General features: G+C 62.0%; 5 protein-coding genes across 14 annotated transcripts in view; 4 read left to right on the top strand and 1 right to left on the bottom strand.

The window, feature by feature from the left end:
- The first annotated feature begins 6,609 nt into the window (after nt 1-6,609).
- On the top strand, nt 6,610-18,457 carry LOC134429104 (upstream stimulatory factor 1-like). The gene is made up of 12 exons (XM_063176191.1): nt 6,610-6,698; nt 9,568-9,636; nt 10,033-10,082; nt 11,110-11,228; nt 11,845-11,946; nt 12,987-13,176; nt 13,620-13,707; nt 14,065-14,123; nt 16,053-16,147; nt 16,252-16,380; nt 18,005-18,036; nt 18,373-18,457. Exons 2-12 carry the CDS (start codon nt 9,629-9,631, stop codon nt 18,440-18,442), a joined length of 942 nt encoding a protein of 313 aa, XP_063032261.1. The 5' UTR covers nt 6,610-6,698; nt 9,568-9,628; the 3' UTR covers nt 18,443-18,457.
- A 3,384-nt stretch (nt 18,458-21,841) lies between these two features.
- F11R (F11 receptor) lies at nt 21,842-31,864 on the top strand. The gene is made up of 10 exons (XM_063176181.1): nt 21,842-21,845; nt 23,568-23,624; nt 25,289-25,401; nt 25,850-25,991; nt 26,582-26,784; nt 27,272-27,380; nt 28,715-28,840; nt 29,442-29,451; nt 29,494-29,662; nt 30,892-31,864. The coding sequence occupies exons 1-10, from the start codon at nt 21,842-21,844 to the stop codon at nt 30,925-30,927; spliced, it is 969 nt and encodes a 322-aa protein (XP_063032251.1). The 3' UTR covers nt 30,928-31,864.
- KCNJ10 (potassium inwardly rectifying channel subfamily J member 10) lies at nt 31,552-41,334 on the bottom strand. 6 transcript variants are annotated; one of them, XR_010030563.1, is made up of 5 exons: nt 41,244-41,307; nt 39,246-39,328; nt 33,656-35,364; nt 33,160-33,620; nt 31,552-33,061 (listed from the first exon to the last, which is right to left on the bottom strand). XR_010030563.1 is itself a non-coding variant. In XM_063176394.1 (3 exons), exon 3 carries the CDS (start codon nt 35,362-35,364, stop codon nt 34,225-34,227), a length of 1,140 nt encoding a protein of 379 aa, XP_063032464.1. In that variant the 5' UTR covers nt 39,246-39,328; nt 41,244-41,307; the 3' UTR covers nt 31,552-34,224. The 6 variants fall into 6 exon arrangements, 1 of the variants encoding a protein (XP_063032464.1); XR_010030559.1 differs by having other exon boundaries at nt 31,552-33,620; XR_010030562.1 differs by having other exon boundaries at nt 31,552-33,620; nt 33,797-35,364.
- A 2,840-nt stretch (nt 41,335-44,174) lies between these two features.
- On the top strand, nt 44,175-49,618 carry KCNJ9 (potassium inwardly rectifying channel subfamily J member 9). Of its 5 annotated transcripts, XR_010030558.1 has the most exons (4): nt 44,353-46,460; nt 46,923-47,054; nt 47,137-47,291; nt 48,098-48,234. XR_010030558.1 is itself a non-coding variant. In XM_063176390.1 (3 exons), the coding sequence occupies exons 2-3, from the start codon at nt 45,527-45,529 to the stop codon at nt 48,406-48,408; spliced, it is 1,245 nt and encodes a 414-aa protein (XP_063032460.1). In that variant the 5' UTR covers nt 44,175-44,213; nt 45,518-45,526; the 3' UTR covers nt 48,409-49,618. The 5 variants fall into 5 exon arrangements, 4 of the variants coding, with proteins under 4 accessions (XP_063032460.1, XP_063032462.1, XP_063032461.1 ...); XM_063176390.1 differs by lacking the exons at nt 46,923-47,054; nt 47,137-47,291 and adding an exon at nt 44,175-44,213 and having other exon boundaries at nt 45,518-46,460; nt 48,098-49,618; XM_063176392.1 differs by lacking the exon at nt 48,098-48,234 and having other exon boundaries at nt 47,137-47,400.
- Nucleotides 49,619-59,719: 10,101 nt separating this feature from the next.
- The window catches only part of LOC134429259 (sodium/potassium-transporting ATPase subunit alpha-2-like), an 11,719-nt gene continuing 2,668 nt past the window's right edge, over nt 59,720-68,770 (top strand). The window contains 12 exon segments of the mRNA XM_063176384.1: nt 59,720-59,785; nt 59,896-60,000; nt 60,886-60,945; nt 61,701-61,904; nt 63,425-63,538; nt 63,613-63,747; nt 64,423-64,540; nt 65,546-65,814; nt 66,582-66,780; nt 67,568-67,677; nt 67,760-67,894; nt 68,494-68,683. Of these exon segments, the coding sequence (XP_063032454.1) occupies nt 59,735-59,785; nt 59,896-60,000; nt 60,886-60,945; nt 61,701-61,904; nt 63,425-63,538; nt 63,613-63,747; nt 64,423-64,540; nt 65,546-65,814; nt 66,582-66,780; nt 67,568-67,677; nt 67,760-67,894; nt 68,494-68,683 (1,690 nt within the window). The 5' untranslated portion in view covers nt 59,720-59,734.

Genomic DNA, 68,770 nt, shown 5'->3' with positions numbered 1-68,770 from the left:
AGGTGTATCCCAGATGTGCCCAGGTGTATCCCAGGTGTGCCCAGGTGTATCCCAGGTGCCCTCAGGTGTGCCCAGGTGTCCCCCAGTTATCCCCAGGTGCACCCAGGTGTGCCCAGGTGTATCCCAGGTGTGCCAAGGTGTATCCCAGGTGTACCCAGGTGTATTCCAGGTGTGCCCAGGTGTATCCCAGGTATATCCCAGGTGTACCCAGGTGTATCCCAGGTGTATCCCAGGTGCCCTCAGATGTATCCCAGGTGCCCCCAGGTGTGCCCAGGTGTGCCCAGGTGTATCCCAGGTGTCCCCACAGGAGCAAGGGCTCCCTCAAGGCCAAGAAGTGGAGATCCATCTTCAACCTGGGCCGCTCCGGGCACGAGGCCAAGCGGAAATCGGGGAAGGCTGAGGAGAAAGGTGGGAATTCGGGGGGATCCCATGGACTAGGGGGGGGTTATCCCCAAATCCCCCCCAAAATCCCCCAAATCCCCCCCCAAATCCCCCAAATCCCCTTCTCCTGCCCCATTCCCAGAGAAGTGTGGGAAGGTCACTCTGCGGCCGGCCAAGAGCATGGACTCGCTCAGCTCCGGCCCCTCCGGACCGCCCGGTAAGGGGGGCCTCTGTTCCTGGGATTGTCCCTCTGTCCCTGGGATTGTCCCTCTGTCCCTGGGGATTGTCCCACTGTCCCCGGGGATTGTCCCTCTGTCCCTGGGATTGTCCCTCTGTCCCCTGGGATTGTCCCTCTGTCTCTGGGGATTGTCCCTCTGTCCTCTCAGGAACTGTCCCTCTGTCCCCTGGGATTGTCCCTCTGTCCCCTGGGATTGTCCCTCTGTCCCCTGGGATTGTCCCTCTGTCTCTGGGGATTGTCCCTCTGTCCTCTCAGGAACTGTCCCTCTGTCCCCTGGGATTGTCCCTCTGTCCCTGGGGATTGTCCCTCTGTCCCCTGGGATTGTCCCTCTGTCCCTTGGGATTGTCCTCTGTCCTCTGGGATTGTCCCTCTGTCCCTGGGGACTGTCCCTCTGTCCCCTGGGATTGTCCCTCTGTCCTCTGGGATTGTCCCTCTGTCCCCTCGGGATTGTCCCTCTGTCCCCTGGGATTGTCCCTCTGTCCCCTGGGATTGTCCCTCTGTCCCTTGGGATTGTCCTCTGTCCTCTGGGATTGTCCCTCTGTCCCCTCGGGATTGTCCCTCTGTCCCCTGGGATTGTCCCTCTGTCCCCTGGGATTGTCCCTCTGTCTCCTTGGGATTGTCCCTCTGTCCTCTCAGGAACTGTCCCCCTGTCCCCTGGGGATTGTCCCTCTGTCCCCTGGGGATTGTCGCTCTGTCCCCTCAGATCCCCCCCGGTCCCCCCGGTCCCCCCGGTCCCCCCGGTCCCCCCGGTCCCCCGGTACCCCCGGTCCCCCCGGTCCCCCCGGTCCCCCCGGTCCCCCGGCCCCGTTCCGGACGCGCTCCCCCGCAGGCCCGGAGGCGGCGCGGCTGCTGCCGAAGCTGTCGGTGAAGCTGCGGCCGCAGCGGCAGCACAGCACGGACGCGACCCCCGCGGCCCCGGAGCCGCCTCCGGAGCTGGACGAGAGCCTGGAGGAGCCGCTGGAAGCGGCGGCCGAGAGCAGCAGCAGCACCAAGTCGGAGCCCACCACCCCCAAAGCCCCCCGGGCCGGGCCGGGGGTCGGCGGCCGCTCCCGCGCCGAGAAATGCGCGGGGCTGCACATCTCGGGCCCCTTCGCGGTCACCGTGCCGCCGCACATCACCTCCAACCTGTCCCGCCTCACCCGCGGGCTCCCGTGCCCCGCGCTGGAACGGGAGCAGAGCCCCGGCAGCGCCGCCGAGCCCGCCCGGGAGCCCCGGCCCCGCTCCGGTGAGAGCCCGCGGTGTGGGACACCCGGGGGGACACCGGGATTGGGGGACACCGGGATAGAAGGGACATCGGGACTGGGGGGACACCGGGACTGGGGGACACCGGGACTGGGGGACACCGGGACTGGGGGACACCGGGATAGAAGGGACATCGGGACTGGAGGGACACCGGGACTGGGGGGGACACCGGGACTGGGGGACACCGGGATTGGGGGGACGCTGGGATAGAAGGGACATCGGGACTGGAGGGACAGCGAGATTGGGGGGACACCGGGATAAGGGGACACTGGGACTGGAGGGACGCCGGGATTGGGGGACACCAGGATCAAAGGGACATCGGGACCGGGGGCACCGGGATCAGGGGCATATTGGGATTGGGGGACACCAGGATCAAAGGGACACCGGGAATCGGGGGAACAATGGGATCAGAGGGACACTGGGATTGGTGGGACATAGGGACGGGGGGACACCGGGATAGAGGGGACACCGGGATCGAGGGACAGTGGGATCATGGGGACACCGGGATAAAGCGTCACCGGGACTAGGGGGCACCGGGATCATGGGGACACCGGGATAGAGGGGACAGCGAGATTGGGGGACACCGGGATCGGGGAACACCGGGATCGGAGGGCCACCAGAATTGGCAGAACACTGGGATCAGGGGGACATCGGGATCAGAGGGACACCGGGATCGGGTGGCTGCCGGTACCGAGCGCTCCCGGCTCTCCCGCAGAAGAGGCGGAGCAGAGCCGGCTCTCCCTGGAGCTCCGCGACTCCTTCGCCTTCCTGGACGGCCCCGAGACGTGGCTGGAGGGCGGCGGCGACACGGAGGCGGCGCCGCGGAGCCCCGGGATCGAGGACGGGACACCCGGGATCGAGGACGGGACCATCGGGATTGAAGAATGGATCCTCGGGATCGAGGACGGGACCCCCGGGATCGAGGACGGGACCCCCGGGATCGAGGACGGGTTCCCGGCCGTGGAGGAGGGGATGGAGAGCGGGTTCATGAATGTGAGCACCCAGTGGCGTTCCCGGCATTTGGGGATGGGGTGGGATCAACGGGATTGGGATGGGATCAAATGGATAGGATGGGGTGGGATGAGATTATTGGGATAGGATCAATGGGATCGATGGGATGGGATTGATGGGATGGGATCGATGGGATTGGGATGGGATCAAATGGATGTGATGGGATAGGATGAGATTATTGGGATGGGATCGATGGGATGGGATCGATGGGATGGGATCAATGGGATCAATGAGGTTAGGATGGGATCCCTGGGATTGGGATTGATGGGATGGGATTGGGGTGGGATCAGAAGGATGCGATCAATGGGATCCATGGGATGAGATGAGATCAATGGGATCAATGGGATCAATGGGATCGATGGGATCAATAGGATGGGATCAATGGAAATAGATGGGTTGGGATCAATGGGATCAATGTGATGGGATGGCATCGATGGGATGGGATCAATTGGATTAATGGGATCAATGGAATAGGATCAATGGGATCAATGGGATGGGATCAACAGGATTAATGGGATCAATGGCATAGGATCAATGGGATCAATGGGATGGGATCAATGGCATAGGGTCAATGGGATCAATGGGATCGATGGGATGGGATGGGATCGATGGGATGGGATGGCATCAATGGGATGGGATCAACAGGATCAATGGGATCAATGGCATAGGATCAATGGGATCAATGGGATGGGATCAATGGCATAGGGTCAATGGGATCAATGGGATCGATGGGATGGGATGGACATGGGGACACAGTGAACCCACCCACGTTTCCCGCCCCTGCCTGGGGGTCCCATCCGTGTCCCCCCCCACCCCGCAGCCAGGTGAGGAGCGCTGGGCGGAGCAGCCCGACAGTTACCTGTCCATCGAGGAGTGCACGGAGCAGGACATGTTCTTCCTGGCCCCCGGCGCCTCCGAGCCCGACTCCGACCCCGACGAAATCTTCCTGAGCGCCCACGACGAGCTCAGCCCCCTGGGGACCCCCGAGGGACCCCTGAGTCAGGGGACAGCCCTGGAGAAACAAAAGATCCTGGAGATCCCAGCGATCCCCGAAGTCCTGGAGATCCCAGAGATCCCAGAGATGTCAGAGACCCCAGAAATCACAAAAATCCTGGAGAGCCAAGAGATCCCAGAGATCCTGGAGATCCCAGAAATCCCAAAAGTCCTGGAGATCCCAGAGATCCCACAGAACCAAGAGATCCCAGAGACCCCAAAAATCCCAAAAGTCCTGGAGATCCCAGAGATTCAAAAGACCCCAAAAATCTCAGAATTTCTGGAGACCCTGGAGATCCAGGAGATTCCAGGGATCCCAGAGATCCCAAAAGTCCTGGAGATCCCAGAGAACCCCAAAATCCCAGGGATCTTGGCCCAAACGCCCCCAGAACAGGATGGTCCAGGAGTGGGGGACCCCCCCCAGCACCCCCATGGGGAGGGGGCTGCAGAGGGAGACCCCAGCCCCAGGATGGGGGTGTGGAGTGAGGGAGGGGGGCTCGGGGGTCCCGCTGGGAATGGGGAGGCGGATGGAGCTGGATCCCAGCCCCTCATCCCAGGGGAGGGGGATCCCCGGGATTTTGGGGGGTCTCCTCCAGCCCAGCCCCCCCAAGAGCCCCCCGAGCCCCCAACCCTGGGGGCTGTTCCTGGGGGGGTCCCAGATGGGGCCGGTGTCACCCTTGGGACCACCCTGACCTCCCCCTCTCCCCCTGAGCCGGCCCCCAAAAACCTGGAGCTGACCCAAGAGGAGCCCCCCAAAATCCTGGGGACCCCCAGGCCCTTGGAGCTGATCCAGGATGGGTCCCTGAGACCCCCAAAATTGATCCAGGATGAGCCCCCCAAACCCCTGGAGCTGATCCAGGATGAGCCCCCCAGGTTCTCAGAGCGCCCCAGACCCCTGGAGCCCATCTGGGGTGAGCCCCCCAAATCCTGGGACACCCCCAAATCCCTGGAGCCGATGCGGGGTGAGCCCCCCAGAGCCCTGAATGTGACCCAGGGGGGTGCCCCCCAATCCTGGGACCCCCATGGACCCCCAAATCTGATCTGGGACGGGTGCCCCAAATCTCTGGAGCCGATCGTGGCCGAGCCCCCCAAATCCTGGGACACCCCCAGACCCCTGGAGCCGATCCTGACCCAGCCCCCCAAATCCTGGGATACCCCCAGACCCCTGAAGCCGATCCTGACCGAGCCCCCCAAATCCTGGGACACCCCCAGACCCCTGGAGCCGATCGTGGCCGAGCCCCCCAAATCCTGGGACACCCCGGTACCCCCAAATCCGATCCAGGACAGGCGCCCCAAATCTCTGGGGCCACTCCTGGCTGAGCCCCCCAAATCCCAGGACCCCCCGGGACCCCCAGATCCGAGCCGGGACGGGCGCCCCAAATCTCTGGGGCCGCTCCTGGACCCCCTGCGCAGCTCCCGCCGCCCCCTCCCCATTTTGGGGGCGCGGGTGATGCTGGCCCGGGCCGTGCCCGTGGTGCCCCCCAAACCCCACTTTGCCCAGGCCCTCCTGGGACCCTCCCAAATCCCCCTGGGAACCCCAAAATTTCCCCCGGGGACCCCCCCAAATAGCCCTGAGACCCCCCCAAATCCCCCCGGGACCCCCTGGCAGCCCTGGGGGGGGGCGAGCGCTGAGCGTGGGCAGGGCCCCCCCAGAGCAGAGTGCAAATAAATGATGATGAAATGAGAATTAAATGATAATTAAATGAGAATAATAAAAATACCAAGGTGGGAATTCCGGCGTCAGAGATGCTGGTGGGTTGTTGGTGTTTATTTATGGATTTAATTTTATTTTATTTTAATTTTTATTTTACATTTCATTTTATATTTTAAATTTTAAATGTCATATTGAATTTTACTTTTTTTATTTTTATTTTAAAATTTATTTTAAATTAATTTTTATTATTTTATTTCTTTAAATTTTTTTTTTCAATTTTTAAAACTTTTTTCTTTTTAAATTTAGAAATATTGGGGACATTGGGGGACATTTGAGGACATTGGGACAGGGAAAAATGGGGACATTGGGACAGGGAAAAATGGGGACATTGGGACAGGGAGAAGTAGGGACTCTGGGATAAGGGGGCATGGGGACATTTGGGGACATTGGGACAGGGAAACGTGGGGACATTGGGACATGAGGTCATTTGGGGACATTAGGATATGGGGACATGGGGACATTTGGGGACACGGGGACAGAATGTGTGTGGGCAGCTGGACACACAGACACGCAGGAACAAGAGGACAGAGGCCCACGGGGACAGGGGGACACCGAGGTGACGCTGAGGCCACACCAGGCCGGCCACAAACCCCGGCCTTTGTTTACACCGCCGCCATCTTTGCCTCAACATGGCCGCGCCCGCAGCGGCCTCACCACGGGGACAGCCCGGGATCTCCGGGCTCATCCCCCAAACCCCTCCGGTACCGACGGGTGGGGCGGGCATCCCTCACCCTCAGCAGCGCCCGGTTCTGTCCCCACACCACCATCACGGCCCTCACCCATCTCCGCCCTCTTCCAACATGGCGCCGCCCTCACCCAAGATGGCGACTGGGCGGCGGAAGCGCCGCGCGCCTTCGCCGTCTAAGATGGCGCCGCCGGCAGCGGCGCGCGCTAAGATGGCGCCCGGCCGTGAGGGCGGCCCTGCCCGGCGCCAAGATGGCGGCGCGGCGTTGCCGGCGCGGCGCCCCGGCCCAAGATGGCGGCGCGAAGCCGGGCCGGGGCCGCGTGATGGGGGAACTTCCGCCCGCGCCCAAGATGGCGGCGCGGCGGCGCCGTGCGCATGTGCGGGGCCCATGGCGAGACAAGGGGCCGAAGGCGCGCAGGGCCCGAGGCCGAGAGGTACCGGGGGGGGCCCGGGCGGCCCCGGGGGGCGAACCCCGCCGGTAACGGCGGCACCGCGGCCCCGGCACCGCCCCCGAGGCGGGGGGGGAGCGGCCGCGCCCGCCGGGCCCGCGGGGAGGGGCGGGGGGGGGGGCGGCGGGGGTGACCCCCCCCCGAGGCGCGCGCGGCGGGGTGTCACTGTCACCCCCCGGTGCTGTCCCCTCCCCCCGCTCGGTCACCACCCCCCCCGTGTGTCGGTGTCACCGCCGTGCGCGTCGCCACCCCCCCCCACCCCCCCCCCCCACTTTGTCACCGTTTCGTGTGGCCCGTCCCCACCCCCCGCTGTGGCAGTGGCGCCGTCGTTGTGGACCCCCCCCCCCACTTTGTCACCCTTTTTGTGTCGCCTCCCCCCCTCTGTCGTCCCCCCCTCGCCGTGTGTGTGTCCCCGTTATGTCGCTGTCACCCCTCCCTCCGTGTCACCCCCCCTCCGTGTCACCCCCGCTTTGTGTGTCCCCACTCTGTCACTGTCACCTCCCCCCCGTGTCACCCCCTCTGTGTGTCCCCACTTTGTCACCCCCTTCCTGCCCCCCCATCTCTGTCACTGTCACCCCCCTCCGGTTTTGTCACCTCCCCCTTTGTGTCCCCCCCCCGTCACTGTCACCCCCCTTCATGTCCGTCCCCCCCCCCCCGGTCCTTGTCCCTCTGGGTGTGTCACTGTCACCCCCCTCATCCCTGTCCCCCATCTGTCCCCATCCTCCTCCCTCAGTGACCCCCAAATTGTCACCTCCTGGTGTCCCCCCCATTTCCCCATCCCGGGTGGGGGGTGACAAGGGACAGCCCCTCCTCCCCCGGTGTGACACTGGGGTAGCCGTGGTGTCACTGCCACCGATCGGGGTGACACTGGGGACACCCAGGGGGAGGTTACGGCCGCCTGGGGGTGACCCCAAAGTGCCACCCTGGGTGAGCTGGTGGCTTTGGGGACAGGCTGTCTGTCTTTGGGGACACGCTGTCTGTCTTTGGGGACACGCTGTGTGGCTTTGGGGACATGTTGTCGCCTGAGGGAGAAGGGGGCACTGAGGGGACACCTGGAGGTGTGGCTGTGGTCACAGGTGGTGGCCCCTGCTCAGTTGTGGTGGCCCACACTGGTGGCTGTGGTCACTGTCCCATCGTGGTGGCCAGGTCCCCGTTGGTGTCAGGTCACAGTGGCCAGTGTCCCACTGTGGTGGCCACTGTCCCGTGGTGGTGGCCAGTGTCTGGTCATGGTGGCCAGTGTCCTGTCCCAGTGTCCTGTCCCAGTGTCCCATCCTGGTGTCCCATCCCAGTGTCCCATCCATGTCCCCATCCTGGTCCTGTCTCCATGTCCCAGTTCCTGTCCCCATCCCTGACCCCCTGCGACCCCATGTCCCTGCTGTGTCCCCATCCCTGTGTCCCTGTCCCCACCCTGTGTCCCTGTTCTGTCCCTGACCCCTCTGTGTCGCTGTCCCCATCCCCATGTCCCTGTCCCCATCCCCATGTCCCTGTCCCCATTCCTGTGTCCCTGTCCCCATCCCCATGTCCCTGTCCCCATCCCTGTCCCCATCCCTGTGTCCCTGTCCCCATCCTTGTCCCCATCCCCATGTCCCTGTCCCCATCCCCATGTCCCTGTCCCCATCCCTGTGTCCCTGTCCCCATCCTTGTCCCCATCCCCATGTCCCTGTCCCCATCCCCGCGTCCCTGTCCTGCCTCGGACCCCCTGTCCCCGATCCCTCTGTGTCCCTTGTCCCTGTCCCCATGTCCCTGTCCATGAACCTGTATCCTCATCTCTGTCCCTATCCTTGACCCCCCTTGTCCCCGTGTCCCTGTCCTCATGTCTCTGTTCCCATCCCTGTCCCCATGCCCATGTCCCTGTCCCCATCCTTGTATTCCTGTGCCCGTGTCCTGTCCACACCCCTGTCCCTGTCCTTGCCCTGTCCCCATGTCCCTGTCCCCATCCCTGTGTCTGTGTGTCCCTGTGTCCCCACATCCCTGTCCCCATATCCCCGTGTCCCTGTCCCCTTGTGTGGCTTTATCCCAGTGTCCCTGTGTCCTGGTGTCCCTGTACCCCCAGATCCCTGTGTCCCCTTGTCCCTGACCCCAGTGTCCCTCTGTCCCGATGTCCCTGACCCTAGTGTCCCTCTGTCCTGATGTCCCTGTCCCCAGTGTCCCTATATCTCAGTGTCTCTGCATCCCTGTGTCCCCATACCCCAATGTCTGTGTGTCCTGCTGTCCCCGTGTCCCTGTCTCCGCTGTCCCTGTGTCCCCACATCCCTGCTGTCCCCATGTCCTCCTATCTCCCTGTCCCCGTGTCCCTGACCCCACTGTCCCTGTGTCCCTGCTGTCCCCACGTCCCCATGTTCCTGACCCCTCTGTCCCTGCTGTCCCCATGTCCCTGCGTCTCCCTGTTCCTGATCCCGCTGTCCCTGTGTCCCTGACCCCGCTGTCCCCATGTCCCTGTGTCCCCGAGTCCCCATATCCCCATGTCCCTGACTGCAGTGTAACTCTGTCCCCCTGTCCCTGACCCCTCTGTCCCCACGTCCTTATATCCCCGTGTCCCTGACCCCTCTGTCCCCATGTCCCCATGTCCCTGACCCTGCTGTCCCCACGTCCTTATATCCCCGTGTCCCTGACCCCTCTGTCCCCATGTCCCCGTGTCACTGACCCCACTGTCCCTGTGTCCCTGCTGTCCCCATGTCCCCATGTTCCTGACCCCACTGTCCCTGTGTCCCTGCTGTCCCCACGTCCCCATGTTCCTGACCCCACTGTCCCTGCTGTCCCCGTGTCCCCGTGTCCCTGTCCCTGACCCTGACCCCACTGTCCCTGCTGTCCCCGTGTCCCCGTGTCCCTGTCCCTGACCCCGCTGTCCCCGCAGGGCTCTGAAGGCCGTGAGGCTGCTCCGCTCCCGCCCCGCTGATGCCCGAGGGAGCTGAGCCATGAAGGGGTGAGTGGGACCCCAAAACCTGCCATGAGACCCCAAAAACCTGCTCTTGGACCCCAAAAAACCTGCCATGAGACCCCAAAAACCTGCTCTGGGACCCCAAAAACCTGCTCTGGGACCCCAAAACCTGCCATGAGACCCCAAAACCTGCTCTGGGACTCCAAAATGGCCCCAGGACCCCCCAAATCTGACCCAGGACCCCAAAACTCCCCAGGACCCCCAAAACTGGCTCAAGACCACCCCCAAACCTGATCTGTAACCCCAGAAAGTCCCAAGACCCCCAAAACTGCCCCCTGGATGGGACACATGAGGGGTGGGGGATTTGGGGATGTCCCAGATTTGGGATTTTGGGGGGCTCAGGGACCCCCCCTCACTGTTTTGTTCCCCCCCTGCCCCCAGGCAGCAAAAAGCAGCCGAGACCGAGGAGGGGACGGTGCAGATCCAGGAAGGTGAGGGGGGACCCCGAAATTGGGGTTTGGGGGGGTTTGGGGAGGTTTTGGGGTCTTTGGGGTGATTTGGGGAGGATCTGGGGTCTTTAGGGAGAATTGGGGAGGTTTTGGGGGAATTTGGGAAGGTTTTGGGGAGGTTTTGTGTCCTTCCCAATCCCCCCTCACTTTGGGGTGCCCTTTCCCAGTTTGGGGTGTATCCTCCCCAATCCTGTGTCCCCCACTCCCCAATTTGGGGTTCTCCCTCCCCAATTTCGGGTGCCCCTTCCCCAGTTTGTGGTGTCCTCCCAGTCCCTTGTGTCCTCTCAATTTGGGGTGCCCCTCCCTAGTTTGGATTTCCCCTCCTCAGTTTAGGGTATCCCCTCCTCAGTTTAGGGTATCCCCTCCCCATTTTAGGGTACCCCCTCCCCAATTTGGGTGCCCTCCCAGTTTAGGATACTCCCTCCCCAGTTTGGGGTGTCCCTCCCCATTTTAGGGTACCCCCTCCCCAATTTGGGTGCCCTCCCAGTTTAGGATACTCCCTCCCCAGTTTAGGGTATCCCCTCCCCATTTTAGGGTACCCCCCTCCCCAATTTGGGTGCCCTCCCAGTTTAGGATACTCCCTCCTCAGTTTAGGGTATCCCCTCCCCATTTTAGGGTACCCCCTCCCCAATTTGGGTGCCCTCCCAGTTTAGGATACTCCCTCCCCAGTTTGGGGTGTCCCTCCCCAGTTTTGGGTGCTTCCCCACAGTTAGGATACCCCCTCCCCAGTTTGGGGTTCCCAACCCCCCCCCCACTTTGGGGTTCCCTCCCCAGTTTAGGGTACCCCCTCCCCAATTTATGGTATGTCCCCCCAGTTTGGGGTGCCCCCCCAATGCCGTGTGTCCCCCTCCCCAGTTCGGGTGCCCTCCAGTTTGAGGTACCCCCTCCCCAGTTTGGGGTACCCCTCCCCAATTTCGTGTCCACCCAGTTTTGGGTGCTCTCCTCCCAGTTTGAGGTTCCCCTCCCCAATTTGGGGGGTCCCCCCCCCCCCACTGTGGTGTCCCCCCAGGCTCGGTGGCCACGGGCGAGGACCCCACGAGCGTGGCCATCGCCAGCATCCAATCGGCCGCCACCTTCCCCGACCCCGGCGTCAAGTATGTGTTCAGGACCGAGGGCGGCGGCACGCAGGTACGCGCTGGCACACCTGGAGTACACCTAGAGGGCACCTGGGCACACCTGGGGGCACCTGGGATACTCCTGAGTACGCCTGGGATACACCTGGGCACACCTGGACACACCTGGGCACACCTGGGTTACACCTGGGCACACCTGGGATACACCTGGGCACACCTGGACACACCTGGGTTACACCTGGGATACACCTGGGCACATCTGGGATATACCTGGAGTATACCTGAGCACACCTGGGCACACCTGGGATACACCTGGGCACACCTGGGATACACCTGGGCACACCTGGGATACACCTGAGTACACCTGGGCACACCTGGGCACACCTGGGGGGCAGCTGGGGTGGTACCAGGTCATTGTGGGGGCTTTGGTTGCACACTAAGAGCAGGTGTGGCCCACCTGGAGGATGCTGTGGGGTGGCACTTGGGGTCTCTGTGTCACACCTGTGTATGTCCCACCTGTGCCAGGTGATCCAGGTGGTGACACTGGGTGGCTCTAGGGGTCTCTGTGTCACACCTGTGTATGTCCCACCTGTGCCAGTGATCCAGGTGGTGACACTGGGTGGCACTGGGGGTCTCTGTGTCACACCTGTGTATGTCCCACCTGTCCCCAGGTGATGTACCGGGTGATCCAGGTGGCTGACGGGCAGCTGGACGCGCAGACCGAGGGCACCAGCGCCATCAGCGGCTACCCGGCCACACAGTCCATGACACAGGTGCGTCACCTGGCCACGCCCACTGCCACACCCACTGTCCCCGCCCCACCTGTGCCCCGCCCAGTCCACAGCCCAGGTGTGTTGTTGTGCCACGCCCACTGCCACACCCCTCTATGACACCTGTGCCCTGCCCAGTCTGTGACAGGTGCGTCGCCTGGCCACGCCCACTGCCACACCCCCTGCCATGCCCTGGGCCTCACCTGTGCCCCACCCAGGTGGTGACCCAGGTGTGCCATGGGGCAGGGTGACACCTGTGTCTTGTCCATCAGCTGTGTCCCACCTGTGTCCCTCACCTGTCCCCCTGTCTCTCACCTGTGTCCCCCCTCTGTCCCACCTGAGCCCCTCACCTGTCTCCCCACCTATCCCACCTGTCCTACCTGTCCCACACCTGTCCCACTGGTGTCCCACCTCCCTCACCTGAGTTCCCCATGTCTCACCTGTCCCCCTGTCCCTCACCTGTCCCACCTGTGTCCCCCTTATCTCACCTGTCCCACACCTGTCCCGCCTGTATCACTCACCTGTGTCTCTCCCTTGTCCCACCTGTCCCATCTCACCTGTCCCTCTCCTGTCCCCCCCATGTCCCTCACCTGTGTCACACCTGTATCCCTCCCCCGTGTCCCTCACCTGTCCCCATCTCACCTGTCCAATCTCACTTGTCCCTCACCTGTGTCACACCTGTCCCCATCTCACCTGTCCAATCTCACCTGTCCCTCACCTGTGTCCCTCACCTGTGTCCCTCACCTGTGTCACACCTGTTTCCCTCACCTGTCCCCCACCTGTCCCTCACCTGTGTCACACCTGTCCCCATCTCACCTGTCCATTCTCACCTGTCCCCCACCTGTCCCCCACCTGTCCCCCACCTGTGTCACACCTGTTTCCCTCACCTGTCCCCCACCTGTCCCTCACCTGTGTCACACCTGTTTCCCTCACCTGTCCAATCTCACCTGTCCCTCACCTGTGTCCCCCCTGTCCCCATCTCACCTGTCCCCATCTCACCTGTCCCACCTGTCCCTCACCCGTGTCCCCCCCGTCCCCGGCAGGCGGTGATCCAGGGCGCGTTCACGAGCGAGGAGCAGGTGGACTCGGAGGCGGCTCCCAGCGAGACGCACTACACCTACTTCCCCGCGGCAGGTGTGGCCGACGGCGCCGCCGCCACCGCCGCCACCGCCGCCACCGCCGTGGTGACCACGCAGAGCTCCGAGGCGCTGCTGGGGCAGCCCACACCCACAGGTGAGCGCCTGGACACCGTGGAGCTCACCTGAGCTGAAATGGGGCTCACCTGGGCGGCTCGGGGGGCACCTGGATGGGTTTGGGGGCACCTGGGTTGGGTTGGGACTCACCTGGATGGGTTTGGGGCCATCTGGGTTGGGTTGGGACTCACCTGGATGGGTTTGGGGGCACCTGGATGGGTTTGGGGTCATCTGGGTTGGGTTTGGGGGCACCTGGATTGGGTTGGGACTCATCTGGGTGGATGTATTTGGCCTCTCACCTGTGGGTTTAGGTCTCACCTGTAGGGTTGGGCCTCACCTGTGGGTTTTTGGGTCTCACCTATCTGTGGGGTTTGATCTCACCTATCTGATTGGGCTCTCACCCATGGAATTGGGCTCTCACCTGCGGGGTTTTGGGTCTCGCCTGTGGGGTTTTGGTCTCTCACCTGTGGCTCTGGGCTCCAGGGCAGTTTTTCGTGATGATGTCACCACAGGAGGTGCTCCCGGGGGGGGCCCAGCGCTCCATCGCCCCCCGCGCACACCCCTACTCCCCGTGAGTACCTGGGCACACCTGGGGCACCTGGGACACTCCCAGATACACCTGGGACACACCCAGACACACCTGGGACACTCCCAGATACACCTGGGGCACTCCCAGACACACCTGGGACACGCTCAGACACACCTGGGGCACACTCAGATACACCTGGGACGCACTCAGATACACCTGGGACACACCCAAACACACCTGGGGCACACCCAGGTACACCTGGACACACCTTGGTACACCTGGGGCACAGCTGGACACACCTGGGGCACAGCTGGACACACCTGGGGCACAGCTGGGTTATACCCAGACACAGCTGGGCGTACCTGTGCCACACCTGTGCCCACCTGTGCCCCTCCCCAGGAAGTCGGAGGCTCCCCGAGCCACGCGGGACGAGAAGCGCCGGGCACAGCACAACGAAGGTACCGGGACAGGGGACCCCGATCCCAAAGGGACACCCCAGTCCCCAGTGCCCCGTTCCCACTGGGAATTCCCCATCCCCAGTCCCATTCCCATTGGAAATCCCCGTTCCCAATCCCATTCCCGTTTCCCATTCCCAATCCCATTCCCGTTGGGAATCTCCGTTCCCGTTTCCCGTTCCCAATCCCGTTCCACCTGGGAATCCCCGTTCCCAATTGGGAATTCCTGTTCCTAATCCCCACTCCCAATTCCCCCGTTCCCAACTCTCCCAATCCCATTGGGAATCCTTGTTCCCAATCCCATTCCCATTGGAAATCCCATTCCTATTCCCTGTTCCCAATCCCGTTCCCACTGGGAATCCTGTTCCTATTCCCCATTCCCTGTCCCCAGTCCCAATCCCAATCCCATTGGGAATCCTTGTTCCCATTCCCAATCCCAATCCCATTCCCCATTGGGAATCCTCATTCCCAATTCCCCCAATCCCAATCCCCAACTGGGAATTCCCATTCCCTATCCCCATTCCCAATTCCCCCATTCCCGATTCCATTCCCCATTCCCTGTCCTGTTGGGAATCCCCATTCCCAATTCCCCCATTTCCCAATCCCATTCCCACTGGGAATCCCGTCCCTGTTCCCAATCCCACTGGGAATCCCTGTTCCCATTCCTGTTCCCAATCCCCACTCCCAATCCCCATTCCCAATCCCCATTCCCCAATCCCTAATCCCCGTCCCCAATTCCCCAATCCCAATCCCACTGGGAATCCCTGTTCCCATTCCCGTTCCCAATCCCTATTCCCAAGTCCCCATTCCCCAATCCCCATTCCCATCCCCATTCCCAATTCCCCCAATCCCATTCCCACTGGGAATCCCGTCCCTGTTCCCAGTCCCACTGGCAATCCCAATTCCCCCATTCCGAATCCCAATCCCACTGGGAATCCCCGTTCCCATTTCCGTTCCCATTCCCACTCCCAATCCCCATTCCCCATTCCCAATCCCATTCCCACTGGGAATCCCGTCCCTGTTCCCAATCCCACTGGGAATCCCTGTTCCCATTCCTGTTCCCAATCCCCACTCCCAATCCCCATTCCCAATCCCCATTCCCCAATCCCTAATCCCCGTCCCCAATTCCCCCAATCCCAATCCCACTGGGAATCCCTGTTCCCATTCCCGTTCCCAATCCCTATTCCCAAGTCCCCATTCCCCAATCCCCATTCCCAATTCCCCCAATCCCATTCCCACTGGGAATCCCGTCCCTGTTCCCAGTCCCACTGGCAATCCCAATTCCCCCATTCCGAATCCCAATCCCACTGGGAATCCCCGTTCCCATTTCCGTTCCCATTCCCCACTCCCAATCCCCATTCCCCATTCCCAATCCCATTCCCACTGGGAATCCCGTCCCTGTTCCCAATCCCACTGGGAATCCCCGTTCCCATTCCTGTTCCCAATCCCCATTCCCAAGTCCCCATTCCCCAATCCCCATTCCCCAATCCCTAATCCCTGTCCCCAATTCCCCCAATCCCAATCCCACTGGGAATCCCGTCCCTGTTCCCAATCCCACTGGCAATCCCCGTTCCCATTAGTTCCCAATGCCAATCCCACTGGGAATCCCTGTCCCCATTCCCGTTCCCAGTCCCCGTCCCCAATTCCCCCATTCCCAATCCCACTGGGAATCCCCGTTCCCATTCCCGTTCCCCATCCCCAATTCCCCCATTCCCAATCCCAATCCCACTGGGAATCCCCGTTCCCAATCCCCATTCCAATCCCCATTCCCAATCCCAGTCCCACTGGGAATCCCTGTCCCCATTCCCGTTCCCAGTCCCCGTCCCCAATTCCCCCATTCCCAATCCCACTGGAATCCCCGTTCCCATTCCCGTTCCCCGTCCCCAATTCCCCCATTCCCAATCCCAATCCCACTGGGAATTCCCATTTCAGTGGAGCGCCGGCGCCGGGACAAGATCAACAACTGGATCGTGCAGCTGTCCAAGATCATCCCCGACTGCTCCATGGAGAACACCAAATCCGGACAGGTCCATGCTTTGGGGGTCGTTTGGGGTTTTTTGGGGTTTTTTTTGGGATGATTTGGGGCGTTTTGGGGTCACTGGGGCGCCAGCAGTGACCCCGAACCCCACAGAGCAAGGGCGGGATCCTGTCCAAGGCCTGCGACTACATCCAGGAGCTGCGGCAGAGCAACCTGCGGCTGAGCGAGGAGCTGCAGGGCCTGGACCAGCTGCAGATGGACAACGAGGTGCTGCGCCAGCAGGTCAGACTGGGAGGCACTGGGGGGAACTGGGAATGGGGCTGGGAACACTGGGAATAGGGCTGGGGTGGGACTGGGGTCATTGGGATCAATGGGATGGGGCTGGGATTGATGGGCCTGGAGCAGCTGCAGATGGACAACGGGGTGCTGCGGCAGCAGATCAGACTGGGAGCACTGGGAGTGGCATTGGGATGGACTGGGATAGACTGGGAATGGGATTGGGGTCACTGGGATGGGATTGGGGTCACTGGGATCAATGGGATGGGGCTGGGATTGATGGGCCTGGAGCAGCTGCAGATGGACAACGGGGTGCTGCGGCAGCAGATCAGACTGGGAGCACTGGGAGGGACTGGGGAGAACTGGGAATGGGGCTGGGAACACTGGGAATGGGGTTGGAATGGGATTGGAGTCATGATAAGGGGGCTGGGATCAATTGGGATTGGGATTGATGGGCCTGGAGCAGCTGCAGATGGTCAACGAGGTGCTGTGCCAGCAGGTCAGACTGGGAGCACTGGGAGGGACTGGGGGGAACTGGGAATGGGGCTGGGAGCACTGGGAATAGGGCTGGGGTGGGACTGGGGTCACTGGGATCAATGGGATGGGGCTGGAGCAGCTGCAGATGGACAACGGGGTGCTGCGCCAGCAGGTCAGACTGGGAGGGACTGGGGGGAACTGGGAATGGGGCTGGGGTGGGACTGGGGTCATTGGGATCAATGGGATGGGGCTGGGATTGATGGGCCTGGAGCAGCTGCAGATGGACAGCGAGGTGCTGCGGCAGCAGGTCAGACTGGGAGGGACTGGGAATGGGGCTGGGAACACTGGGAATGGGGCTGGGGTGGGATTGGAGTCATGGGAATGGGGCTGGGATCAATTGGGATTGGGATTGATGGGCCTGGAGCAGCTGCAGATGGACAACGAGGTGCTGCGCCAGCAGGTCAGACTGGGAGGCACTGGGGGGAACTGGGAATGGGGCTGGGAACACTGGGAATAGGATTGAGATCAATGGGACCAGGCCTGGGGTCATTGGGATGGGATTGGGATCAATGGGATCGGGGCTGGAGCAGCTGCAGATGGACAACGAGGTGCTGCGCCAGCAGGTCAGACTGGGAGCACTGGGAGGGACTGGGGGGAAACTGGGAATGGATTGGGATGGACTGGGATAGACTGGGAATGGGATTGGGGTCACTGGGATGGGATTGAGATGAATGGGATCAGGCCTGGGGTCATTGGGATGGGATTGGGATCAATGGGATCGGGGCTGGAGCAGCTGCAGATGGACAATGAGGTGCTGTGCCAGCAGGTCAGACTGGGAGCACTGGGAGGGACTGGGAATGCACTGGGGGATATTTCGGCGTTCAGAGGGATATTTTAGGCTCCTGGAGGATATTTTGGGTGCAGGGCGATATTTTGGGGTTGTTTTGGGGTGTCTGACCCCCCCTAAACGCTGGTGGAGGAGCTGAAGAACAAGAACCTGCTGCTTTGGGTTACTGGGAGCACTGGGAGCACTGGGGGTTACTGGGAGCACTGGGAGTGCACTGGGGGATGTTTTAGGGTTTAGGATGATATTTTGGGGTGCAGGGTGACATTTTGGGGTCACTGGGGGATGTTTTGGGGTCCCCAAACGCAGGTGGAGGAGCTGAAGAACAAGAACCTGCTGCTGTAGCGGGTTTGGGACGCTGGGGGTTACTGGGAGCACTGGGGGTTACTGGAGCACTGGGAATGCACTGGGGATATTTTAGGGTTCAGGGTGATATTTTGGGGTGCAAGGCGATATTTTGGGGTTATTTTGGGGTGTCTGATCCCCCCTAAATGCAGGTGGAGGAGCTGAAGAACAAGAACCAGCTGCTTTGGGTTACTGGAAGCACTGGGAGCACTGGGAGCACTGGGGGATGTTTTAGGGTTCAGGGTGATATTTTGGGTGCAGGGCGATGTTTTGGGGTTATTTTGGGGTGTCTGACCCCCCCCTAAACGCAGGTGGAGGAGCTGAAGAACAAGAACCCTGCTGCTGAGGGCGCAGCTGCGCCAGCACGGGCTGGAGATCGTCATCAAAAACGACACCCACTGACCCCCCAAAAACCCCGAAACTCACCCCAAAAATCCACCCACCCCCCCCCATTCCCGCACCCCCAAAAACCCCTCGGGACCTCCCCCCCCCCCCCAAAAAAACCCCTCCCCCACCCGCGCAGCCCCTCCCCCCGCGCTCGGTTCTGCCCCTCCCCCCCAATCATGTCACCCCCCTCCCCCAAAATCCCCAAATTTCTCCCAAAAAAACCCCAAAAAACCCCAAATTTCGCCCCCCCGCACCCCAAAATTTCGCCCCCCCACGCTCTGGGCCCGGCGGGCCCCTCCCCCCCCCCCCAATTTCCCAATTTTAGGACCCCTCCCCCACCCCCCACCCTAAAATTTGGGGCCCCTCCCCCCCCCCCAAAATGGGATTTGGGGTCGCCCCCTCCCCCACCTCGGAGGGGTTTTGGGGTTTGGGGGGGGAGGGGATTTGGGGGGGGGGTTGGGACCCTCACGCCCCCTCCCCCACCCCCCCTTTTTGCCCCTCCCCCCTCCCCTTTTTGCCCCTCCCCCTCCCCGCGGGGTTTTGGGATTTTTTTTTTTTTTTTAATTCTGTCGGAATTGCAAAAAAAAAAACAACGAAAAAAAAAAACCCAAAAAGGAAAAAAAAAAAAAATTCCAGGCTAAAAAAACAAAAAAATAACAAAAAAAAAAAAAAAACAAAGAAAAAAAAAAAAAAAAGAAATAAAAACGGGATTTGTTTTTTTGTAGGGTCCTTTAAGGTTCTTCCAGAGCCCATCCCCAACCTAAAGGGACCCCAAAACACCAAAAGGGACCCCAAAATCACCCCAAACCCCACAAAATCCCCTAAAAACCCCAAAGGGATCCAAAATCCCCCTAAAATCACCAAAGGGACCCCCAAACCCCTTTAAATCCCCCAAGGGACCCCAAAAACTGCACTAAAATCGCCAAAGGGACCCCAAAATCCCCCTGAAAACCCCAAAGGGATTTCCAAAAATCCCCTAAATCCCCTAAAACTCACCAAGAGACCCCAAATCCCCAAAGGGACCCCAAAATGCCCTGAAACCCCATAAGGGACCCCAAAATTGTCTGAAGCTCCCTAAGGGTCTGAACTGGGGGGTCACTGGTCTAAACTGGGGAGTGGTCCAAACTGGGTTGTCCAAACTGGTCCAAACTGGGAGCACTGGGTGATTACTGGGGGAGGGCGCTGGAAGTCACTGGTCTGAACTTGGGGTCACTGGTTTGTACTGGGGGAGTCACAGAGGGGTCACTGGGGGGTGACTGGTCCAAACTGGGGGTCACTGGTGGTCACTGGTCTGAACTGGGACCCCTGGCAGTCGCTGGGGGTCACTGGTCCAAACTGGTCCAAACGGGGAGCCCTGGGTGGTTACTGGAGGTCACTGGGGTTGACCATGGGGTCACTGGTTTATACTGGGGGAGTCACTCGAGGTCGCTGGTCCAAACTGGGAGTGGTCCAGACTGCGTCATCCAAACTGGTCCAAACTGGGAGCACTGGAGGTCACTGGGTGGTCACTGGTCCAAACTGGGTCGTCCAAACTGGTCCGGACTGGGAGCCCTGGGCAGTAACTGGGGAGTCACTGGAGGTCACTGGGGGTCACTGGTTTCTACTGGGGGGGCATCAGTGGTGGTCACTGGGGGTCACTGGAGGTCACTGGTCCAAACTGGGAGCTCTGGGGGGGTCACTGGGGGTCGCTGGTCCCAACTGGGTTGTCCAAACTGGTCCAAACTGGGAGCCCTGGGTGGTTCCTGGAGGTCACTGGTCCCAACTGGTCTGTACTGGGAGCTCTGGGGGGTCACTGGGGGTCGCTGGTCCCAACTGGGTTGTCCAAACTGGTCCAAACTGGGAGCCGTGGGTGGTTGCTGGAGGTCACTGGGCAGGGCCATTGGGGTGTCACTGGTCCCAACTGGTCCCAACTGGTCCGAACTGGGAGCCCCTCCCGTCCCCTCAGCGCCCCCCAGCGGCCGAAGCCGCCCGGTCGCCATGACAACATCAAGCCCCGCCCCCCGCGCTCTCCCATTGGCCAGAAGTTCCAGCGCGCTCTCCCATTGGCCGTCGCTCCCCGCCCTCCCCTTTTAACCAATCAACCCACGCGGGCGGCACCCCCTCAACCAATCAGCGCGCGCCGCTTTGACCCGACACGCGGCACGACCAATGAGACCGCGGGGTGGGCGTGGTCAACGCGGCACCTGGCGGGGTGGGCGTGGCCTGGGTGTGTCGGGGGCGGGGCTTGGCGGGGCGGGCGCACCTGGAGCGGGGCGGCGGCGGCGGCGCCATGGCGGGAGCGGAGCGGGGCCGGCACCGGGAGCGGCCCCGGGGGCACCGGGAGCACCACGGGGGCCAGCCCGGGGCGGGGCTGCGGCTGCTGCTGCTGCTCGGGGGGCTCGGTGAGTGCGGGGGGGCTCCGGGAACCGGGGGGGACCGGAGAGGGGGGGGGGGGGACGGGAATTGGGGAGGGGGGCTCCGGGAACCGGGGGAAGGGCGGGAATTGGGGAAGGAGGAAGGGAACCGGGGAGAGGGGGTAAAATTGGGAGGGGGGCTCCGGGAACCGGGGGGGACCAGGGGGAGTCGGGAATTGGGGAGGGGGCTCGGGAAGTTGTGGGGGAGGGGGGTGGGAATTGGGGAAGGGGGGAGGGGTAAAATTGGGGAGGGGGCTCCGGGAACCGGGGAGGGGAACGGGAATTGGGGAGGGGGGCTCCGGGAATTGAGGCAAGAGCGGGAATTGGGGAGGGGGCTCAGGAAACGCGAGGTCCTTAACGGGGGAGGAGGAGAACCGGGGGGGTCGGTGGGTACCGGAGAAGGCTCGGTAAAGGGGCGGGGGTCGTTGACGGGAGCACGTGGGGGGCGGGCGGGGGCAAGGCCGGTACCGGGGGAGGGGTCTGGGGTCACCCCGGCGGGGGGGGGGGGGGGGGGTCAGGACCGGGCCGGGGTCACCGCAGGGGTCACGGTCCCGGTGAGGGTTGGGGGGCACCAGAGCCGCTCCCGGTACCGGAGAGGCCCCGGGGGGGTCCCGGCGGCGCGTCCGGAGCGGGGCTGGGGCGGGGGGGGCCCTTCCTGTCCCTTCCTGTCCCCTCCATTGTGTGCGACAATCCCGGGATTAACCCGATCCCGCCTGGGCTGCACCCGGCCTGAGTCGGACTGACCCAATCCCGGTTTATTTGGACCCAAACCGGGTCGGGACTGACCCAATCCTGGTTTATTTAGACCCAAAACGAGTCGGGACTGACCCAATCCTGGTTTATTTAGACCCAAAACGAGTCGGACTGACCCAATCCTGGTTTATTTGGACCCAAAACGAGTCGGCACTGACCCAATTCTGGTTTATTTAAACCCAAAACGAGTCGGCACTGACCCAATTCTGGTTTTTTTGGACCCAAAACGAGTCGAGACTGACCCAATCCTGGTTTATTTAGCCCTAAAATGGGTCGGGATTAGCTCGGTCCCAAATTATTTGAACTAAAACAGGTCGGGACTAATCCAATCCGAGTTTATTTAGACCCAAAACAGGGCAGGATTCACCCAATTCTGGTTTATTTGGACCCAGACCGGGTCGGGACTGACCCAATTCCGGTTTATTTGGACCCAAAATGAGTCGGGATTAACCCGATCCTGGTTTATTGAGACCCCAAACAGGTCGAGACTAACCTGATCCTCGTTTATTTAGACCAAAACTGGGTCGGGATTTACCCGTTCCGGGTTGATTTAGACCCAAAATGAGTCGGGATTAACCCGATCCCAAATGTGGTCCCGGCTCAGGTTGGGATTTTCCTGATCCCATCCTTTGTTTATTCCCCAAATCCACACAAACAGCCCAAAATCCCCTCCCGATTCCGATATTTCCCCCCCGCCCCAATCCAATTGTTCCCCCCAAACCCAATTTTCCCCTCCCACATCCCGATTATCCCCCCCAATCCCAATTTCCCCCCCAAAAGGTCCCGATTTTCCCCCCCAAATCCCAATTTTTTCCCCAAAAAATCCCGATTTAACCCCCCAAAAGTCCCGATTTCCCCCCCCCCAAATCCCAATTTTTAAAAATAATCCCATTTTTCCCCCCTAAATTCCCATTTCTTCCCCCAAAATCCAAAATTTTCCCTCCTAAATCCCCATTTTTTCCCCAAAAAATTCCCGATTTTCCCGCCCGGGTTTCGCTTGGCAGCGGCCCCGGGGGTGCAAAGGTGGCACGGGCGGTGCCGATCCCGGTGCCAATCCCGGTGCCAATCCCGGTGCCAATCCTGCCTGGAATGAGTCACCCGAGCCAAACCCGGCACCGGGAATGTCCCAGCTCCGAGGGGGACACGGAGGGGACACAGAGGGGACACAAAGGGGACGCAGGACGGGCGTGTCCCTGCCGAGGTCGGGATTGCGACATTCCCGGCCGGTTTCCTGCGAAAGTGGGCAGGAAATGGGCAGGGACTGGGCAGAAATTGAGTAGAAACTGAGTAAAAACTGGGCAGAAATTGGGCAGAAAATGGGCAGAAATTGAGTGGAAACTGGGCAGGATCTGGGCAGAAACTGGGAAAGAACCGGGCAGAAACTGGGCAGGAAATGGGCAGAGGCTGGATAAGGACTGGGCAGAAACTGGGCAGGAACTGGAAAGAACTGAACAGAGACTGGGTAGAAACTGGGTAAAAACTGGGAAGAAATTGGGCAGGAGCTGGGCAGAAACTGGAAAGAACTGAGCATAAACTAGGGAGAAACTGGGAAAGAGCTGGGCAGAAACTGAACAGAAACTGGGTAGAAAATGGGCAGGAACTGGGCAAAAATTGAGTAGAAACCGGGTAAGAATTGGGCAGGAGCTGAGCAGGAACTGGGTAGAAAGTGGGAAAGGACTTGGTAGAAACTGGGTGGAACTGGGCAGAAATGGAGTAAAAACTGGGAAAGAGCTGGGAGGAACTGGAAAAGAACTGGGCAGAAACTGGGGAGAACTGGGAAAGAGCTGGGCAGGAACTGGGAGAAATGGAACAGAAACTGGGACAGAGCAGAGCAGGAGCTGGGCAGGGCAGGAGTGGCTGGACGGGATTTCCAGCTCCCGGTGGTGGCCGTGCCCAGTGACCTCCTGGTGGCCGTGCCCGGGGCTCCCGGTGACCTCCCGGTGGCCCTGCTGGGGCTCCGGTGACGTCCCCTCCCCCTCCCGGTGTCCCCACAGCCGCGCTGGCCGCAGCCCAGGTGACCTCGGAGGACCAGGAAGTGCCGGAGCACAAACGTGAGTGTCCCCACGGTGTCACCGGGAGTGTCCCCCACGGTGTCACCGGAGCGTCCCCACGGTGTCACCGGCCCGGGATGCACCCGGGGGGGTTGGGGGGTTCACTTTGGGGTCAGCCTGGTTTGGGTGGTCTCAGTTTAGGAAGGTCCCAGTTTTGGGCTGATCCCAGTTTGGGTTGATCCGAGTTCAGGTGATCCTGGTTTGGGCCGATCTCAGTTTTGGATGGTCCCAGTTGGGGTTGATTCGGGTTCTGGTCAATCTGGTCCCAGTCCTGGTTCTGTCCGACCCCGATTCTGTCCAGTCCTGTCTGACCTTGGCTCTCTCTGACCCTGGTTCTATCTGGTCTTGGTTCTGGTTCTGTCTGACCCCATTCTGCCCAGTCCTGGTTCTGTCTGACCCTGGTTCCAGTCCCAGTTCTGGTTCTGGTCTGCTCCCGGTTCTGACCCCAGTCCTGTTTCTGTTCTGACCCTGGTTCTGGTCCCAGTTCTGGTCCCGGTTCTGACCCCAGTCCTGTTTCTGGTTCTGACCCTGTTCCCAGTTCTGGTCCCGGTTCTGTCCCCATTCCCTGTTCTCACCCGATTCTGTCCCGGTTCTGACCTGTTCCCGTTCCTGGTTCTGACCCTGCCCCCAGTCCCATTCCTGTTCCTGGCTCTGCTCCAGTTCTGGGTCCTGGTTCTGACCCCATTCCCGGTTCTGACCCAGTTCTGCCTGGTTCTGTCCTGGTTCTGACCTGTTCCCATTCCTGGTTCTGACCCATTCCCAGTTCTGCCCCTGTTCCTTGTTCTGACCCTGCCCCCAGTCCCATTCCTGTTCCTGGCTCTGCCCTGGTTCTGGGTCCTGGTTCTGCCCCCATTCCCGGTTCTGCCCAGTTCTGACCCTTTCCCATTCCTGGTTCTGACCCGGTTCCCATTCCCGTTCCCATTCCCGGTTCTCACCAGGTTCTGTCCCGGTTCTGACCTGTTTCCGTTCCTGGTTCTGACCCTGCCCCCAGTCCCATTCCTGTTCCTGGCTCTGCTCCAGTTCTGGGTCCTGGTTCTGACCCCATTCCCGGTTCTGCCCGGTTCTGACCCGGTTCCCATTCTGTTTCCATTCCCGTTCCCATTCCTGGTTCTGGCCCCATTCTAACCCTGGTTCTGACCCGTTCCCATTCCTGGTTCTGACCTGCTTCCCATTCCCGTTCCATTCCTGGTTCTCACCGGTTCTGTCCCGGTTCTGACCCGTTCCCATTCCTGGTTCTGACCCTGCCCCCAGTCGCCATTCCTGTTCCTGGCTCTGCTCCAGTTCTGGGTCCTGGTTCTGCCCCTATTCCCAGTTCTGACCCGGTTCTGTCCCGGTTCTGACCCGTTCCCATTCCCGGTTCTGCCTGGTTCTGACCCGTTTCCATTCCCGGTTCTGACCCGATTCTGACCGGTTCTGTCCCGGTTCTGACTCGGTTCCCATTCCCGGTTCTGCCTGGTTCTGACCTGTTCCCATTCCCGATTCTGACCCGGTTCTGTCCCGGTTCTGCCCCGTTCCCATTCCTGGTTCTGTCCCAGTTCTGTCCCGGTTCTGTCCCGGTTCTGCCCTGTTCCCATTCCCGGTTCTGACCCGGTTCTGTCCCGGTTCTGCCCCGTTCCCATTCCCGGTTCTGACCCGTTTCTGTCCCGGTTCTGACCCGTTCCCAGCCGTGGAGCTGCGCTGCGCCGCGTTCCGCTCCAGCTCGGGCAGCGCCCGCATCGAGTGGAAATTCCAGAGGGGCTCATCCCTGACACTGATCTACTACGGGGGGAGCTCACAGGTACCAGGGACACTGGGGACATTTGGGGACATTTGGGGACATCAGGGACAGTGGGAGACACTGGGGGATAGTGGGGGCACTGGCGACATTGGGGACAGCGGGGACACTGGGGGACAGTGGAGACATTTGGGGGACATCGGGGACATTGACAATATTGGGGACACTGAGGACAGCGGGGACATTGGGGACATTGGGGACATCGGGAACAATGGGGACATTGGGGACAATGGGGACATTGGGGGATATCAGGGACACCAGGGACATTGAGGTGCCCTGTGGGGACATCAGGGAGACCTGAGCCTATGGGGACATTTGGGAGGGCTCAAAGCCCATGGGGACATTGGGGGGGGGGGGTCTCTGCAGGGACACTGGGGGGTCCCCAAACCTGTGGGGCCATCAGGGTGTCCCCATGGTGTCCCCTCGATGTCCCATCCCGGTGTCCCCAGAGCCGTACCGGGACCGTGTCCAGTTCTCGCCCACGTCCATCCGCTTCGGCTCGGTGACGCGGGAGGACAGCGGCAAGTACATCTGCGAGGTGGTGGCGGATGGCAGCCACATCGCCAAGTCCGAGGTCAACCTCATCGTGCAGGGTGAGGCCACCCTGTCCCCAACCACGGCCCTGTCCCTGTCCCCAGCCTTGGTTTTGTCCCTTGTCCCCTGTCCCCAAACCTTGGCCTTATCCCTTGTTCCCATTCCTGGTGTTTCCCTTGTCCTTGGCCCCATCCTTGTCCCCGGCCATGTCATTGTCACCCATCCATGGTCCCTGGCCTTGTCCCCAGCCCTGTCGTGGTCCCTGGCCGTGTCCCCTGTCACTGTCCCTGTCCCCAGGGTGACTCCGGGCAGTTCCAGTGTCCCTGTCCCATGTCATGGTGGCTCCAGGCAATGCTGTCCCTGTCCCCATGGTGACTCAGGGATGGTGCCATCCCTGTCCTGTGTCACGGTGACTCCAGGCTGTGTTGTCCCTGTGTCACTGTCCCTGTGTCACTGTCCCTGTGTCACTGTCCCTGTCCCTGTGCCCGCAGTGCCCCCGGGGAAGCCGCTGGCACACGTGCCCATCTCTGCCACGGTGGGTGCCAGGCTGTGTGTCCCTGTGGTCACTCTGGGCAGTGTGTCACTGTCCCTGTGTCACTGTCCCTGTGTCACTGTCCCTGTCCCTGTGTCACTGTCCCTGTGCCCGCAGTGCCCCCGGGGAAGCCGCTGGCACACGTGCCCAGCTCTGCCACGGTGGGTGCCCGCGCTGTCCTGCGCTGCTCCGAGGCCCAGGGCTCGCCCCCTCCCACCTTCCGCTGGTACAAGGACGGCACCGAGCTGCCCCAGGACCCCAAATCCAGCCCCGCCTTCCGCAACTCCTCCTACAGCCTGGACCCGCGCACGGGGGAGCTGGTCAGTGCCCGGCCTCCCGCCCCGTCCCTCTCACCTTCTCCTGCCCTTTTCCCTCTTTTCCTGCCCCTTTTCCTGCCCTTTTCCCTGTTTTTCTCCCTTTCCTCCTTTTCCTGCCCCTTTCCCTGTTTTCCTCTTTCTCCTTTTTCCTGTCCTTTTCCCTCTCCCTTTCACCTTTTCCTGCCCTTTTCCCTGTTTTCCTCTCCCTTTCCCTCTTTTCCTCTCCTTTTCCTGCCCTTTTCCCCTCTCCCTTTCCCCCTTTTCCTGTCCTTGTCCCCTTGTCCCTGTTTTCCTCCCTCTCTTTCTTTCCCCTGTTATCCTCTAATTTTCTCCCTTTTCGTGCCCCCATTTCTCCGCTTTTTCCCCCCTATTTTCCCCATTTCTCCCCATTTTACCCGCCCACGTTTCCCTCCTTTTCCCCATTTTCTCCTCTATTTTTCCCCATTTTTCCCCGTTTCCCCCATTTCCCATTTCCCTGCCCCGTTTGCAGGTGTTTGAGCCCGTGGGGGGCTGGGACACGGGCGATTATCACTGCGAGGCCTCCAACAACGTGGGCAGCCCCCAGAAATCCGACGTCTTCCGCATGGAGGCAGTAAGGAGCCATCCCAATCCTCATCCTGATCCCATCCCTATTCCCAATCCAGTCCCAATCCTGATACCCATCCCAATCCCCATTTCGATCCTGATCCCAATCCTGGTCCTGATCCCCATCCCGATCCCAATTCCAATCCTAATCCCATTCCTGATCCCAATCCCCATCCTCATCCCAATCCTATTCCGATCCCAGTCCTGATCCCCATCCTGATCCTGATCCCCATTCCCCATCCTGATCCCGATCCCAGTCCTTATTCCCATCCTTATCCCCATTCCTCGTCCCAATCCCCATCACGATCCCAAACCCATCCCCGTGCCGATCCGATTCCCAATCCTAATCCCATTCCTGATCCCAGTCCTATTCCTAATCCCCATCCCCAATCCCCATCCTGATCCCAATCCCCCCCAGTCCAGTGGGATCCCTCCCGATCCCATGGAATCCTCACCAATCCCATGGGATCCCCCCAATCTCCCTGATCCCCTCAAATCCCATGGGGTCTCCCCAATCCCTCCCGATCCCGTTGGATCCCCCGATCCCTCCTGATCCCCCCCAATCCCATTGGATCCCCCCAATCCCGTGGGGTCTCCCCAATCCTGTTGGATCCCTCCTGATCCTGTTGGATCCCTCCAGTCCCATGGATTGTCCTCAATCTCCTCGATCCCACTGGATCCCCCCAATCTCCCTGATCCCGTTGGATCCCCCCAATCCCTTGGGTCTCCCCAGTCCTGTTGGATCCCCTGATGCCATTGGATCCCTCCAGTCCCATGGATTGTCCTCAATCCCCCCAATCCCTTTGGATCTCCCCAACCTTGTGGGTCTCCCCGATCTCCCTGATCCCGTTGGATCCTCCCAATCCCCCTGATGCCCTGGGGTCTCCCTGACCCTGTGGCACCCCCCCGATCCCTCCTGATCCCCCCCAATCCCATTGGATCCCTCCAGTCCCCCAAATCCCGTAGGATCTCCCCGATGCCATGGGATCCCTCCTGATCCCTTTGGATCCCCCCGATTCTGTGGGATCCCCCAATCCCATGGGATCCCCCAATCCCATGGCCATTGGATCCCTGAGATCCCGTGGAATCTCCCCCATCTCCCCAGTCCTGTGGCATCCCCCCCGATGCCGTTGGATCCCCCAATCCCATGGGATTCTCCCAGTCCCCCCAATCCCGTCGGACCCCCACGACCCTGCACGATCTCCGCAATCCCCCAATCCTGTGGGATCCCCCCGATCCCGTTGGGTCCCCGTGACACCCCCAATCCTGTGGGGTCTCCCTGATCCCGTGGGATCCCCCCGATCCCCCGGGATCCCCGGGATCCCCGCTCCCTGTGTGTGTCCCGCAGGCGAGGTGAACGTGGGTGGCATCGTGGCCGCCGTGGTGCTGCTGCTCCTGTTCCTGGCGCTCGCCGCCTTCGGCGTCTGGTTCGCCCACAGGCGTGGCTACTTCAGCAGTGAGAGACTGGGAGGGACTGGGATGGACTGGGATAGACTGGGAGTGACTGGAATGGACTGGGAATAACCTGGGATGGACTGGGAGGGACTGGGAGAGAATGGGAGTGGGACTGGGAGGGAATGGGAATGGATTGGGAGGGACTGGAATGGACTGGGAGAGACTGGGAGCAACTGGGATGGGACAGGGAGAGATTGGGAGGGAATGGGAGCGACTGGGATGGGACTGGGACAGACGGGGATGGACTGGGAATGGATTGGGAGCAACTGGGAATGGACTGGGAATGGAACTAGGGTGGACTGAGATGGGACTGGGAGGGACTGGGATGGACTGGGACAGACGGGGATGCGACTGGGAATGGATTGGGAGCAACTGGGAATGGACTGGGAATGGAACTAGGGTGGACTGGGAGGGACTGGGATGGACTGGGAATACACTGGGGTGGACTGGGATGGGATGGGAATGGGCTGGTGGGGACTGGGGTGGACTGGGAATGGACTGGGATAGACTGGGAATGTCCCTGTGTCCCTGGGGATGTCCTCAGTCTGTCCCCATGTCCCAGTAATGTCCCCCCTGTGTCCCCTCCCCTCCCTGATCCCCGTTTTTCCCTTTTTTTCCAGAAAAAACAGAGTGAGTGACAGCGGAGCCACCTCCTACTCCCGGGTGACCCCACCCCGCCTTGGTGTCACCTCAGTGTCACCTCGGTGTCCCCCTGGTGTCACCCCGGTCCCTGTGGGGACAGAGGGGACACGGGGGGGGGTGGCACATCCCAAAATCCCGATTTTCCCGCAGTGCCGGAGGGAAGAAGGTGATTTACAGCCAGCCCTCGCGGCGCAGCGAGGTGAGGACATGGGGACAGTGTGGGGACACCAGGACATGCCACCGCCCTGGCGGGGACACCCCAGTGGCAGATGGACACCCTGGTGTCCCCAGTGTCCCTTGGCAGGAGGGTCCTGGGGGGTGGTGGTGGGGGGATGGTGTCACCTGTGATGTCCCCATGGATGTCACCATGTCCCCATTAATGTTCCTATGTCCCTATGGATGTCCCCCTGTCCCCAGTGACGTCCCCATTGATGTTCCCATGTCCCCATGGATGTCACCATGCCTGTCCCCATGTCCCCATCCCTGTCCCCATCCATGTCCCCATGCCTGTCCCCATGTCCCCATTGATGTCCCCATAGCTGTCCCCATGGCTGACTCCATCAATGTCCCCGTGTCCCCATGGCAGTCCCCATGGCTGTCCCCGTGTCCCCATCCCTGTCCCCATTGATGTCCCCATGGCTTGTCCCCGTGTCCCCATGGCAGTCCCCATGGCTGTCCCCGTGTCCCCATCCATGTCCCTATGTCCCCATGGCTGTCCCCATGTCGCCATCAACGTCCCCATGGCTGTCCCTGTTTCCCCATTGATGTCCCCATTGATGTCCCCATGACTGTCCCTGTGTCCCCATTGGTGTCCCCATCAATGTCCCCATGTCCCCATCCCTGTCCCCATGGCTGTCCCCGTGTCCCCCATTGGTGTCCCCATTGATGCCCCATGTCCCCATGGATGTCCCCATCCATGTTCCCATGGCTGTCCCCGTGTCCCCATGGATGCCCCTATGTCCCCATGCCTGTCCCCATGTACCCATTGGTGTCCCCATTGATGTCCTATGTCCCCATGGCTGTCCCTGTGTCCCCATCAATGTCCCTATGGCTGTCCCCATGTCCCCATCAATGTCCCCATTGATGTTCCCATGCCCCCATCAATGTCCCTATGGCTGTCCCCATGTCCCCATCAATGTCCCCATGCCTGTCCTCATGGCTGTCCCCATGTACCCATCCCTGTCCCCATCAATGTCCCCATGGCTGTCCCCATGACCGTCCCCATTGATGTCCCTGTGTCCCCATGGCTGTCCCCATGTCCCCATCAATGTCCCCATGTCCCCATGATGCTCCATCCATGTCACCGTCCATGTCCCCATGTCTCCATCCCTGTCCCCACTGATCTCCCTGTGTCCCCATGCCCGTCCCTATGTCCCCATCGATGTCCCCATCGATGTCCCCATGATGTCCCCATGTGTGTCCCCGCAGAGCGAGTTCAAGCAAACCTCCTCGTTCCTGGTGTGACGTCGTCCCCGCCGCCCCCGGACGCTTTTTCCCAATTCCCGGAATTCTGCAGGATTTTAGGAGATCCACGGGATTTTGGGAATTCTGTGGCGTTTTCAGAATTCTGTGGGGTTTTAGGAGATCCACGAGATTTTGGGAATTCTGTGGGGTTTTGGGAATTCCAGCAGGATTTTCAGAATTCCGTGGGGTTTTAGGAGATGCACGGGATTTTGGGAATTCTGTGGGGTTTTGGGAATTCTAGTGGGATTTTCAGAATTCCGTGGGGTTTTAGGAGATCCATGGGATTTTGGCAATTCCTGCGGGATTTTCAGAATTCTGCAGGATTTGGGAAATTTCCTGTGGAAGTTTTGGGAATTCCCATAGAATTTTTGGGAATTCCGGCAGGATTTTCAGAATTCCGTGGGGTTTTAGGAGATCCATGGGATTTTGGGAGTTCCCATGGGATTTTCGGAATTCTGCAGGATTTGGGGAATTTCCATACAATTTTTGGGAATTCCCACGGGATTTTTTGGGAATTCCTGTGGGATTTTCGGGAATTCCTGCGGGATTTTAGGAGTTCCATGGGATTTTTTGGGAATTCCGCAGGATTTTTTGGGAATTCCCGTGGGATTTTTGGAATTCCGCGGGATTTTCGCCGCGGTTTTTTTAAAGCCTCTCCGGTGCCTTCGCCGCTGCTGCCTCTGGAACTTGGGGGTCCCCGTGTCCCCTCTTTGTCCCCTCTTTGTGTCCCCTTTGTCCCCTCCCCTCGTTCCCCCTTTTTGTCCCCCCCCGCCATTGTCCCTCCCTGTCCCCTCTCTGTCCCCGGGAGGCTCTGGGTGGGGGGGGGACAGGGCTGGTGCCACCACCTGGGGACAGCGCCAGTGTCCCCCTGGTCCCAGTGTCCCCCCAAACTGGGAGCGTGGTGGGGGGGGTACTGGAAATAAACCTGTGTCCTTTACCTGGCCTGTGACACTGGGGACAATGTGGGGACAATGTGGGGGGGACACTGGGGACATGGGGGGGGACATTGGGTGTTCCTTGGGGACACTGGGGGGATCTGTGGGGACATTGAGGGGACACTGGGGGGATACTGGGGACGTTATGGGGGACACTGGAGGATCTCTGGGGACATTGAGGGGACATTGGGAGGTCCCTTGGCACATTGGGGGTTCCTTGGGGACACTGGGGGGGATCTCTGGGGACGTTGGGAGGGACATTTTGGGGTCCTTGGGGACATTGAGAAAATGTTGGGGACATTCTGGGGGGACCCTGAGAAACATTGGGGGATCCCTGGGGACATTGGGGGGGGTCCCTGGGGCTGAGGGGATATCAGGGGACACCGTGGGGACATTGGGGACACAGTGGGGACATTGGAGGAGCTTTAGGAGGACCCTGGGGACCAAAGGGGACCCTGGGAGTCACCGGGAATCCCTGGGGGAGACATTTGGGGACATTGGGGACATTAGTGGGGGGGTCCCTGGGGCTGAGGGGACATCGGGAGTTACCATGGGGACATTGGGGACACAGTCGGGACATTGAGGGGGGGTCCCTGGGGCTGAGGGGACACCGGGGGTCACCATGGGGACACCGGGGACACCCCCCACCATCGACGTCACCTTTATTGAACTCCTGCCCCTCCCCCCCCCCGCCCCCAAACCGAGCTCGGGCCCCCCCCCCAAAAGGGATGGGGGAGGGGCGGTTTTGGTGTGGGGGGGGTCCCGCTCCTTCCTCATTACCGACGCCTTTAATTAGTGGCACTAATTGCCCCGGCGCGGGGGGGCCGCGTTAATGGCGGGGTCTACGTTAAGCAGCAGCGACGGGCGGGGGGGGGGGGGGGGGGAGGGGACACGGTGGCCTCGATTATCGGTGACACCCCCGGGGGGACCCCCCGACACCGCCCGGAGTGCGGGGGGGGCACAGGGAGGGGCTCCAGCGCTTGGGGGGGGCGGGGAGGGGGCTCCTGCCTCAGTTTCCCCTGGCGGGGGGGGGGAGCAGCAGCGCCCTGCGGGTGGTGACACTCCAGGGACGGTGGCACCTCCAGGGGTGGTGAAACCTCCAGGGCTTGGTGACAATTCTAGGCATTGGTGGCACTTTGGGGCTGGTGGCACCTCCAGGCGTTGGTGGCACCTCCAGGGGACTCCAGGGGTGGTGGCACCTCCATGGGTTGGTGGCATTTCTAGGCATTGGTGGCACCTCCAAGGGGTTAGTGACACCTCCAGGAGCTGGTGGCATCTCCACAGGGGTTGGTGGCACCTCCAGGGGTTGGTGGCACCTCCACAGTGGTTGGTGGCACTCCAGGGCTTGGTGGCACTTTGGGGCACCAGGGACTGGTGTCACCTCCAGGGAATGGTGCCATCTTAGGGCTGGTGGCATCTCCAGGGGCTGGTGGCACTTTGGGGCTGGTGTCACCTCCAGGAATGGTGGCATCTCCACGGGTTGGTGGCACCTCCAGATGGTGGCACTTCCAGGGCTTAGTGACACTTCCAGGCACTGGGGGAATCTTGGCTGGTGGCTCTTCTGGGCGTTGGTGACACTATTAGAGACTGGTGGCATTTTGGGCCTGGCAGCGCCTCCAGATGTTGGCGACACCTCCAGGGGTGGGTGACACTTTGGGACTGGTGGCAGCTCCAGACATTTGTGTCCCCTTGGGGCTGGTGACACTTCCAGGCTTGGTAACACTCTGAGACTGGTGGCACCTCCAGGGCTGGTGACACCTCCAGATATTGGTGTCCCCTTGAATCAGTGACACCTCCAGATGCTGGTGTCCCTTTGGGGCTGATGGCGCCTCCAGTGCTGGTGACACCCCCAGATGCTGGTGTCTCCTTGAATCAGTGACACCCCAGATGTTGGTGTCCCTTTGGGGCTGGTGTCCCTTTGGGGCTGGTGACACCTCCAGTTGCTGGTGTCCCCTTGAAATGGTGACACCCCCAGATGCTGGTGTCCCCTTGAATCCAATGACACCTCCAGATGTTGGTGTCCCTTTGGGGCTGGTGTCTCTTTGGGGCTGGTGGCACCTCCAGGGCTGGTGGCACCTCCACATGTTGGTGTCCCCTTGAATCAGTGGCACCTCCAGATGCTGATGTCCCTTTGGGGCTGGTGGCACCGCCATTTGTTGGGTGTCCCTTTGGGGCTGGTGACATCCCCAGATGTTGCTGTCCCCTTGAATCCAATGACACCCCAAGATGTTTGTGCCCCCCTGACCCTGGTGCCACCTCCAGCCACAGCGCCACCTCCACGTGCCACCACCACCCCCTCGCTCCGCCGCCACCCCTGGCCACCCCTTGCCCCGGCTCCGATGTCACCTCCGTGTCCCCCATCTCAGACGTTGCTGATGCGGACGCTGAGCGGGGCCCCCTCCCCGTCCCGCTCGGCCTCGCGCAGCGACTCCTCCAGCTTGACCTTCTCGGGGTCCCCGAACCGCACGGCCTCGTGGTGACAGCACGGCGCCGCCACCTTCACCACGCGGTCGAAGAGGCTGAAGTCGGCCACGTACTTGCCGCTGGCCGACAGCGAGATGGCCGGCGTGAACTCGTAGCCCCACAGGATCTCCTCGGGCAGGTAGGACGTGCGCACCTGGCACGTGGCGCTGGTGGACTCCACGGTGCCGCTCAGGATGACCACCAGCTCGAAGTCGCCGTCGCCCGAGCGCAGGGACACGTCCCGCAGCGGGCTGGCCTCGTCCACCACGTGGTAGAAGGTCAGCGGGAGGATGAGGAAGGGGCTGTCCGAGGACGTGTCCACCTGGAAGTCCACGTTGAGCTGGTTGAGGCGCACGCTCTCGCCCTCCTTGGTCAGGTGGGTCTGCAGCAGCTTGCCGGTGACCTGGCAGCCGATCAGGAGGCTCTTCCTCATGTTGGCCACGCGGATCATCAGGCAGGTCTTGCCGTCGTGCTGCGCCACCACGGCGTTCTGGCTGAACTTGATGGTCTCGGCGCGCTTCTTGGGCCGCGCGATCTTGGCCAGGAAGGTGCCGGTGATGAAGATCTCCAGGATGGTGGTGAGCACCAGCTGGGTGATGAGCAGCACGATGGCCAGCGGGCACTCCTCGCTGATGTAGCGGAAGCCGTAGCCGATGGTGGTCTGCGACTCGAGGGAGAAGAGGAAGGCGCCGGTGAGCGTGTGCACCTGCATCACGCACGGCGTGTGGTTGGCGGGCGGCTCGAACTCCAGCAGGTCGCCGTGCGCCGCCGCCACCAGGTACCACACCACGCCGAAGGCGAACCAGGTGCCGGCGAAGGTGGCGGAGAAGAGCAGGAGCTTGTAGCGCCACTGGAGGTCGATGAAGGTGGTCCACAGGTCCTTGAGGTACAGGAAGCGCTTGTCCGAGATGTGCTCCATGCGCACGTTGCTGCGGCCGTCCTTGGTCAGCACGCGGCGCCGCCGCAGCCCCGGCCCCATCAGGGGGCGGCTGTCGGTCTGCGTGGTCTGGCTGTAGTACACCTTGGTGGAGGACGTCATCTGCGGGACAGGTGAGGGACAGGTGAGGGACAGGTGGGGACAGGTGGAGAACATCATCTGCAGGGATATGGGGACAGGTGAGGGACAGGTGGGGGACATGGAGGAGATCATCAATGGGGACACAGGGACAGGTGAGAGACAGGTAGAGAACGTCATCTGCAGGGACATGGGGACAGGTGAGGGACAGGTGGGGGACATGGAGGAGATCATCAATGGGGACGCAGGGACAGGTGAGAGACAGGTAGAGAATGTCATCTGCAGGGACACGGGGACAGGTGAGGGACAGGTAAAGGATAAATGGAGGGGATCATCAGTGGCGACATGTGAGGGACAGGTAGAGAATGTCATCTGTGGGGACACATGGAGACAGGTGAGGGACAGGTGGAGGAGATCATCTGGGGGCACCCAGGGACACATGAGGGACAGGTGGGGGACAAATGGAGGAGATCGTCTGCAGGGACAGGTGAGGGACAGGTAGAGACTGTCATCTGCAGGGACACGGGAACAGAGGAGGGACAGGTGAGGGACAGGGGAAGGACAGTTGAGGGGGTGATCAAGGGGGACACAGGGACAGGTGAGGGACAAGTGGAGAGGTGAATCTGCAGAGGATAGAGGGACCGGTGAGGGACAGGTGTGGCAGTGATCAAAGGTGACACGGGGGACATGTGAGAGACATATGGAGAACATCACCTGTGGGGACATGGGGACACGTGAGGGACTGGGGACGGACCGGTGAGGGGGTCATCAAAGGGGACACAGGGACAGGTGAGGGACAGATGGAGGACGACATCACGGGGGGAATCGGGGGGGTCTTCCCTCTAACTGTCCATCCCCACATCCCTCTGTCCATCCCCACATCCCTCTGTCCATCCCCATGTCCCTCCATCCCTCCACGTGCTCCCCCATTCTCAAATCCCTCGGTGTCCCCTCAGTGTCCCTTCTGTGTCCCCTCCCTGTCCCCCCCTGTCCCCTGGCAGCTCCGGTGGTGACCGTGGAAGTGTCCCGGGCGTCCGGGAGGAAGAGGAAGGCGATGAATGGGAGGTGACAGGGACAAACGGCCGATGGCAGCGCCAGGCGCCTCCCCGGTGTCCCCGTGTCCCCGTGTCCCGGTGTCCCCATCCCAAAAAGGCCCTTTCAGCCCCCGCCAGCCCCTGGCCCTGCCACCGTTTCCGCCGCGGAAGGGGCAGCGTGCCGGGGACACGGGGACACGGGGACACCGGGGGTGGTGGCACCACGGGGGGGTCTCCTTGGAGCACGGTGTCCCTGTGGCGGCCAAGGCTGGGGGACACGAGTGGCACTGCCACCGTCAGAGAAATGTCCTGGATGGGACCGGGACAGAGGGGACAGCGGTGTCCCCAAGGAGGGGACACGGAGCTGCTCCTTCACAGAGGGGCTGGGGGGGTCCCTGAGGCCACTGTGTCCCCTCAGAGCCACCATGTCCCCACAGAGCCACTGTGTCCCCAGAGCCACTGAGTTCCCAGAGCTCACCATGCCCCCAAAGCCACTGGGTGTCCCGAAAGCCACCATGTGTCCTGGAGCTGTTGGGGTCCCCAGAGCCCCCCATGTCCTCAAAGCCACCATGTCCCCAAAGCCACCACCTGTCCCAGAGCTGCTGGGGGTCCCCAGAGCCCCCCATGTCCCCAAAGCCACCATGTCCCCAGAGCCACCGTGTCCCCAAAGCCACCATGTCCCCACCCCCTGCTTTGGGGGTCTCTGCACACCCCTGCCCTCCTCTAGGGTGGACCCAACCCCCCTTTTTATTCTCCTGACCCCCCCCTTTCTCCCCCCCATCCCCCATTTTTGGTCTCCCCACCCCCCCGCCCCATTTTCGGGGTCCCCGCCCCCTCGGAGGGCCCCGCGTGCCCCCCGTGCCCCCCGGGCGTGCTCCGGTGCCCGGACACGGTTCGGGACAAGCCGCAGCTTGTTCCCGGTGCCCGCGGCACAACCGGTTACCCATTAACCCCCCCCTACACCCTCCCCGTGCCTCAGTTTCCCCTCGGGGGGTTCTGGTCACTTTGGGGGTCACCGCAAAGGCCCGGCCCTACATGGGGGGGTACAGGAGGACTGAGGGGGGGCCCCAGGGACGCGTCCCCGTTCCCCGCGTCCCGCTGGCACCGGCGGCGCGGGCACCGTTCCCACGGCACGGCGGTGCCAGGCGTGACCGGGCACCCCGCCAGCAGCGCCCCCCCCAAACTGGGGCGCGGGGCTGCTCCGAACTGGGGTAACTGGGGTTTGGGGGGGATAGGGAGCGGTCCCACAGCCCCGCGGAGGGGTCCCCGAATTGAGGAGGGGGGCGCGGGGTGGATGCGGCGGGGGTGGAATGGGGGGTGGCGGTGGGGCGGCGGTGGCGGGGGGGGGACAGGGACGGGGACAGGGACAGTGGGGCCATTGTGCGGCCGGAGCCGAGGTTTCAATGGGGCTGGCGGGGGGACAAAGGCGCTTTGACGGAGCCCTCGTTAAGATGCAGAGCCCCGCGCGACACCGCCACCGCCAGCGCGGGGGTCCCGGGGGGCCCGCGACACCGCCAGGGCCAGCGAGGGGACACCGGGACCCCCATGGCTGATGGCACTGCCACCAATAGGGTCACAGGGACCCCCATGGCTGATGGCACTGTCACTGAGGGGGGGCACAGGGATCTCCCACTGTCACCGAGAGGGGCACAGGGACCCCCATGGCTGATGGCACTGTCACCGAGGGGGCACAGGGACCCCCATGGCTGATGGCACTGCCACCAATAGGGTCACAAGGACCCCCATGGCTGATGGCACTGTCACTGAGGGGGGGCACAGGGATCTCCCACTGTCACCGAGAGGGGCACAGGGACCCCCATGGCTGATGGCACTGTCACCGAGGGGGCACAGGGACCCCCATGGCTGATGACACTGTCACTGAGGGGGGCACGGGGACCCCCATGGCTGATGGCACTGTCACTGAGGGGGGCACAGGAACCTGCCACTGTCACTAACAGGGACACAGGGACCCCCATGGTTAATGCCACTGTCACCAAGGGGGCACAGCGACCCCCATGGCTGATGGCACTGCCACCAATAGGGGCATGGGGACCCCCATGGTTAATGCCACTGTCACCCAGGGGGGGCCCGTGACACTGCCACTGCCACTGAGGGGACACAGGGACCCCTATGGCTGATGGCAGTGTCAATGAGGGGGGGCCTGTGACACTGCCAGGGACACCAAGGGGACACAGGGACCCCCATGGTTAATGGCAATGTCACCGAGGAGACACAGGGACCCCCATGGCTGATGGCACTGCCACCGATGGGGGGCCTGTGACACTGCCAGGGCCACCAAGGGGGGCACATGGTTAATGCCACTGTCATTGTCAGAGGGGGACACAAGGACCCCCATGGTTAATGACACCGCCACCAAGAGGGGCACAAGGACCTCCCCCCATGGTTACTGTCACTGTCACCACAGGGGTCCCCTGCCATTGCCGGGCCCCCGTGGGGGCACAGGGACCCCCATTGTCACTGTCACCACACGGGGCCCCCGTCACCCCCCCCAGTGTGGGTCTCAGAGGTCCCTGTCACTGCCACTGTCCCAGAGGTTTCCTGTCACTGCTACAGTCACCACGGGGGTCCGGTGGCTCCTCTGTCACTGTCAATGCCCACAGCCGGGATAACCCACACCTGAGATAACCCACAGCCGGGATAACCCACAGCCAGATAACCCACACCGGGTATAATCCACACCTGGGATAATCCATACCTGGGACACTTCGAATAACCCACACAGGGGATAACCCAAATTCTGAGATAACCCACACCTGGGACACTCAGAATAACCCACACCCAGGATAACCCACAATAACCCACACCTGGGATAACCCACACCCAGGATGATTCACAACTGGGATAACTCACACTTGGGATAGTTCACACGTGGGATAATCCACACCGGGGATAGTCTACATCCAGGACAATCCAAATTCCAGGATAACCTGCAGCTGAAATAACCCACTCCCAGAATAACCCATACCCAGAATAACCCACATCCAGGATAACCCACAGCCGGGATAACCCACATCCAGGACAACCCACAGCTGGGATAACCGAAATTCCAGGATAACCCACATTCCAGGATAAACCTCACTTGGAATAACCCACACCTGGGATAATCCATATCTGGGACACTTTGAATAACCCACACAGGGGATAACGCAATTCTGGGATAACGCAATTCTGGGATAACGCATACCTGGGATACTCAGAATAACCCACACCTGGGATAACCCACACATGGGACACTCAGAATAACCCACACCCAGGATAACCCACACTTGGGATAATGCACACCCAGGTTAGCCCACACCTGGGATAATGCACACCCAGGATAATCCACACCCAGGATAACCCAAATTCTGGGATAACCCACACCTGGGACATTCAGAATAACCCACACCTGCAATAACTCATACCTGGGATAACCCACACCTGGTTAATGGTTAATGGATAATAACTCATACCTTGGGATAACCCAAATTCCAGGATAACCCACAGCAAGGATAACCCACACCTGGGATAACCAACATTCCAGGATAACCCACACCTGGGATAACCAACATTCCAGGATAACCCACACCCAGGATAACCCACAGCTGGGATAATTCAAATTCTGGGATAACCCACACCTGGGATAACCAACCCAGGATAACCCATACCCAGGATAACCCACACCCAGAATAACCCATACCCAGAATAACCCACACCTGGGATAACCCACACCTGGGACATGGGGATAAAAGGGTGGGGGGATGTGGGGACGCAGCAATATGGGGACACAGGGATAAAGGGACAGGGGCCTTGGGGATGGATGTAGGACCTAGGGATGTGTGACATGGGGCACAGGGGACACCGGAATATGGGGACACCGGGATACAGGGAAATAGGGACATGGGGACATGGGGATATGGGGACACAGAGATGGGACACAGGGAACACAGGGATATGGGGACACCAGGATACAGGAAAATGGGGACATCGAGACACGGCGATAGAGGGATGGGGGACACAGGGATTCAGGGACATGGGGATTGGGGATATGGGGACATGGGGATAAAGGGACAGGGGCCTTGGGGACATCAGACCTGGGGATACATGACATGGGGACGTGGGATGGAGGAACATGGGGACATGGGGACAATGGGATATGTGAGAATATGAGGAAATGGGGACATGGCAACAGGGAATGGGGCCATGGGGACACTGGGATATGTGAGAATGGATATCCCATTTCCTGGGGACACAGGGACAGGGGGCCATGGGGATATGGGGACACAGGGACAGAGTGGTACGTGACATGGGGACACTGGGATATGGGGGCATGGGGAAACAGGAACACAGGGATTTGGGAATATGGGGATATACAGTGATATGTGCAACATGGGGATCCGGGGACAGGGTGGTACGTGACATGGGGACATCAGGACATGGGGACACTGGGATATGGGAATATGGGGACATCAGGACACGGGGATATGGGATATGGAGACACTGGGATACGGGGACATGGGGATCCAGGGACACAGGGACATCAGGACATGGGGACACACAGAAACGAGGACATGGCAATGTGGGCCACCAGGATTTGGGGACGTGGGCATGAGGGACTTGGGGACACAGCGATTTGGGGACCAGTGATGGGTGGACACAGGGACAGGGGGACGTGGCCTCACGGGTGATGGCGACACAAGGATGTGGGGACATCGGGGCTGCGGTGCCACCAGGGGGGGGACAAGGGGTCTCCGGGTCCCCTCTACAGCCCCGGTGCCATCCCAGCACCACCGCCCGGTGCCCGCCGCCCTCGGGACCCCCCGGGAGGGGACGGGGGACCCGCGGGGACCCCCCCCGGGCCGCCCTTACCTTGCTGGGGGGGTCGCGGGTCCCGCCGTGCTCAGCCCGGCCGGCTCCCCATGGGCTTTATGGCTCGGCGGGGCCGCGGCGGCGGGACGGGCACCCCCCCCCCCCCCCGCGGAACCGGGGAGGAGCCGCCGGGGGCGGGCCGGGGGTTAATGGGGTGGAAAAGGAGCCGGCCGGCACCGGGTCACGTTACCGGGCACGGGGGGGCACCGGGGGACCCCGCCCGCGGGCACCGGCACCGCCATGGGGGCACCGGGGGGGATGGGGGGGTGCGGGCATCGGGACTGGCAATGGGGGGTCCGGTGGGGGCACCGGGGGCCTCGGCGGTGTCCCCCTGGCACTGGCACCGGCATTGAGGGTCCCGGTGGGGTTATCCAGGCATTGGCACCGGCACTGGGGGTCGCGCCCGGGGCACCGAGGGTCTCATAGGGGTCTCCTGGGATTCGGTGCCTCCAAAGGGGGTCCCGGAGGGTCGGGGCAGAGTCGTGAGAGCACCGGGAGTGCCTGGGGCTACACCGTGTGTCCGTGGGTCAGTGTCTGTGTGTCCGTGGGTGACTGGTCAGTGTGTCCGTGTGTCCGTGGGTGGATGGTCAGTGTGTTCGTGTGTCCGTGGGTCCATGTGTGGATGGTCAGTGTGTCCGTGGATGGTCAGCGTGTCTGTGTGTCCATGTCCATGTGTCCGTGGGTGGATGATCAGCGTGTCCATGGGTCAGTGTGTCTGTGTGTCCGTGTGTCTGTGGGTGGATGGTCAGTGTGTCCATATGTCCATGGTCCAGTGTCCGTATGTCCATGTGTCCATGGGTGGCTGATCAGTGTGTTGGTCAGTGTGTCCATGTGTCCGTGTGTCCATGAGTCAGTGTCCGTATGTCCATGGGTGGCTGGTCACTGTGTCCACGTGTCCATGTGTCCGTGTGTCTGTGGGTGGCTGGTCAGTGTCCGTGGGTCCATGGGTCAGTGTCTGTGTGTCCGTGGGTGGGTGGTCAATGTGTTGGTCAGTGTGTTCGTGTGTCTGTGGGTGGATGGTCAGTATGTCCATGTGTCCGTGTGTCCATGGGTCAGTGTCCATATGTCCATGTGTCCGTGTGTCCATGGGTGGCTGGTCAGTATGTCCGTACATCCGTGTGTCCGTGTGTCCATGTGTGGATGGTCAGTGTGTCCGTGGATGGTCAGTGTGTCTGTATGTCCGTGGATGGTCAGTGTGTCCGTGTGTCCATGTGTGGATGGTCAGTGTGTCCGTGGATGGTCAGTGTGTCCGTGTGTCCATGTGTCCGTGTGTCCGTGGATGGTCAGTGTGTCCGTGTGTCCATGTGTCCATGGATGGTCAGTATATCCGTGTGTCCGTGTGTCCGTGTGTGGATGGTCAGTGTGTCCATGGATGGTCAGTGTGTCCGTGTGTCCATGTGTGGATGGACAGTGTGTCCATGTGTCCGTGGATGGTCAGTGTGTCCGTGTGTCCATGTGTGGATGGTCAGTGTGTCCATGGATGGTCAGTGTGTCTGTATGTCCGTGGATGGTCAGTGTGTCCGTGTGTCCGTGTGTGGATGGTCAGTATATCCGTGTGTCCGTGTGTCTGTGGATGGTCAGTGTGTCCGTGTGTCCATGTGTGGATGGTCAGTATATCCGTGTGTCCGTGTGTCCGTGTGTCCATGTGTGGATGGTCAGTATATCCGTGTGTCCGTGTGTCCGTGTGTCCGTGTGTGGATGGTCAGTATATCCGTGTGTCCGTGTGTCCGTGTGTCTGTGGATGGTCAGTGTGTCCGTGTGTCCATGTGTGGATGGGCAGTATGTCCGTGTGTCCGTGTGTCCATGTGTGGATGGGCAGTATATCCGTGTGTCCGTGTGTCCGTGTGTCCGTGTGTGGATGGTCAGTATATCCGTGTGTCCGTGTGTCCGTGTGTCTGTGGATGGTCAGTGTGTCCGTGTGTCCATGTGTGGATGGGCAGTATGTCCGTGTGTCCGTGTGTCCATGTGTGGATGGGCAGTATATCCGTGTGTCCGTGTGTCCGTGTGTCCGTGGCTGCCCCACGCCAGCCCCGTCCCGGCCGCTCCGGAGCCACAAAGATCCTTTGTCCACCCTGGGGGGGGAGGGGCGGGCGAGTGACCGCGGGGGCGGGGCTACTGAGGGGGGGTGGGGCCTATCAGTGGACCCCTGCGGGCTAATGAGGGGCTCTGGGCTAATGAGGGGAGGGTCTGGGCTAATGAGGGGGGGTCTGGGCTAATGAGGGGGGGCTGGGTTAATGAGGAGAGGCTGGGTTAATGAGGGGGGGCTATGGGTTAATCAGGGGGCTCTGGGCTAATGAGGGGGGGCTCATTAATGAGAGGGGGTCTGGGCTAATGAGGGGGGTCTGGGCTAATGAGGGGAGGTCTGGGCTAATGAGGGGGGTCTGGGCTAATGAGGGGGCTCCGGGCTAATGAGGGGGGGCTCATTAATGAGAGGGGGTCTGGGCTAATGAGGGGGGGAGGGGCTGAGGCGGGGAGGGGGCTGGGCTAATGACGGCACCCCCAGGCTAATTATGGGGGGGGGGCGCCGAGCCGAGGGAGCGACCGGCATCCCTGGGCCAGCACAGGGGCCCCTGGGCTAATTAATGGAGGGCTAATTAATGAAGGGCTAATGATGGGGTGGGGGGGCTGTGATAATTCGGGGGGGTGCAGCTGAGCACGGGGGTCGGGGGGAGGGCTGGGCTAATGAGGAGCCCCCCCCGATTAACTATTTTGGGGGGTGTTGCGCTGATGATGGGGGCTTTGCGCTGATTTTGGGGGGGTTGCGCTGACGGTGGGGGCGAAGCCGATCCCGGGGGGGGGTTGGGCTGTCGCTGGCCACCCCCGGGCCGGGTGTCCGTGCTGTGGGGGGGGTGCCGGGGGGGGGCGGGGGCTCCCGGTATTTTTATCCGAGCGCGGCCGTTGCCGGGGAACAGAACGGGGCGGGGGGGGGGGGGACACGGAGAGCGCGGAGCGAGCGGGGCTGCGGCAGCGGTGAGAGCGGGCGGGGGGGCGAGGGGAGACCCCCGAACCGGGCCGGGCACCCCTAAACCCGACTACACCCCCCAAAATCCGCCCGTGCCCCCCCCCCCCCGAACACGACCGTGTCCCCCCAAACCCGGCCGGGCCCCCCCAAACCCGGTTATACCCCCCAAAACCAACTGGGCTCCCCTCAAACCCAACCGGGCCCCCCAAACGCGGTTATGCCCCCCCCAAACCCGGCTCTGCCCCCTAAACCCGGCTATGACCCTCCCGAACACGGCCGTGCCCCCCCCAAAACCGGCTGTGCCCCCCAAATCCGGTCGGGCCCCCCAAACCCAGGAATGAATGGGGAGGGAGGGAGGAATTGGGGGTGGTGCTTTAGGGACCCCCCCCCCCCCCAATCGGGGCACATGCGTGTGTAAAGGGGGGGTTGGGGAGGGTGGGGGTGTGCGCGTGACACGAGCGTGCATGAGCGTGTGAGCTTGGGGTGAGTGTGCAAGGGGGGAGCTCGGTGAGTGTGCAAGGCCCTGTCCCAGTTCCCCCCAGTTTGAGATCTCCATCTCCCATTTCCCCATCCCAGTCCCCCTGGTTTGGGGGTGCAATCCTCACATTCCCTCCCAGTCCCCCCAGTCTGAGGGCTCCATTCCCCCATCTCAGTTCCCCCAGTCTGGAGGGACCATCCCAACCTCCACGACCATCCCAACCTCCCCAGTCTGGTGCTTCCATCCTCCCAGTCTCCCCATCCCAGTGCCCCCAGTGTGAGGGTTCCATCCCCCCATTCCCTTCTCCCAGTCCCCCCAGTTTGGGGGTGCAATCCCCTCATTCCTCCCTCCCAGTTCCCCCAGTTTGGCACCTCCATCCCCCCATTCCCTCCTCCCAATCCTTGGGGGGGGTGCAATCCCCTCATTCCTTCCCAGTCCCCCCCAGTTTGAGGGCTCCATCCCCCCATTCCCCCATCCCAGTTCCCCCAGTTTGGGACCTCCATCCCCCCATTTCGTCTTCCCAATCCCCCCAGTTTGAGGGCTCCATCTCCCCATTCCTTCCCAGTTCCCCAGTTTGCCATCTCCATGCCCCCATTCCCTCCCCCCAGTCTTTGAGGGTGCAATCCCCCCATTCCCCCCATCCCAGTCATCCCAGTCTGAGATGTCCAATCCCCCTATTCCTCCTTCCCAGTCCCCTCCATTTGAGGTCTCTAGTGCCCCCAGTTCCCCCAGTTTGGCACCTCCATCCACCCATTTCCTCCTCCCAGTTCACCCAGTCTGAGGTCTCCATCCCCCCATTTACCCGTCCCAGTTCTCACCCCCTGTCCCCCGCAGCCGCCGCCGATGGCTCAGGACAACGCTGCCTTCTGCGGGGTCCCCGAGGGGGTCCCCACGGGGGTCCCGGCTGAGGCCAAGCCCCCTCCCCAGCCCCCCCAGGCCCCCAAACGCCGCCCGTGGGGGGCCGGGGGCGCCGCGGGGGCCCGGAAGCGGCAGCGCTACGTGGAGAAGGATGGCAAGTGCAACGTGCAGCACGGCAACGTGCGCGAGACCTACCGCTACCTGACCGACATCTTCACCACCCTGGTGGACCTCAAGTGGCGCTTCAGCCTCCTCATCTTCATCCTGGCCTACGCCCTCACCTGGCTCTTCTTCGGCCTCATCTGGTGGGTCATCGCCTACAGCCGCGGCGACCTGGAGCACCTGGGCGACCACACGTGGACGCCGTGCGTCAACAACCTCAACGGCTTCGTGTCGGCCTTCCTGTTCTCCATCGAGACCGAGACCACCATCGGCTACGGCCACCGCGTCATCACGGACACGTGCCCCGAGGGCATCGTGCTGCTGCTGCTGCAGGCCATCCTGGGCTCCATGGTCAACGCCTTCATGGTGGGCTGCATGTTCGTCAAGATCTCGCAGCCCAACAAGCGCGCCGAGACGCTGGTGTTCTCCTCGCACGCCGTGGTGTCGCTGCGCGACGACCGCCTGTGCCTGATGTTCCGCGTGGGCGACCTGCGCGACTCGCACATCGTCGAGGCCTCCATCCGCGCCAAGCTCATCCAGTCCAAGCAGACGCAGGAGGGCGAGTTCATCCCGCTCGACCAGACCGACCTGAGCGTGGGCTTCGAGACCGGCGACGATCGGCTCTTCCTGGTGTCGCCGCTCATCATCAGCCACGAGATCGACGAGCGCAGCCCCTTCTGGGACGTGTCGCGGGGGCAGCTGGAGAGGGATGACTTCGAGATCGTCGTCATCCTCGAGGGCATGGTGGAGGCCACAGGTAAAAGGGGTGGGGATGCCTTGGTGGGACGGGGACGGCTCGGTGGGACGGGGATGCCTCAGTGGCATGGGAACACCTTGGTGGCACATGGATGCCTCAGTGGCATGGGGATGACACGGTGGCACGTGGATGCCTTGGTGGCACGGGGACATCTCCGTGACACATGGATGCTTTGGTGGCATGGGGACACCTCGGTGGCACAGGGATGCCTTGGTGGCATGGGGACACCTTGGTGGCACAGGGATGCCTTGGTGGCATGGGGACATCTCAATGGCATGGGAATGCCTTGGTGGCATGGGGGACAGCTCGGTGGCATGGGGACACTTTGGTGACGCAGGGACACCTCAGTAGCACGGGGATGCCTCAGTGGCACAGGGACACCTCAGTGGAGCGGGGACACCTTGGTGGCACAGGGATGCCTTGGTGGCATGGGGACATCTCGATGGCATGGGGATGTCTCAGTGGCGCAGGGACACGGCGTCTTTGTGTGGGTTCATCCATGGGGATGTCATCTCCATGAGACACATGGTCTTTGTGGGGATGTATTGTCTTCGTGGGACATGTCATCTCCATGGGACACATCTGTGGGAACATCTCCATGAGGACACATCATCTCTGGGACACATCCATGAGGACACATCATCTCCATGGGGACATGTCATCTCAATGGGAACACCTCCATGAGGACACATCATCTCTGTGGGACACATCTGTGGGAACATCTCCATGAGGATACACATCATCTCTGTGGGACACATCCATGAGGACACATCTTCATGGGGACATCTCATCTCTGTGGGGACATCACCTCCATGGGGACCCATCACCTCCGTAAGAACATCTCCATGAGGACACATCATCTTCTTGGGGACATCTCATCTCCATGGGGACATCATCTTCTTGGGACCCATCACATCCATGGGGACACATCAGTGGGGACCTATCATCTCCACATGGATAGATGCCTTCAGGTATTGGGGTGCCCCATGCCCTGAGTGATTCAAGTATCGGGGTGCCTCAAATTCTGGGGGTTTCACAGACCGCTCCTACCAGATTTGGGGTTTCCCATGTCCTGGATTCTTCAGGTGTTGGGGTCCCCATACCCTGAGTGACTCAGATATTGAGGTTCTCTCTGTCCTAAGTGATTCAGGAATTGGGGTCTCCATTCCCAGAGTGACCCAGATATCGGGGTGCCCCCCACCCCATGCCCCCAGGGATGACGTGCCAGGTGTGCAGCTCCTACCTGGTGGACGAGGTGCTCTGGGGTCAGAAACCTTCAGGTGTTGGGGCCCCCATTCTCAGAGTGACTCAGATATCGGGGTGTCCCAAATTCTGGGGGTTTCACAGACCCCTCCTACCAGATTTGGGGTTTCCCATGTCCTGGATTCTTCAGGTGTTGGGATCCTCCCTGCCCTAAGTGACTCAGGTATTGGTGTTCCCCTGCCCCAAGTGATTCAGGTATTGGGGTGCCCCCAAATCTGGGGGTTTCACAGACCCTTCTTACCAGATTTGAGGTTTCCTGTGTCCTGGATTCTTCGGGTAATGGGGTCCCCACGCCTCAGAATTATTCAGGAATCGGGGTCCCCATTCCCAGAGTGACCCAGATGTCGGGGTGCCCCCCACCCCGTGCCCCCCAGGGATGACGTGCCAGGCCCGCAGCTCCTACCTGGCGGACGAGGTGCTCTGGGGTCACCGTTTCACGCCGCTGCTCAGCCTGGAGGAAGGCTTCTACGAGGTGGACTACGGCGGCTTCCACCACACGGTGCCCGTGCCCACCCCGGCCTGCAGCGCCCGCCAGCTGGCAGCCGCCGCCGCCCGCCGCGATGCCCACCTGTACTGGTCCATCCCCAGCCGCCTGGACGAGGCCGCGGCCGCGGGGGGCGAGGGGGACCCCGAAATGTCCCCCCGCGAGAGCAACGGGACCTTGGCCAGCCCCGAGTCGCGGTGATGCCACCAAAATCCCGGTGTAAATAGGGAAAAATCCCCCCTGTTACGGTGACGGTGGTGGGTTTGGGGGGTGTGAAGGTGGGTTTGGGGTGTCCATGGGTTTGTGGGGGCAAAAGGGGACCCCAAAATCCCCCATGAGAGCAACGAGACCTTGGCTAGCCCAAGGGCGGTGATGCCACCAAAATCTGGCTGTAAATAGGGAAAATCCCCCTTTTTATGATATTGGTGGTGGGTTTGGGGTGCCCATGGGTTTGTTGGGTGTCCCTGGGCTCAGGGGGCAAGGGGGACCCCAAAATCTCTCAGGAGACCAATGGGACCTTGGCCAGCCCCAAGCTGAGGTGATGCCACCAAAATCTGGGTGTAAATAGTGGAAAATCTCCCCAGTTATGGTGGAGGTGGTGGGTTTGGGATGTGAGTGGTGGATTTGGGGTGTCCCTGAGTTTTTTGGGTGTCCCTGGGTTTGTGGGGCCAAGGGGGACCCCAAAATCCCCCACAACAGCAACGGGAATTTGGCCAGCCCCAAGTCATGGTGATGCCACCAAAATCCGGGTGTAAATACTGAGAATCCTCCTTGTTATCATGGTGGTGATGGGTTTGGGGTGTCCCTGGGCTTTTTGGGGTGTCCCTGAGTTTTTGGGGGCAAGGGGGACCCCAAAATCCCCCACAAGAGCAGTGGGACCTTGGCCAGCCCCAAGCTGAGGTGATGCCACCAAAATCTGGGTGTAAATAGCAAAAATCACCCCAGTCATGGTAGAGGTGGTGGGTTTGGGTGTCCCTGAGTTTGTGGAGACGAATGGGGACCCCAAAATCTCTCAGGAGAGCAACGGGACCTTGGCCAACCCCAAGTCATGGTGATGCCACCAAAATCCGGGTGTAAATACTGAAAACCCCCCCTGTTATGATGGTGGTGGTGGGTTTGGGTTATCCCTGGGTTTGTGGGGGCAAAAGGGACCCCAAAATCTCTCAGGAGACCAACGGGACCTTGGCCAGCCCCAAGCTGAGGTGATGCCACCAAAATCCAGGTGTAAATAGCAAAAATCCCCCCCTGCTATGGTGGTGCTGGTGGGTTTGGGGTGTCCCTGGGCTCAGGGGGCGAGGGGGACCCCAAAATCGCCCAAAATCTCTCAGGAGACCAATGGGACCTTGGCCAGCCCCAAGTCGCGGTGATGATCCCAAAACACAAATTTATTTATTAAATATCCCCCCAGTTCTGATGGTGGTGGTGATTTGGGGGTGCGGGAGGTGGATTTGGGGTGTGCCTGGGTTTTTGGGGTGTCCCTGGGTTTGGAACCTCGGGGGAGGGGAAATCCAGAGGCTCCAGTGAGGAATTTGGGGTGAAATCGGTGTTCCCTGACCCCAAATCCTGCAGGGGTGGCAGGAAGGGGTCGGTGCCACCCCTCCGAGGACACGGGGACACCCAAAGGTGGGTTTGGGGTGTCCAAGGACATGGGGACCCCCAGGGTGGGATTGGGGTCTCTCCAAGGACATGGGAACCCCCAGGGTGGGGCTGGGGTCTCTCCAAGGACATGGGAACCCCCAGGGTGGGGGTCTCATTTGTCTCCCCCCAAATTTCCCCACGGGATCCCCGCCAGATTTGGGGGTTGGGGGCGGTGCTGGGGGCTGCGGAACCGAGCGGAGCCGAAAGAAGCCGAGTAGAGGCTGACAGAAGCCGAAAGGAGCCGAAGAAATCCGGGCAGAGCCGAACCGAAGCCGAGCCGAAGCGAACTCAGCCGAAAGAACCCGAATGGGGCCGAGCCGAACCGAGCGAGCCGAAGGGATCCGGAAGGACCCGAATGGGGCCGAGCGAAGCCGAAGGGACCCGAATGCAGCCGAGCCGAGGCTGAGCGGAGCCGAAAGGAGCCGAACTCAGCCGAGCGGAGCCGAACGGGGGCTGAGCGCCACCAAAGCCCCGCCCACCCCCTGACCCCGCCCCCTCCCCGTCGCGCGTGGGGGGCAGAGGCTGCGACCCCCCCACCAAAACCCCCAAAACCAGCGACGGCACAGGGACACCCCGAGACCCCCGCGTGTCCTGTGTGTGACACACGTGTCCTGTGTGTGTCCTGTCCGTGTGTCCTGTGTGTGACACGCGTGTCCTGTGTGTGTCCTGTCCGTGTGTCCTGTCCGTGTGTCACGCGTGTTGTCCCCCCCCCGTGTCCCCCCGGCTGTCGCATTCCTGCCGCCCACGGGCAGCAGCTGCGCGGGCCGGGGGGCGGGCAGGGGATGGGAGGGACTGGGATGGACTGGGATGGACTGGGATGGACTGGGAGGAACTGGGGAAGGGGGGGAAGGGAGGCACTGGGGTGAGTGGGAGGACTGGGAAGAACTGGGAGGGACTGGGCGAGCGGAGAGACTGGGAATTGGGAAGACTGGTGGGGAGTGGGAGGGACTGGGATGGACTGGGAATAGTGGGGAAGACTGGGGGGGTGGACTGGGAGGGACTGGGAGGGACTGGGAAGGACTGGTGGGACTGGGGAAAGGGAGGACCAGGAGGACTGAAGGGCCTGAGGAATGGGGGGGGATGGGGGGAACGAGATGGACTGGGATGGACTGGGATGGACTGGGAGCACTGAGTGGGACTGGGGGGTACTGGGAGGGACTGGGGGGACTTGGTGGAGGCTGGAGGACTGGGGGGTCTGAGGGGTAGGGGGGACTGGGAGGACTGGGATGGACTGGGGGGACTAGGAGGGGACTGGGCAGAACTGGGAGAACTGGGAGGGGGGGACTGGGAGGGACTGGTATGACTGAGCGGGGCTGGGGGAGATTGGGAGGGATGTGACGGACTGGGATGGACTGGAGGGGACTGGGACGGACTGGGGGCAACTGGGAGGGTCTGAGAATTGGGGGAGACTGGGATGGACTGGGACGGGCTGGGAGGACTGAGGGGGACTGGGAGAACTGGGTTGGACTGGGATGGACTGGGATGTCTGAGCGGGACTGGTGGGGGGGCATTGGGAGGACTGGAAGGTTTGGGATCGGCTGAAAGGACTGGCACGGACTGGGAGGACTGAGCGGGACTGGGATGGACTGGGATGGGCTGGGAGGGGCTGGGGGCCGGGCTGTGCTCCGGGAGGGGCGGGGGGGGCCGTGGGGCGGTGCCGGTTCCCCGTGGGGCGGTGCCGGTTCCCCGTGGGGCGGTGCCGGTTCCCCGTGGGGCCGCTCCCGGCACGGGGCCCCGCTCCCGCGTCAGCGCTGTTTGTTCAGCTTGGGGGGCAGCGGGGGGGGACAGCGGGGGGGACAGCGGGGACTGGGGGGGCAGGGGGGGACAACCGAGGGACGGACAGGGGACAAAGGGACTGGGACAGACTGGGAGGCACTGGGAGCACGGGGGGGACTGGCACAGACTGGGGGCACTGGGGGGGACTGGGTCAAACTGGGGGCACTGGGGGCACTGGGGGGACTGGGTCAAACTGGGGCACTGGGGGGATTGGGATGGATTGGGGGGACTGGGGGGGCAGGGGGGGACAACCGAGGGATGGACAGGGGACAAAGGGACTGGCACAGACTGGGGGCACTGGGATGGATTGGGGGGACTGGGGGTGCAGGGGGGGACAACCGAGGGATGGACAGGGGACAGACAAGGTGGCAGGACCGGGGTAACTGGCCACGGGATGGACTGGGGGAACTGGGAGCACTGGGATGGACTGGGATGGACTGGAGACACTGGGGGAACTGGGAGAGACTTGGGCGCACTGGGAGGACTGGAACAAACTGGAGGAACTGGGGAGACTGGGGGAACTGGGATGGGTTGTGGGGACTGGAACAGACAGGCACTGGGATGGACTGGAGGAACTGGGAGGACTGGGATGGACTGGAGGGACTGGGATAAACCCCAAGGGACTGGAATGGACTGGGAGCACTGGGAAGAACAGCACAGGGGGAACTGGGGGGATGTTGGGACAAACTGGGAGCACTGGGAGGTGCTGGGGACAATGGGCAGACTGGGCAGTACTGGGACAAACTGGGGCAGACTGGGAGGTGCTGGGGGTGCAGGTCTGTACTGGGGTTACTGGTGTGCACTGGGGTTACTGGTGTGTACTGGTGTTACTGGTGTGCACTGGAGTTACTGGTGTGCACTGGGGTTACTGGTCTGTACTGGGGTTACTGGTGTGCGCTGGGGTTACTGGTTTGCACTGGAGTTACTGGTGTGCACTGGGGTTACTGGTGTGTACTGGCATTACTGGTGTGCGCTGGGGTTACTGGTGCACACTGGGGTTACTGGTGTGTACTGGGGTTACTGGTGTGCACTGGGGTTACTGGTCTGTACTGGTGTTACTGGTGTGCACTGGGGTTACTGGTCTGTACTGGGGTTACTGGTGTGCACTGGTGTTACTGGTGTGCCCCGAGGGTGTGGGGCTGCACGGGGAGCGCTGAGCTCTGTACTGGGGAGATACTGGGAGGATACTGGGAGGAAACTGGGCGGCACTGGAGGGCGCGGCCGGCGCAGGGAGCGGAGCCGCGGGCTGGGGAGCTGATAACTGGTGCAGACTGGTGTCACTGGTGTCACTTACTGGTGTTACTGGTGTCACTTACTGGTGTCACTGGTGCCACTGGTGTCAGTCACTGGTGTCACTGGTGTCCCTTACTGGTGTTACTGGTTTCACTGGTGTCACTGGTGTCCCTTACTGGTGTTACTGGTGTCACTCACAGGTCTCACTGGTGTCACTGGTGCCACTGGTGTCAATCACTGGTGTCACTGGTGTCCCTTACTGGTGTCACTGGTGTCACTCACTGGTGTCACTGGTGTTACTGGTGTCAGTCACTGGTGTCACTGGTGTCCCTTACTGGTGTTACTGGTGTCAGTTACTGATGTTACTGGTGTCACTGGTGTCCCTTACTGGTGTTACTGGTGTCAGTTACTGGTGTTACTGGTGTCACTCACTGGTGTCACTGGTGTCCCTTACTGGTGTTACTGGTGTCAGTTACTGGTGTTACTGGTGTCACTCACTGGTGTCACTGGTGTCACTGGTGTCAGTTACTGGTGTTACTGGTGTCAGTTACTGGTGTTACTGGTGTCCCTTACTGGTGTTACTGGTGTCCCTTACTGGTGTCACTGGTGTCACTGGTGTCCCTCACTGGTGCCACCCCCACCCCCTCCCCCGTTCTTGAGCTGCCCTTGGCGGTTGCCATGGAGATAAAGCCAGGAGAGGGGGGGGGGGGGCACTGGGAGGGGACCTTGGCACCGAACTGGGGACACTGGGGGGGGGGGGGGGGGGGGGGGAGAAGGGGACAGCCGGAATTGGGAACAGCCGGAAATTGGGAACAGCCCAAACAGCCGGAATCTGGGGACAGCCAGACACTGAACAGCCGGAGTTTGGGGACAAACGGACACAGGACAAACAGACGCTGGGGGGACAACTGGACACACGACAACCGGAGTCTGGGGACAGCCAGAGTTTGGGGACAAGGGGACACTGGGAACAGCTGCGTGCCCTGGAACAGCTTCCACGGGTACAACCAGACCCAGGAACAGCCGGAGCCTGGGAACAATCAGCAGGAACAAAGCGGGGTGGGCACAGCCTGGTCCTGGCAACAGCTGGAGCCTGGGAACAGCCGGATTTTGGGAATATTTGGATTCCTGGGAACAGTCAGACCCTGGGAACAGTCAGATTTCAGGAACAGCTGGATTTAGCCACAGTCGGTCCCTGGGCACAGCTGGATCCTGGGAACAGTCGGTGCCTGAGCACAGCCAGATTTTGGGAACATTTGGATTCTGGGGAACAGCCAGACCCTGGGAACAGTCAGATTTCAGGAACAGTCAGACCCTGGGCACAGCTGGATCCCAGGAACAGTTAGACCCTGGGAACAGCAGATTTTGGGAACATTTGGATTCCGGGGAACAGCCAGACCCTGGGAACAATCGGACTCTGGGAACAGCTGGATCCCTGGGAACAATCAGCCCTGGGGGAACAGTCAGAAGACCCTGGGAACAGACAGACCCTGGAAACAGACAGATTCTGGGAACAGTCAGACCCTGGGAACAGCCAGAGCCTGGGAACAGCCGTGTCCCCTGGTACAACCGTTCCTGTGTCACCGTGGATCCCCTGGGAACAACCGGAGCCTGGGCACAGCTGGATCCTGGGCACAGCTGGATCCTGGGAACAATCAGACCCTGGGAACAGACAGATTTTGGGAACAATCAGACCCTGGGTGCAGTCGGAACCTGGGAACAATCGGAACCTGGGAACAGTCGGAACCTGGGAACAGCCCCCTCATTTCCCCCCCTCGCTGTCCCCCCCTCTCTCCCCATTCCGGGCTAATTTTAGCCCCCGGCCGCATTCCCGGGCACCTCCCGGTGCCAGGCGGGGTCGGACCGGGAGCTCCGGGCACCCCCCGGGCCGGGGAACCCCCAAAAAACCAAACACAACACCCCAAAAACCAAACACAACCCCCAAAAACCAAACACAACCCCCAAAATAACAAACAAATAACAAACAACAGCCTCAAAAAACAATTGCGATCCCCAAAAAACAAACACAACCCCCAAATAACAAACACAATCCCCCAAAAAATAAACAACACCCCCCAAAAACCAAACAACACCCCCCAATAAACCAAACAACACCCCCCAAAAAATAAACACAATCCCCCAAAAAATAAACAACACTCCCCCAAAACCAAAAAACACCCCCCAAAAAAACAAACAACACCCCCCAAAAAAACAAACAACACCCCCCAAAAAATAAACACAATCCCCCAAAAATAAACAACACTTCCCAAAAACCAAACACCACCCCCCAAATGAACAACACCCCCAGAAAAGCAAGCAACACCCCCCAAAACCAAACAACCCCTCCAAAAAATCAAACACAACCCTCAAAAAATAAACAACACCCCCAAAACACCTAACAAAAGCCCCAAAAAACCAAACACCCCAAAAAAAAAACAACACCCCCAAAAAAACAAAAAAACACCCCCCAAAACACCAAACACCCCAAAAAACCAAACAACACCCCCAAAAAACAAACAACACCCCCAAAAACCAAACAAAAGCCCCAAAAACCAAACACCCCCAAAAAACCCCAAAAAACACCCCCCAAAACACCCCCAAAACACAAACAACACCCCCAAAAAACAAACAACACCCCCCGAAACCGGAGGGGGGGCACCGAGGCTCCGGCAGCCTCAGGGCAGCGCCCCCCCCTCCCCAAAACGAGCGCCCCCTCCCCTCAATGCGGGTCCGGATGTGGGGGGGTCCCGCTGGATTTGGGGGGTCAGGAAGGGTCACCCCGCCCCCCCCCGCGCACCTGCGTTCCCAGGGCCCCCCCGCGGGCTCGGGGCTGGGGAGGGGGCGGGTTTGGGGCGGGGGGGGCCGCGCCGGGCGGGGCTCTCCGGGTTTTTTCTCGGCCGCGGTCGCTGCGCCCCCCCCAAAAGTGTCCCGGGCTGGCAACGGCGACGGCAGCGCCATGGGCAGAGGGGTGAGTAGGGGCGGCCCGGGGCACCCCGAAACCACGCGGGGCACGGGGACACGCGGGGCACCCCAAAAAACACCCCCCCCCCCCCCCAGGCAGAACAACCCGCCCACGCACAATTAACAACCACCCGGGTACCCCAAACCTGCCCGGGACACCCCAAACCCAGCCGGGAACCCCAAAAAAACACCCCCAGCCAGAGCAACCCCTCATACACACTGAACACCCACCCGAGAGACCCCAAATCCACCCGAGGGACCCCAAAAACCACTCGGGGCACCCCAAAAAACACCCCCAGCCAGAACAACCCACCCACGCACATTGAACACCCACCCGGGACACCCCAAACCCACTCGGAGCACCTCAAATCCACCCGGGGACAACCAAAAAACCACTCGAGGAGACCCCAAACCCACCCGGGCACCCCCAGGCGCGGAGTCCCCCCAGTCCGGCACCCCAAACCCACCCGAGAGACCCAAAACCCACGCGGGACACCCCAAACCCATCGGAGCGACCCCAAAACCCACTCGGGGCACCCCAAACCCACCCGAGATACCCCAAACCCGCCCGAGAGATCCCAAACCCCACCCGAGAGACCCCAAAAACCACTCGGGGCACCCCAAACCCACTCGAGAGACCCCAAACCCGCCCAAGAGACCCCAAAACTCACTCGGGGCACCCCAAACCCACCCGAAAGACCCCAAACCCACCCGAGAGACCCCAAAAACCACTAGGGACACCCCAAACACATTCAGGGCACCCTAAACCCACTCGGGACACCCCCACAGACTCGCCCCCCGCTCTGCCATGTCGCACCCCCCGGGCACCCCCACCCCAAATTTTTCCCTCCGACCCCCCCAAAACCCCCCCGCCCCCCCCGATCAGGGGTCGCTTTTTTAGGGGTGGGGGGTCCCGAATCGCCCCCCCCCTCCATCCCCCCGCGCTGTGAATCGCCAGCCCCGTGGGCGGGACCCCCCCCGTGGGTGGCTCGGTGCCCGCGGCTGCCCCGAGCTCCGCTCCCGGTGCCCGGCAACGCCCGCGGGGGGGCCCCGAGCGCCGCTGGCCCCGAGCCCGCCCCCCCCCCCCCCGCACCCAAAATCCGACCCAACCCGCCCCCCCACCACCCGCATTGGGCACCCACCCGAAATTCGGGGGACCCCCCCCCCCCTTCCCCAAAAACAAAAAACCAACCCCTCCCCACCACGGGAATCAACCCAAAATTTTGGGGGGAGCCCTCTGGGACCCCCCCCCCAGACCCAAACCAACCCCCTCCCATTGCGGGCACGCACCCAAAATTCGGGGGGACCCCTCTGCTGAGGATTGTCCCTCCCCGGACCCCCCCCCCCCCCCACCAACCCCCCCATATTGGGCACCCACCCAAAATTTGGGGGGAGGGACCCCTCTGGGTTGAGGTTGTCCCCCCCCCAGACACCCCCCAATCCTCCCCCCCCAAAAATTTGTGGGGATCCCGTTGGGTGAGGGTTGTAGGGTTGTCCCCCCCCCCGCGGTGTCCCCTTGGCGCTGTCCCCAATGCGGGGGGGGGAAGGGGGGGGGGGACACACGCGCGCGACACCCGACACCCCCCCCCCCCGGCCCCCCCCCCACCCCACAAAATCGGGGGGGTCCCTCAGGTGGGTTCCCCCCCCCCCCCCCATAATGTGGAACAACAATTGGGGTTCCCCCGTGTTGGGGGTGGGGCAGGGAACCCCCCCCCGTTATTTGGGGTGTGGGGGTGCCCCCCCCCCCCCCCGGGTAATTTGAGCTTCCCCCCCCCGGTCCCGGTGTTGGTTTTGGCTCCCGGAGGTTTCCATGACATCGGCCCCGCCCCCCCCCGGGACAGCGGGGACCCCTGGGGACAGGGGGGGACAGGGGGGGACAGGGGGGGACAGGGGGGGACAGGGCCACCACCCGCTAAGGACAGGGATAGGAGGGGTCCTGTGACATTCTGGGGGGGGGGGGTCCTGCTCTGCCCGGCTTGGGGGACCCTGCCATGGGGACCGTGACACACTGACGGTGACAGTGACACCCCCATGGTGACAGTGGCACACACATGGTGACAGTGGCACACACATGGTAACAGTGACACCTCTATGGGGACAGTGACACGCCCACAGTGACAGTGACACCCCCATGGTGACAGTGGCACACACATGGTGATAGTGACACACACATGGTGACAGTGGCACACACACGGTGACAGTGACGCCTCTATGGGGACAGTGACACCCCCATGGTGACAGTGACACCCCCATGGTGACAGTGGCACACACATGGTGATAGTGACACCTCAATGGGGACAGTGACACACCCACAGTGACAGTGACACGCCCACAGTGACAGTGACACCCCCATGATGACAGTGACACACACATGGTGACAGTGACACCTCTATGGGGACAGTGACACGCCCGCAGTGACAGTGACACCCCCGTGGTGACAGTGGCACACACACGGTGACAGTGACACACACACATGGTGACAGTGACACCTCTATGGGGACAGTGACACGCCCATGGTGACAGTGACACGCCCACGGTGACAGTGACACCCCCATGGTGACAGTGGCACACACATGGTGACAGTGACACCTCTATGGGGACAGTGACACGCCCACAGTGACAGTGACACCCCCATGGTGACAGTGACACCCCCATGGTGACAGTGACACCTCCCTGGGGACAGTGACACGCCCGCAGTGACAGTGACACCCCCACAGTGGTGGGGACCACCCTGTGGGTGTGGGGACACCCCTGTGGGGACAGGGACACACTCACGGTGACAGTGATACCGCCCTGGCAGTGACACCCCCGTGGTGGCAGTGACACGCCCACAGTGACACCCCCCTGGCTGTGGTGACATGCCCATGGTGACAGTGACACACTCCCCCTGGCAGTGACACCCTTGTGGGGACAGTGACACACTCACAGTGACAGCCACAGTGGCAGCGGCACCCTCACCGGGACAGTGACATCTCTATGGGGACAGCGACACGCCCATGGTGACAGTGACACCCCAACGGCCACAGTGACCCCTCAATGCCCGCAGTGCCACTCTAGTGACCACAGGGCCACCACAGTGACCACCCCAGGACCACAATGCCACCCCGGTGACCACAATGACCCCTCCATGACCCCTCAATGACCCCCATGACCACCATGGGCCCTCAATGACCACAGTGCCCCCCTGGTGACCACAGCGCCACCCTGATGACCACAGTGCCACTCTGGTGACCACAGTGCCCCCTCAATAGCCACAATGCCACCCTGGTGACCACAGTGACCACTCCATGACCACAATGCCATCCTGGTGACCACAGTGACCTCCTGGTGACCACAGTGACCCCCATGACCACAGTGACCCCTCAATGACCACAGTGCCACACTAGTGACCACAGGGCCACCACAGTGACCACCCCATGACCACAGTGCCACCCTGGTGACCATAATGACCCCTCAATGACCACAGTGACCCCTCAATGACTGCAATGCCACTCTAGTGACCACAGTGACCCCTCAATGACCACAATGACCCCTCAATGACCACAATGCCACCCTGGTGACCATAATGACCCCTCCATGGCCACAGTGACCCCTCAATGACCCCTCAATGACCACAGTGACCCCTCAATGACCACAATGCCACCCTGGTGACCATAATGACCCCTCAATGACCACAGTGCCACTCTAGTGACCACAGTGACCCCCTCAATGACCACAGTGACCCTCCCATGACCACAATGCCACTCTGGTGACCACAGTGACCCCCCCATGACCACAGTGACCCCTCAATGACCCCTCAATGACCACAACCCCCCCTCCCCACGCCCCCCCCCAGTGGTGACGCCCCCCCCCCCCGCCGTGCCCCCCCCGCCCACGCGTGCCCGGTGCCCGGTGCCCGCCGCCCCCCCCCGCGCTGACGATGCCGGTGGCCACGGTGACGCCGGTGCTGGCCGTGACCTCCACGCCCACGGTAATGGCCCTGGGCTGGCGGGGCGGGGGGGGGGGGGGGGGGCGCGGGTGGCACCGGGGGGGTCCCCGCGTGCCCCCCGTGTGCCCGTGCCCACCGCGCGCTGCCCGCAGGCCGGCCGCGAGTACTCGCCCGCGGCCACCACGTCCGAGAACGGCGGCGGCAAGAGGAAGCAGAAGGAGAAGGAGCTGGACGAGCTCAAGAAGGAGGTGAACCTGGTGAGTGGGGACACGCGGGGGGACGTGGGGGCATTAAGGGGACAGGGGACACACAGGGGGACATGGGGACAGACAGGGGACAGCGACAGGAGACAGAGGGACAGAGAGGGGACACGGAGACAGTGAGGGGGCAGGGACAGACGGGGGGCATGGAGGCATTGAGGGGACAGGGGGACATGGGACAGACAGGGGACATGGGGACACATGGGACAGTGAGGGGACACGGGACAGGGACAGGGGGACAGGGACAGAGACAGGGGAACAGACAGGGGACATGGGGACACAGGGGACAGGGCCAGCCAGGGGACAGGGACATGGGGACATGGGGGCAGTGAGGGGACATGGGGACAGCGACAGGGACGTAGAGACAGGGGACAGAGACAGGGACAGGGACATGGACATGGGGACATGGGGACACGGGACAGCAAGGGGACAGGGGATATGGGGACAGCGAGGGGACAGTGGGGACACAGGGACAATGACAGGTACAGGGAGACATGGGGGGCATAGGGGGCATGGGTGACATGGGTGACACTGGGACCATGGGCACATGGGAGACACAGGGGACATGGGGATGGTGGCCATGTCATTGCATTCATGGGTGACATGGGTGACATGGGACTCCAGGGACAGCTGGCTGTGTCATCCCATCCAGAGGGACGTGGGTGACATGGGGACACGGGGACATGCCACCCTGCTGGAGTGATTGAGGTCACAGGGACAGCTGTCCCATGTCACCCAGCTGAGGTGACACGTGGGTGACGTGGGCGGTGTGGGACCCTGGGGACAGCTGGCCATGCCACCCCAGCCAGAGGGACACGGGTGGGGACAGTGGGGACAGCTGGCTGTGGGGGCGCGGTGACAGGGGTGACATTTGTCCCTCAGGATGACCACAAACTGTCCCTGGATGAGCTGGGCAGGAAGTACCAAGTGGACCTGTCCCGGGTAAGATGTCCCTGTGTCCTTTGTCCCTGTGTCCCTGTGTCCCTGTGTCCCCGTGTCCCCATGTTCCCGATGTCCTCCTGGTGTCACCATGTCCCCAGTGTGAGTATCACTGGTGTCCCTGTGTCCCCATGTCCCTTTGTCTTTGTGTCCCCATGTCCCCATGTCCCTTTGTCTCTGTGTCCCCGTGTCCCCATGTCCCGCTGGTGTCACCATTTCCCTGGTGTCCCCGTCATGTCACTGTGGGTGTCCCTGATGTCCCTGGTGTCCCCATATTCCCCTGGTGTCCCCATGTCCCCCTGCTATCCCCATGTCCCCCTTGTGTCACCGTGTCCCTCCTATCCCCATGTCCCCAGTGTCACTATGTCCCTCCGGTGTCCCCGTGTCCCTGGTGTCCCCCCAGCATTCCCATATCCCGGTGTCCCTGTGTCCTTGCTTTCCACCATGTCCCCCTGGTGTCCCTGTGTCCCTGTGTCCCTGACCCTGCTATCCCTGTGTCCCCATGTCCCTGCTATCCCCCTGTCCCCCTGCTGTTCTCATGTTCCCGTGGTGTCATCGCGTCCCTGATGTCCCCATGTCCCCCTGGTGTCCCCGTGTCCCTGCTGTCCCCATGTCCCTGCTGTCACCATGTCCCCCTGGTGTCCCCATGTCCCCCTGGTGTCCCCCATGTCCCCAGTGTCACGATGTCCAGGTGTCCCCGTGTCCCTGGGTTTCCCCCTGGTGTCACCGTGTCCCCCTGATGTCCCCGTGTCCCGCAGGGCCTGACCAACGCCCGCGCTGCCGAGATCCTGGTCCAGGACGGCCCCAACGCTCTGACGCCGCCGCCCACCACCCCCGAGTGGGTGAAGTTCTGCCGGCAGCTCTTCGGGGGCTTCTCCATCCTGCTCTGGATCGGCGCCATCCTCTGCTTCCTGGCCTACGGCATCCAGGCCGCCATGGAGGACGAGCCCGCCAACGACAACGTGAGCGACGCCGGGGACACGGGGACACTGGGGACACGGGGGGCATGGGAGGCACCAGGGTGTATGGGGGGGTATGGGGGACATGGGGACACGGGGGGCATGGGAGGCACCAGGGTGTATGGGGGAGTATGGGGGACATGGGGACATGGGGGACATGGGGGGCACCAGGGGCATGGGGGGATATGGGGACACTGGGGACACGGGGGGCATGGGGGGCACCAGGGGCATGGGGGGGTATGGGGACACTGGGGACACGGCGGGCATGGGAGGCACCAGGGTGTATAAGGGACATGGGGCACATGGGGACGTGGGGGCACCAGGGGCACCAGGGGCATGGGGGGGTATGGGGACATGGGGGGTTTGGAGACACTGGGGGCACGAGGGGACATGGAGGGTGCAGGGGGCACCAGGGGCAGGGGGAGCATGGGGGACATGGGGGGGACGTGGGGACACAGAGGGCACAGGGGTTATAGGGGACATGGCGGCTGTGGAGGGTATGGGCGTTATGGGGGGCATGGGGGATATGGGGGCATTGGGGACACAGGGCATATGGGGGATGCTGGGGACATGGGGGGCATCAGGGGGCACTGTGGGTAGGGGGGGTACAGGGGGTATTTGGGACACTGGGGACACTGGGGACACTGGGGACATGGGGGACACAGGGACACTGGGGGCACCGGGGACATGGGGGGCATGGGGGGCATCAGGGGGCACTGTGGGTAGGGGGGGTACAGGGGGTATTTGGGACACTGGGGACATGGGGGACACAGGGACACTGGGGGCACCGGGGACATGGGGGGCATGGGGGGCATCAGGGGGCACTGTGGGTATGGGGAGTATGGGGGCATATAGGGGATATGGGGGGCACTGGGGGCAAGGGAAGTGTGGAGGGCATGGGGACATGGGGACATGGGGGACATCAGGGGGCATCAGGGGCATGGGGACATGGGGGTATGGGGGGCATGGGGGATATAGGGGGTATGGGGGGCACAGGAGCAAGGCAGGACAGGAGCATTGTGGGGACAGGGGACATCATGGTGGGGCATGGGGGTGGCATGGGGACAAGGACCTTGAGGGGGACAGGGGCACGGTGGTGGCACGAGGGGCATGGCAGTGAGGGGGGACGGGAGCACTGTGGGGACACGGGGACACATGGGGGGCATTGGGGACATGGGGGATATGGGGACACGGGGGCACCGGGGTTATGGGGGGGCATCAGGGGGCATGGGGGACACGGGGACACTGGGGACAGAGGGGGCATGGGGGACACTGGGGGGCTCTGGGATCATGTGGACAGCCACATCAAGGTGCCATGGGGACAGTGGCACTGAGGGTGGCACAAACCCATGGCCCCATGTCCCCTCCCCAACCCATGCCAGCCCTCGGGGTGCCCAGCTGTGGGTATGGGGGAGATTCCAAACCACCGAGGATGTCCCCCTCCCTGTCCCCCCACCCTGGGGGTCCCCTGGGGGGTTCCTCGGTGCCCCCCAGGCGCTGAGGTGCCCCTCTCACGGCACCAGCTGTACCTGGGGGTGGTCCTGGCCGCCGTCGTCATCGTCACCGGCTGCTTCTCCTACTACCAAGAGGCCAAGAGCTCCAAGATCATGGACTCCTTCAAGAACATGGTGCCCCAGGTGGGCAGGGGGGCACGGCCGAGGGGGTTCCAGGGGGATGGTGGGCACCCCCTGAGGTGCCCGGTGCCCCCCAGCAAGCGCTGGTGATCCGAGAGGGCGAGAAGATCCAGATCAACGCCGAGAACGTCGTGGTGGGAGACCTGGTGGAGGTGAAGGGCGGCGACAGGGTGCCCGCGGACATGAGGATCATCTCCTCCCATGGATGCAAGGTGGGCACGGGGGGCACTGGGGACACCGAGGGGACACTGGGGACACTAGGGACACTGAGGGGGCATTGGGGACACTGGGACAGGGGGGACATTGGGGACAGTGTGCCCGCGGACATGAGGATTGTCTCCTCCCATGGCTGCAAGGTGGGGATATTGGGGATGTTGGGGACATTGGGGACACTGGGGACATTGGGGGCACTGGGGACATTGGGGGCACTGGGGCATTGGAGACATTGGGAACACTGGGGACATGGGGACATTGGGGACATTGGGAACACTGGGGACATGGGGACATTGGGGACATTTGGGACATTGGGGACATTGGGGACATTGGCGACAGGGTGCCCATGGACATGAGGATCATCTCCCATGGATGCAAGATGGGGGCATTGGGACACTGGGGGTCACTGGTGACATTGGGGTCATTTGGGACATTGGGGACATTGGGGACACTGGGGACATTGGGGACATGGGGGACAGGGTGCCCATGAACATGAGGACCATCTCGTCCCATGGCTGCAAAGTGGGAACAGGGGGGACATCCCAACACACCCAATCCCCCCATATCCCCCCCATACCCCAAACCCCCATAACCCCAATCCCCCCAAACCCCCCCATAACCCCAAATCTCCCCAAATCCCCCCAATCCCCCCCAAACCCAATCCCCTGCCCCAGGTGGATAACTCCTCCCTGACGGGCGAGTCGGAGCCCCAGACGCGCTCCCCGGAGTTCACGCACGAGAACCCGCTGGAGACGCGCAACATCTGCTTCTTCTCCACCAACTGCGTCGAAGGTGGGGTGTCCCCCGTGTCCCCAGGGCCACCGGTGCCACCTGTGCCCATCGGTGCCCATCCCAGTGCCACCTGTGCCATCTGTGTCACCTGTGACATCCCGGTTCCACCAGTGACCATTCCAGTGCCACCAGTGCTACCAGTGACCATTCCAGTGCCACTGGTGCCACCAGTGCCACCTGTGCCACCGGTGGCCATCCCAGTGGCCATCCCAGTGCCCCAGTGCCCATCCCAGTTCCACCGGTGCCACCAGTGCCTCCAGTTCCCCATCCCATAGCCCTCAGTGCCCACAGTTCCCCATCCCAATGCCCCCCAGTTCCCCACCCCAGTACCTCATCCAGTGCCCCCAGTGCCCTCAGTGACCATCCCAGTGCCCTCAGTGACCATCCCAGTGCCCCCACTGCTGTCAGTGCTTCCAGTTCCCCATCCCAGTGCCCATCCCAGTGCCACCAGTGCCCTCATTGCTCCCACTGCCTCCAGTTCCCCGTCCCAGTGCTCCCAGTTCCCCAGTGCCCATCCCCATGCCCCCAGTTCCCCCACTTCCCCATCCCAATGCCCCTCTCCCATTGCCCCCAGTGCCCCCAGTGCTCCCAGTTCCCATCCAAATGCCCCCATCCCAATGCCACCAGTGCCCCCCAGTGCCATCCCCTGGGCCGTTTGTCACCTCGGTGTCCCCAGGCACGGCGCGTGGCATCGTCATCTCCACGGGTGACGGCAGTGCCCCCAATGCTCCATCCCAGTTCCCCATCCCAATGCCCCCATTGCTCCCAGTGCCCATCCCAGTGCCCCCAGTGCCATCCCCCCGCCACCTGCCATGTCCCTGGGCTCTTTGTCACTTTGTCACCTCGGTGCCACCACAGGGACCGCGCGTGGCATCGTCATCTCCATGGGTGTCCACAGTGACCATCCCAGTGCCACCAGTGCCCCCATTGCCCCCATTGCCCCCAGTGCCCCCAGTGCCACGTCCCCGGGCTCTTTGTCACTTTGTCACCTCGGTGCCACCACAGGGACCGCGCGTGGCATCGTCATCTCCACGGGCGACCGCACGGTCATGGGCCGCATCGCCTCGCTGGCCTCGGGGCTGGAGGTGGGCCGGACGCCCATCGCCATGGAGATCGAGCACTTCATCCGCCTCATCACCGGCGTCGCCGTCTTCCTCGGCCTCTCCTTCTTCATCCTCTCGCTCATCCTCGGCTACACCTGGCTCGAGGCCGTCATCTTCCTCATCGGCATCATCGTGGCCAACGTGCCCGAGGGGCTGCTGGCCACCGTCACCGTGAGTGGGAGCGAACTGGGAGGGACTGGGATGGAGATACAGGGGATTGGGATTGGACTGGGATGGACTGGGACGGGCTGGGATGGACTGGGAGGGGCTCGAGGCCGTCATCTTCCTCATCGGCACCATCATGGCCAACGTGCCCGAGTTACTGCTGGCCACCATCGCCGTGAGTGGGAGCAAACTGGGAGAGACTGGATGGAGATACAGGGGATTGGGGTGGACTGGGATGGGCTGGGAGGGGCTCAAGGCCGTCATCTTCCTCATTGGCACCATCATGACCAACGTGCCCGAGTTACTGCTGGCTACCATCGCCGTGAGTGGGAGAAAACTGGGAGAGACTGGAAGGGACTGGGAGGGAGATATTGGGGACTGGGATGGACTGGGATGGACTGGGATGGAGATACAGGGGATTGGGATTGAACTGAGAGCATCCACCATCATCTTCCTCATGGGCATCATCGTGGCCAACGTGCCCGAGGGGCTGCTGGCCACCGCCACCATGAGTGGGAGCAAACTGGGAGGGACTGGGAGCAAACTGGGAGGGAAATATGGGGCACTGGGAGCACTCTTGGGGGGCTCCACCATCATCTTCCTCATGGGCATCATCATGGCCAACGTGCCTGAGGGGCTGCTGGCCACTGTCATGGTGGGAGGGGGCACTGGGAGGACACTGGGAGGGCACTGGGTTCAGTTTTGGGGTCGAGGTGATTCTGTTCACCCCACATGGGGATCCCACCCCACTGACACCCCGGGGTGCCCCCCAGGTGTGCCTGACCCTCACTGCCAAGCGCATGGCCAGGAAGAACTGCCTGGTGAAGAACCTGGAGGCCGTGGAGACCCTCGGCTCCACCTCCACCATCTGCTCGGACAAGACGGGGACGCTGACCCAGAACCGCATGACCGTGGCCCACATGTGGTTCGACAACCAGATCCATGAGGCCGACACCACCGAGGACCAGTCAGGTGAGTGGGGGCACCCTGGGACCCCCAGTGCCCCCAGCGCGCCGATCCCCTGGGACCCCCAATGCCCTGGAACCCCAATGCCCTGGGACCTCGGTACCCAAATCCCTGGCACCCTGATCCCCCAAAATCCTGATCCCCATGGAACTCCAATCCCCCAAAACCCCAATGCCCTGGGACCCCAATGCCCTGGGACCTTGGTACCCAAATCCCTGGCACCCCAATCCCCTGGAACCCCAATCCCCCAAAACCCCAATACCCCAAAACGCCAATGCCCTGGGACCTTGGTACCCAAATCCCTGGCACCCCAATCCCCTGGAACCCCAATCCCCCAAAACCCCAATACCCTGGAACCCCAATGCCCTGGGACCTTGGTACCCAAATCCCTGGCACCCCAATCCCCTGGAACCCCAATCCCCCAAAACCCCAATACCCCAAAAGCCTGGAACCAGGGTGGGCAATGGGCGACGCCAATGGGTGGCACCAGTGACACCAGGGTGGTCAATGGATGATACTGGCATGGTCAATGAGTGACACCAGGCTGGTCAGCGGGTGACACTGGGATGGTCAGTGGATGACAGTGGTGACACCAGGGTGGTCAGCTGGTGACACCGGCCATGCCCTGACAATGCCCCAGGTGCCACCTTCGACAAGTGTTCGCCCGCCTGGGCGGCCCTGGTGACACCGAGGCGGTCAATGGGTGACACCAGGGTGGTCAGTGGATGACACCAGGTCACTGGGTGGCACTGGTGACACCAGCCATGCCCTGACAGTGCCCCCGTGTCCCCAGGTGCCACCTTCGACAAGCGCTCTCCCACGTGGGCGGCCCTGGCACGCATCGCGGGGCTCTGCAACCGCGCCGTGTTCAAGCCGGGCCAGGAGAACGTCTCCATCTCCAAGGTGGGGGGGTCCCCGTGGCCCCAGGGGAGGGGACAGAGGGGACAACGCCCCGGTGACAGCGGTGACAGCGGTGTCCCCACAGCGGGACACGGCTGGGGACGCGTCCGAGTCGGCGCTGCTCAAGTGCATCCAGCTGTCGTGCGGCTCCGTCAAGAGGATGCGGGACAGGAACCCCAAAGTGACCGAGATCCCCTTCAACTCCACCAACAAGTACCAGGTGAGGGCACGGGGGGGACTGGGGGAACTGGGATGGAGCACTGGGGGAACTGGGATGGAGCACTGGGGGAACTGGGGGGCGTGGGGGGAATGGGGCAAACGGGGGAGTTGGGAGAACTGGGCCAATGGGGGCACTGGGGGAACTGGGATGGGCAACTGGGGTCACTGGGCAGTGTGTGGGTGACCCTGGAGGGACTCTGGTGACCCTGGGATGGCTCTGGGTGACATTGGTGACACTGGGTGGGATTATGGGTGACCCTGGGGTGGGCCCTGGGTGACTCTGGTCACCCTGGGGTGGCCCTGGGTGACCCTGGGGTGGCCCTGGGTGGCACTGGTGACGCTGGGTGGGGTATGTGTGACCCTGGTCTGCCTGTGGGTGACCCTGGGGTGGGCCTGGGTGACCCTGGGGTGGCTCTGGGTGGCACTGGTGACACCAGAATGGTCAGTGGGTGACTCTGGGCTGCCTGTGGGTGACCCTGGTGACCCTGGGGTGGCTCTGGTGACCCTGGGGTGGCTGTGGTGACCCTGAGCTGCCCGTGGCTGACCCCACACTGACCATGGCGCATGACCGCCCTGTCCGCTGTCCGTGCCCGTGTCCAGCTGTCCATCCACGAGCGCGAGGAGGACCCCCAGGGGTACCTGCTGGTGATGAAGGGAGCCCCCGAGCGCATCCTGGACCGCTGCTCCCGCATCCTCCTGCAGGGCCAGGAGCAGCCCCTGGACCAGGAGATGAGAGAGGCCTTCCAGAACGCCTACCTGGAGCTGGGGGGGCTCGGGGAGAGGGTCCTGGGTACGCCTGGGGGTCCTGGGGGGGCTCGGGGAGAGGGTCCTGGGTACGCCTGGGGGAGCTGGGGGGCTCTGAGGGGCTGGAGAGGGG

This window comes from Melospiza melodia, chromosome 25 (assembly GCF_035770615.1).
Source record: "Melospiza melodia melodia isolate bMelMel2 chromosome 25, bMelMel2.pri, whole genome shotgun sequence".
Classification (NCBI taxonomy): domain Eukaryota; kingdom Metazoa; phylum Chordata; class Aves; order Passeriformes; family Passerellidae; genus Melospiza; species Melospiza melodia.
The sequence above is the reverse complement of the archived record's forward strand: the minus strand, read 5'-3'. Positions and strand labels throughout refer to the sequence as shown.

Bases quoted from the DNA above. Each gene is read 5' to 3' on its own strand.
- LOC134429104 (XM_063176191.1), top strand. The intron at 13,708-14,064 runs GTGAGTACCTGG...GCCCCTCCCCAG, and splicing joins CGCGCACACCCCTACTCCCC to GAAGTCGGAGGCTCCCCGAG. The intron at 18,037-18,372 runs GTAGCGGGTTTG...CTGAAGAACAAG, and splicing joins AAGAACAAGAACCTGCTGCT to AACCCTGCTGCTGAGGGCGC.
- F11R (XM_063176181.1), top strand. The intron at 23,625-25,288 runs GTGAGTGTCCCC...ACCCGTTCCCAG, and splicing joins GGAAGTGCCGGAGCACAAAC to CCGTGGAGCTGCGCTGCGCC. The intron at 25,402-25,849 runs GTACCAGGGACA...GTGTCCCCAGAG, and splicing joins ACTACGGGGGGAGCTCACAG to CCGTACCGGGACCGTGTCCA.
- KCNJ10 (XM_063176394.1), bottom strand. From the start codon at position 35,364: ATGACGTCCTCCACCAAGGTGTACTACAGCCAGACCACGCAGACCGAC.
- KCNJ9 (XM_063176390.1), top strand. From the start codon at position 45,527: ATGGCTCAGGACAACGCTGCCTTCTGCGGGGTCCCCGAGGGGGTCCCC. The intron at 46,461-48,097 runs GTAAAAGGGGTG...CGTGCCCCCCAG, and splicing joins GGGCATGGTGGAGGCCACAG to GGATGACGTGCCAGGCCCGC.